At 32.6% G+C, this 67,552-nt stretch overlaps 2 protein-coding genes across 3 annotated transcripts; both read left to right on the top strand.

Annotated features, from left to right (window-relative positions):
- Positions 1 to 16,099: 16,099 nt before the first annotated feature.
- On the top strand, positions 16,100 to 17,132 carry LOC141535373 (uncharacterized). 2 transcript variants are annotated; one of them, XM_074255268.1, is made up of 3 exons: positions 16,100 to 16,355; positions 16,454 to 16,653; positions 16,920 to 17,132. In XM_074255268.1, the coding sequence occupies exons 1-3, from the start codon at positions 16,173 to 16,175 to the stop codon at positions 16,990 to 16,992; spliced, it is 456 nt and encodes a 151-aa protein (XP_074111369.1). In that variant the 5' UTR covers positions 16,100 to 16,172; the 3' UTR covers positions 16,993 to 17,132. The 2 variants fall into 2 exon arrangements, with proteins under 2 accessions (XP_074111369.1, XP_074111370.1); XM_074255269.1 differs by having other exon boundaries at positions 16,326 to 16,355; positions 16,572 to 16,653.
- A 13,199-nt stretch (positions 17,133 to 30,331) lies between these two features.
- LOC141534676 (uncharacterized) lies at positions 30,332 to 63,648 on the top strand. Its single transcript, XM_074254186.1, has 5 exons — positions 30,332 to 30,798; positions 47,215 to 47,277; positions 47,385 to 47,502; positions 47,581 to 47,758; positions 62,526 to 63,648. Exons 1-5 carry the CDS (start codon positions 30,741 to 30,743, stop codon positions 63,156 to 63,158), a joined length of 1,050 nt encoding a protein of 349 aa, XP_074110287.1. The 5' UTR covers positions 30,332 to 30,740; the 3' UTR covers positions 63,159 to 63,648.
- The last annotated feature ends 3,904 nt before the right edge of the window (positions 63,649 to 67,552 follow it).

The following is a 67,552-nucleotide window of genomic DNA, read 5'->3' as shown; positions in this document are numbered from 1 at the left end:
TTTTTAATATCCGAGCTTTAGCTCCGGCAAACCTTGAATTTGAAAATACTTTTGATCTACCCACCTCCTCCTACACATCTACCTCATAATTCTTACGCATTTAACATGTCGCGATATCAATTGTTGCCCAGAAATTATCCTTGAGGCAATAATTTTTCTATTGACTCAAGAAAATTTATTTGTTTAAAATGGTGTTCTCGGTTAAAAATATTTTAATAATTTCAAGGTTACATATTTTTCAGCGTATTAATAACAAAATAAATTCACATATGATGTTAAATTCAGCTAGAAATAGCTTTTCTCGAATTCTGACTTCAAAAGGGATTACGCGTATAAATACAATTCTGTAAACGCCCAGCAAAGCGGGCGGGTAACAGCTAGTATATACATATATATATATATATATATATATATATATATATATATATATATATATATATACAGGGTGATTCAGAATTAGTGTCCTCATAAGTCTCATAAGTGAGATACTTGTGGAATTTCAGAAATGAAAACTTAATTTTTGGAGTGAATAGCAATTTTCAACCGAGATGCAGCTCCAACTTTTTTTGAGCTAAAGATATAGTGAAATGATTTTAATACTTTTTTGTAGAGAATAATTTTTCCTATAATTCCTACCTATTCAATTAATAAAAGTGAGATACTTGTGGAATTTCATAAATGAAAACATAATTTTTGGAGTGAACCCTTGTGGAAATAATTCTCTGAAAAAACTCTTGACAAGTCTTTATAACTCTGAATAAGACTTTTCGAAATTCTTCACATCCCTAACTAAGTGAAGGAAAGACTTAATAAGTCTTCAAAACTCTGCAATACTCTTCAAAAGTCAAATTTTCCCTGCAATTTCGGAATTTCTCAAAGAGTTATTAAGACTTGATAAGACTTGTTCAGTTTTACAGGAAAAGAAGAAAATATTTCTTTTCAAAAAAATTACTTATCAGAATTAAATAAAACTATAAAAAAGAATTAATGCATGTTTTAAAAAAATTTTTTTTAAATAATATTTTCATCACGAAAATACTTTGATGGGCATCGAATCACTCATAGTTGAGCAAGTCAAAACATCAACAGCAAATGAAGTGCACTTGCTGTTGGAAACAGATATTACTCAAAGAGTAAATCCAATCGGTATTTAATTTGGACTATCAAATATTAAAGTCAACTTTCTAGGTAGGAAAGAATTTTCTAACCACATGCCACCTATTAGAAACTAAGAACACTCAAAGATTCTAACTGTAAATTCGTAAACTAAAATATGTTAGGTATCAATTAATTCCAGCAGATAGCGTGTGGATAGAAAATTCTTTCCTACCTAGAAAGTTGACTTTAATATTTGATAGTCCAAATTAAATACCGATTGGATTTACTCTTTGAGTAGTATCTGTTTCAACATCAAGTGCACTTCATTTGCTGTTGATGTTTTGACTTGCTCAACTATGAGTGATTCGATGCCCATCAAAGTATTTTCGTGATGAAAATATTATTTAAAAAAATTTTTTTAAAACATGCATTAATTCTTTTTATAGTTTTATTTAATTCTGATAAGTAATTTTTTTGAAAAGTAATATTTTCTTCTTTTCCTGTAAAACTGAACAAGTCTTATCAAGTCTTAATAACTCTTTGAGAAATTCCGAAATTGCAGGGAAAATTTGACTTTTGAAGAGTATTGCAGAGTTTTGAAGACTTATTAAGTCTTTTCTTTACTTAATTAGGGATGTGAAGACTTTCGAAAAGTCTTATTCAGAGTTATAAAGACTTTTCAAGAGTTTTTTCAGAGAATTATTTCCACAAGGGAATAGCAATTTTCAACCGTGATGCAGCTCCAACTTTTTTTGGGCTAAAGATACAGTGAAATGATTTTAATACTTTTTTGTAGAGAATAATTTTTCCTATAATTCGTACCTATTCATTTAATAAAAGTGAGATACTTGTGGAACTTCAGAAATGGAAACTTAATTTTTGGAGTGAATAGCAATTTTCAACCGAGACGCAGCTCCAACTTTTTTTTGGGCTAATGATACGGTAAAATGATGTTATCACTTTTTTGTAGAGAATAATTTTTCCCATAAATCCGACCGATTTACTAGATGAAATTAAGATACTTGTTGAACGTCAGAACACTTAGTAAGATTTTCTACATAACACTCCGTAGGACAATCATCAAGACAACTTGCATGACAATAGGCAGGAGAACCAGCAATACTAATTTTAAGACCATAATTGTATTACTCGAGTAAGCCCGAGGAAATGCGCGAAATAATTTTATTTTCTCTAATAAAAATATTAAAGTTTTTATTTATTCGAAACAAAAGAAATAACATCTTATATTATTTTTGAAATAAATAAGTCAATAATATCATTCGTTATGAAGTTCGCTTGGTAAATTTTATTGTACTTTTTTCTTTCTTTAAATCTGTAACGAGCTCTCTGATTGGTCTATTTCAATCCTCAATAACTCCCAAAATATTGAGAATTTCGAAAAATTTTATTCTTGCAATTGTGCTTAAAATCGCCTCTTCTATCCAAGTTTTCTTGGTCGGACACTAATTTTGAATTACCCTGTATATATATATATATATATATATATATATATATATATATATATATATATATATATATATATATATATATATATATATATATATATATATATATTTTTTCAGTTTATTATATTGTAGATATACATGTAAAAAGCAATAAGTATAAGTGTATTTCGAGATAAGTTTAGTTGTATGTTTAGTGTAAGCGTCAAGCGAAGTACGAATTGTAATAGTATGAGTATATATGTGTGACGTATGGAGGGGGAGACGTGAGGTCGGAGGTTTCGAGCCGACATTTTTGTAACTCACTTCTCCTTGAGAGCCCAGAACTGTATAATCTACCCTCTGTAATTCAAATCATAATCTTATATTTAAATGTTTAGTCAATAAATGAAATAAGCACATTTTAGACGATTTAATAACCAAATAACAAGTCGTTCGGTATAATTAATTTAAATTCAAATTTCCTCTTCCCGCACTGGAACCGAGTATTTTAATACTCCCGGGCGAAAAAACGACGGTAGGTAACGCTCGAGTCAATAAAACAATTCGCAACTAGATGGAGGCATAACACAGCTCATATTTTCCATAATACTTTAAGACTGTTTACATCAAACGACAGCATATTATAAGGAGTAATTAAAAAAATTTTTTAAGTTTTAAAATTTTGATTCTAATTCCATATAGAACTAATTATATTTGTAATTAATTAATTAATTAATTAATTAATTAATTTTAAATAATTAAATTGAAAGGTATAACACCAAATTAATAATGAATTTTTTTTCATTTTAAGATATTTTAATTATTTTAATATAAAAACTAATCACTCAAAATTTATAAAATTTTATTTTTCAAATATACCATAGCTACTATTAACATTTTTATTTTTTTAATTAGTTCATAAAATAACTAATAATAAAATATTATTTTTTTAATTTCATCCAAAAGCACTTTGACCGATGACAGAAATGTAGATTTAACAAGTTGAGTCCGGCAGGCTGGAGATCGAGTTAGCTGATGAAGAAGACGAAGAGGAAGCTTCCGATTCCCCAGAGAATATTGATGAAGAATGGAAGAAGCTATTGTTTTTTTTATTGACATGACCGTGCTCGAAGAATTTGGATCTGTCATGCGGGCTGAAAAATGCGTGCCTCAGGGAGAATTTCACATTCTTTGAGCTACTATTTTCAAAATAAGGAAACTAGAAAATAGAATACTAGAAAATCGAACTTGCTTTCACCAACATATTTATTATCGACATTTGAATTTATCTATATTTTTACAAATTGCACTGTAAATGAAAGTGTTTTGAAAGTGACTACAAATGGGCATTTAACATAGGAAATTAAAACACGTGGAAGTGTTTTAAAAGTGACTACAATGCTTCTAGATAGAAACAAAACACTTGGATTTACAGTGTGTATTTCTTAATTATGGACATTTTTAAAATATAAGGTCATCTTGAAGTTAAGCTCATCGGAACTGTTCATTTGAGTACACACACGATTTTTTTCATATATTTTATATATATATGATATTTCTCATATTTGTGAAATTTATAAAATATATTTAAAGTTTGTGTGTGTATTGAAACGAAAGGTTTCGATAAGTGTAACTCTATGATGAGCTTTTATCGTTAAAAATATCATCAATGCACAAAATACAACTTCATTACTTAATTATTGATATTTATTAAGATATAAGATCATTTTGATGTTTCGCTCATCGAGACCTATCATTTTAATATCCACACGAATTTTTTGAAATATTTTATAAACATTTTTCATATTTGTGAAATATATAAAATACATAAAAAATTTCTGTGGGTATCCAAATGAAAGCTGAATAAAAATTTTTTCGCAGATGCATTGGAAATTTTACTCCATGGGGATCCTGGGTTAATGGGATTATACGTACCCTATCGAAAATCTTGGCTATCGGAATTTAGGCTAACGGTTTCTATTTCATCGGGATTCTTGGTTATCGGAATTATATCCAATCGAAAATCTTGGCTATCGGAATCTTGGTAATCGGAATCTGGGTTATAGGAATTCAAGTCATCGGAACCTATGTTATCGGTTGTTTAAGTCATCACTTTCATGGCTATAGAGTTCTACCCATTTTTTTTTTTTTAATTTTTTTCTATTTGAATTATTAGTTCTTGATTGTTCGAACATTTAAATTGTTTGTTCGTCTTTTATTTATTTATAATTAATTAAACAAATTTCGATCCTTAAGTTGGCCCCCCTTACCTTATATTTCTACTTTTATTATCGAAATTAATATTTTCTTATTAATTATCATCTGTTCGACCCTTATTGACGTTTGTTCGATTATAAATTTGCAATAATTATTGATTATTTTATATTGTTAATTAGAAATTCGTAATCCTCTTGAGGCTGTGGTGCGCATGCGGGCACGTTGTAATATATATCACCGTCATAATAATATCTACGTGTGTCCATATTGTGTACGTAAAAAAATACTCTTTTTTAGACATCAATAAACAATTACCGATTTAAAAGATTAATCTTTTTCTATAATGGAAGTATTTTAATTAAATTAGTTATTCTATTTTGTCCTCATTGTAAAATATAAACAACATTTTCTGTGTGATTTTAACACTATTCCAATTCCATAACACATTTTGCTAATCTGTTCGTATGATTTTGGAATCAGAATTCAATGAACTGACATTGACAATATTTTCTATTTTTACAATTTACAAATTTCTACTGTAGAAATAAAAAAATACTGATTTTTAAAAGTTGAAGTGTTAGGTCATATAACAAATCCAAAATCATCAAAAGTTGAATAAGTTTAATATTATCTAATTTAGTGATATATTTTGTAATTTAATATTAATGTATAAGATTATTAACCATTTGAATAAATTTAATATTTTTAATTTTGTCATTATAGCATCATAGGTATGGATCTGATTCGTGAGTTACTACCCAACATCAGTATCAGAACAACTCAAATAATGAATCGAAGGAGCCAAGTGAAACATTTATAACAAAAACAAAAACAAGGTTCTAAAAAATTTTAAATGAAAAAGTATAACCTCAACAATATCGTCATACATAAAACTAACAGTTAATTAAGAAAGTTTAATTTTTATCATTATTATTTCAGTTAAATAATTTATAATATTCAATTTGGGTAAAATTCAAAATGGCTTGTTGGAATGTTGCTTTACAGTCTTGGTTCGACACTGAACAAAATAACAACAATCATTTTAACTTTAACATCATACCTGTTAATTATTGGGCAACAAGTTCTCCATTCAGTCAACGGAAATCTACGACACAAATTCCTGAAAAATTTTGCTTCAACTACAGAGAATATTGTGCCCCACAGATACAAGATAAAGAGGAGCAGAATTACAGTGTACTATTCAATGACTATGTCATTTCAAAAGAATTATTAGATACTATGTTAGAAGAAAGTTATGGCAGTTCATGGCAGATAAATCGTTAGTCATCGATCCTCGATAAGCAAAATGGTGTTTACTTTTGATCGCGTGACGGTCGTCAACTATCATAAATGGTGACTTTTTCAAAACTTTCCAGTGTCCAATGGCTAGCCTAAATGTATTTGTCAAAACCTAAGAGGAGCAGATCACCAAGTCAGCATTTCAACAAAATCAAGATCAACTAGATGCAGCTACTTACTATTTAACAATGAGAAAAGAACGACCGCGATGAATGCATACATATTTTATTTTTAACGATTTCACGGATAATCATTGACGGTACGCATACGTATTTTTGGTAAACAGACGTTGATATTGTTAAAATATGTTTTACCAAGTTTAACGAGATACAGTTGACAATGATTTTATCAAGACTTCACGAAGATGATATAGTTGCTTCAAACTTTAAACAGCTGCTGTTCAAAGGGATTTTATGTTGTGAAGATAATAAAACAATTACTGATCAAACTCGTATGCATTCAGATCCATTTTTAAGAAGCGTTGAAGAAACATTGAAGACAGTAGCCATTGGCATACGAAGGCCGTGAACTGAGTCTTTTGTACAATCTTACCTGACCCCGAGCACACAATTTGTTGATTCATACTTGGATGGTGAGCATGGGTATTCCAAAGGTTAAAAATTCAGTAAACTTTTGCGATGAGTGAGCCCTACGATGGATTAGGGCTACTCAGCCATAAACTGTTTTGAGCCAACTATTAAAGAAGGTAGGGAACTTGAATTCAAGTGAAATGATGACAAGCCTTGTCGAAGATGCCAAGTCCATGTACGAGCATTCGAAAGAAGTAATAGTAAGTAAGTTCAAAAGAAATAATTATTATTTTATTTATTTGCTTTATTAATTGTAATGAATTTCTATATTAAATTCAAAACTTGATGCTGCTATAAGGAAACGAAAGAAACAATGACAATGGAAATAGGACTAGAGCCAGTGAAAAAAAAAATCTGAAGAGGAGATTCATATATATTGTTCAATATGATAAATTAATGCAATTTTTTATTAATTTTACGATAAATGTCGTCAAAATGGGCAAAAGGTTAGTATTTTTTCAATAATATTTTTTTCTTTTTAAAAATTTATTTTAGATGTGCGATTTTAGATGTTGATGCAAGCAAAAATTATCGTGGATTTTTTTATATCTATTAAATGTCAAATTAATCTATTCTTGAGTACATATGTTCCTTAGATTATTGGCATTATGATTCATCATTGTTTATGTTTTGTTTACATAACTAGACGCGGTACGTCATTATATTCGAAAACCCTGCTATAACCTTAAACGACCAATAACAAACCGAATAAAAAGTTTACCGAAATTAAGAACTAACTTTTTAGAGAAGGATAGAGATGAATTCCTCTGATAACAATAAAATTAAATTGATGTTTATTATGAATTTATCATAACATACGTCGATATAGTAGTAATTGATTCTCTCATGAAAAATTTTACCAATTCTTAATTTTGCAATTAAAAAAAAATAAATTTTACCAAAATTGTTATAAATAGCATATTTACGACGGAAGTTTTTCATTCTAAAACTAACTACTAATTATTAATAATATTTTATTAATTATTATTAATAATAGTTTATGGATATATTTAGTATACGTGTAGTTTTTACGCTTAAACAAATGACTAACGCGACCGTTATATTATTATATCTACGTATTGTTTTACACTCATGTAGTGTAAGTACTAACAAACGAAACTTAATGTGAAAGGTTAATTATTATTACATTTAATTTTTTTATCTTGTAATTTTACTTATTACTCATTCTGTTTCTTTTTTACAGAAATAATTCGAAAAATATGCCACCAACATCAGTTGTATCAGTTGAGTTAGCTGTTAACGTAATAAAAATACATTTCTCACTTTGTAAATGGACTACCACCGTGGAATTCTGATATCTGGAAGCTAATTCAGAAAGATTCTGAACTCAAAGGAAAATGGACTCTTGGAAGTGTTAGAACTAATATCCGAGAAGATAGAAGGAATATTTTGACTGAAGCTAGAAGACAATGTGGTATTTTAGACCCTAACTCTACTAAAAATCAAATAAATTGGATCAAAATGGTAAAATCTCCAACATTTCATATAATACTAGTGAGGATGAAGATAGTGCTGATGATGCTGTTAGTGATATGTCAGGTTTAGATTCTGAAGAGGATGATGTTGATGAGCAAGAACTTTTTACTGTCGAACTTTCTAGAGAGCTTTGGAATGAAATTAAAAATCAGGAACCTTTGGTTTATAAAGGTCGCAAGTATATTGGATTTAAACCAAGAGTGTGGACAAACAAAATATCATTCGCTTTTTTTAAGCAGTGTCATCTAAAATGTGCTTTTGTCTTTAAACGAGGTCGAATAACTGAGAATGGTAGAAATTATGCGACAATGAATGGACATTGTAAGGCTAAAAATTGTAAGAATCGAGTAAGAGGAGTTATTAAAGATTGTCTTGGCGACGTTGGACCTGTATACATCAAAATGTTCTGTCGTGACACCAGATTTGTTAAACATGATGACATTAAAAGGCCGCTAAATGGAACAGAACGTTCACAGGTGCAAGAAGAATTGACGAAAATTGGTGCTTCTGCTTGGAGAAAAAGAAAGCCCAAGAAACTTTGGATCCAGGTGATACTGGTTCACCATTCGTTTATAATGGAAATACACTGCATCAAGCTAAAAAAGAAGTCTGTGATAAAGAGCTTAATATAAATCCACAAGACAAAAGAGATATGATTTCAGCCATTCGCAAAATGAATGTTGATCCAACTTACGTTCACTCAATTTTAGCGATTGGTGACTCGCCTTTTTATGTATTTTACGCTACACCAACACAGTTCCAAGCATATGATGAATATCAGCGTACACACTGGAAATATTCATCTATATGCGTTGATGCAACTGATGGTGTTGTAAAAGGTTAGTTGATTCTAGTGGTGAGAAAACTGGTTATATTTTTTTGTACGAAATTGTCATTAATTTTGATGGTACTTCAGTAGCTATACATCAAATGTTGTCTGAGACGCATGACGTGAATTTTATCACTTTTTGGCTCCGACGATGGCTTCAAAAATGCAAAGCACCTAGTCAAGCCGTTTCAGACGGATCAAAAGCTCTATTAAACGCCATGTCATTAGCTTTTAACTACAAACCGTTGAAAGAATATATTAATTATTGTTTTGAAATTATCACCACTGACTCTGACAAACGGCCAAATACATTTATAAGGCTAGACACTGCGCATTTACTTCATTCTGTATCCAAGTGGAAGTGTTTTCAATCGGCATTAAATAAAATCGTGAAAACTTTCTTTATTCATTGTATGGCTTTGTTAATTGAATGTAAAACTTTAAAAAGGCTGCAAGAAATTTTTATGTTAATGTTGATAGTTGCGGATACTGAATTTGAAGATTCGGTGATTGCGGTTGACAATAAATGTCTAACTCCTAAAGAAGCCAGACAATTTTTGGAAAATTTGATTATAGATCGAAAATCCAACTCTGAGATTTTAGTACCTGACATTGATGAAGATGAGTTGAAAAAAAAAGAAAAAGGTAGAAATTTCTTGGATCAATTTTCAAAGCTTGATGTTAATAATCTTGGTTGGTCTGTAGAACTTATAAAATGGGTAGATACTCTTGATGAAAAAGCAAACACTATTATCTCAACTGGCTCTGAGCTAAATAGTTTTCGAGTAGAAGGCTCACGTGAACAGTTTCTTACAAAAATCAAAGAATTTTCAATTTTCACGAATATCTGCACGCCTGATACGATGTCTAGAGCAACATCCTGTTATGTTGAAGGTGACTTTAAAGATTTAAAAATGAATTTGAAGAAACGCGTCAGCTTGCCTACCATACTCCTAAAGTTTTTAAAATTGCACATCCAATAATTGTTGGGTGGTGTCTGCATTTTTAGATCTAAAGTTAATAAATTCATAGTTGATATATGTATATATAAAGGGTGTGGACGGGTAGAACTCTATAGCCATGAAAGTGATGACTTAAACAACCGATAACATAGGTTCCGATGACTTGAATTTCTATAGCCCAGATTCCGATAGCCAAGATTTTCGATTGGATATAATTCCGATAACCAAGAATCCCGATGAAATAGAAACCGTTAGCCTATTTTCCGATTACCAAGATTTTCGATAGGGTATAATCCCATTAACCCAGGATCCCGATGGAGTAAAATTCCCAATGCATCTACGAAAAAACTTTTTATTCAGCTTTCATTTGGATACCCACAGAAATTTTTTATGTATTTTATATATTTCACAAATATGGAAAATGTTTATAAAATATCTGAAAAAATTCGTGTGGGTATTAAAATGATAGGTCTCGATGAGCGAAACATCAAAATGATCTTATATCTTAATAAATATCAATAATTAAGTAATGAAGTTGTGTTTTGTGCATTAATGATATTTTCAACGATAAAAGCTCATCATAGAGTTACACTTATCTAAATCTTTCGTTTAAATACACACACGAACTTTAAATGTATTTTATAAATTTCACAAATATGAGAAATATCATATATATATAAAATATATGAAAAAAATCGTGTGTGTACTCAAATGAACAGTTCCGATGAGCTTAACTTCAAGATGACCTTATATTTTTAAAAATGTCAATAATTAAGAAATACACATGTAAATCCAAGTGTTTTGTTTCTATCTAGAAGCATTGTAGTCACTTTTAAAACACTTGGATTTACAGTGCAATTTGTAAAAATATAGATAAATTCAAATGTCGATAATAAATATTTTGGTGAAAGCAAGCTCGATTTTCTAGTATTCTATTTTCTAGTTTCCTTATTTTGAAAATAGTAGCTCAAAGAATGTTAAATTCTCCCTGAGGCACGCATTTTTCAGCCCGCATGACAGATCCAAATTCTTCGAGCACGGTCATGTCAATAAAAAAACAATAGCTTCTTCCATTCTTCATCAATATTCTCTGGGAATCAGGAGCTTCCTCTTCGTCTTCTTCATCAGCTAACTCGATCTCCAGCCTGCCGGACTCAACTTGTTAAATCTACATTTCTGTCATCGGTCAAAGTGCTTTTGGATGAAATTAAAAAAATAATATTTTATTATTAGTTATTTTATGAACTAATTTAACAAATTAAAATGTTAATAGTAGCTATGGTATATTTGAAAAATAAAATTTTATAAATTTTGAGTAATTAGTTTTTATATTAAAATAATTAAAAAATCATAAAATGAAAAAAAATTCATTATTAATTTGGTGTTATACCTTTCAATTTAATTATTTAAAATTAATTAATTAATTAATTAATTACAAATATAATCAGTTCTATACGGAATTAGAATCAAAATTTTAAAACTTTAAAAATTTTTTTAATTACTCCTTATAATATGCTGTCGTTTGATGTAAACAGTCTTAAAGTATTATGGAAAATATGAGCTGCAATCAAATAGCGCCTCCTATCTGAATAAAAATTTTTTCGCAGATGCACTGGGAATTTTACTCCATTGGGATCCTGGGTTAATGGGATTATACCCTATCAAAAATCTTGGCTATCGAAATCTTGGTAATCGGAATTTAGGCTAACGGTTTCTATTTCATCGGGATTCTTGGTTATCGGAATTATAACCAATCGAAAATCTTGGCTATCGGAATCTGGGCTATAGGAATTCAAGTCATCGGAACCTATGTTATCGGTTGTTTAAGTCATCACTTTCATGGCTATAGAGTTTTACCCAAAAAAATTCAAGTGGGGCCATTATACAGTGAGCCAAGAGTTGAATGTGTGCGTATGTTTGTACGTGTGTGTTGCGCGCCTGCGTATTATGAAGTTCTGCTACAACTTGTATACTGCTACCGAGTACAGGGTATGCATGCTGTATAATAAATGCAGATAGTAGCATTTATTGTATACATCTATATACAACGTACATAAACAGCAACTTAACCATCAAGTTTTAATGTTTTGATTTTAAAGTTTTCTTGTACTTTCATGCATTGATACATGTATTTTTATGTACTATTAAACAAATCATCAAGTGATTAAAGTTGAAAAAATATTTGAAAATATGCAAGAAATTGATTGACAAACCTATAATTACAGTATTTAAGAATGCCCTTGTGCAAATAATTCTCTGAAAAAACTCTTGAAAAGTCTTTATAACTCTGAATAAAACTTTTCAAAAGTCTTCACATCCCTAACTAAGTAAAGGAAAGACTTAATAAGTCTTCAAAACTCTGCAAAACTCTTAAAAAGTTAAATTTTCCCTGCAATTTCGGACTTTCTCAAAGAGTTATTAAGACTTGATAAGACTTACCACCCGCCACCTATTAGAATCTAAGAACACTCAAAGGTTCTAACTGTAAATTCGTTAACTAAAATATGTTTAGTATCAATTAATTCCAGCAGACAGCGTGTGGATAGAAAATTCTTTCCTACCTAGAAAATTGACTTAAATATTTGATAATCCAAATTAAATACCGATTGAAGATTTACTCATTTAGTAGTATCTGTTTCCAACATCGAGTGCACTTCATTTGCTGTTGATGTTTTAACTTGCTCAACTGTGACTGATTCGATGCCTATCAAAGTATTTTCGTGATGAAAATATTATTTAAAAAAATTTTTTTAAACATGCATTATTTCTTTTTTTATAGTTTATTTTCAATTTTCTCTAATTCTGATAAGTAATTTTTTTGAAAAGAAATATTCTCTTCTTTTCCTGTAAAACTGAATAAGTCTTATCAAGTCTTAATAACTCTCTGAGAAAGTCCGAAATTGCAGGAAAAATTTAACTTTTTAGGAGTTTTGCAGAGTTTTGAAGACTTATTAAGTCTTTCCTTTACTTAGTTAGGGATGTGAAGACTTTTTAAAAGTCTTATTCAGAATTATAAAGACTTTTCAAGAGTTTTTCAGAGATTTATTTCCACAAGGGTGATATTATAATTCAAAGTGAAAGAAATCAATCATCCTAAAATTGGATTTGTATAAATTGAACACAATTATTATTATTATTATTATGATTATTTATTTTGTTTTGTAACATACTTTATGTAATACGCTTTATTGAAGTAATATAAATAATCCGAATAATTACAGATATATGTTTGTTTCTCTTATCATTTTAGCAGATGAGTTCATTTACCCTTTTTTTCTATTCGATATATATCATAATTATCGTTCGTAAGGGGTAAACTCCAATCGTGCGTCGTAGCTGACACACACACACTTTTTTTTTTTTGATACAAACAGTGTTATAATTAAAACATTTTTAATGACATAATATAAAATGAATATGAATACGAACACATAAATAAAATTTCTTACATTTTTTAATGTTTGAAAAGATAACTATAAATCTTAATTTTACGAACGCAAAATAATTTTTCTTACATTTCTTAATGTTTGAGAAAATAACTATAAAATCTTAATCATATCGCGTTACAGATGCCATAAAAATTATACACCCTCATGGCACCTGGGAACCAGAAGGGTGTATGTTATGTCGCAATAACTATAATGCTTTGGGTTGCATCTGGCAGGTGACACTACCTGTCAGATGAACCAGAATTTGAATAGGTTAATTAGTTGCATTTATATTTTAAATAGATTTAGAATTTCTAGTGGATTTAATATTTGATTAAATTGTCGAGTTTGGTCGTTGAGTGCACACGTGTCTTCGAAAGAGAAACTTTAATGCTAAGAAAATAATACAAAGGAATATTGTATTAGGTTCTGAAAAACCATAAAATCTTTGAGTAAACACAGAGCATGTCCTTGCCACATGACAACTTCAAGTCCTTAAAAGAAAAGCCATAAAAAACACGTGTGGAAACTCAACGGTCTCTTGTTCTCTAAAAAACAAGGCATTACAACCGAATTTAACAACAAATAATAATTTATTTATTCACTTTATTTTAAGTAACTAAATAACATAGATAAATGAGTATTTAGATGCTACAACATGTGTATATATGTACATATGTATGGATTTAATGTCACAATGGTTTTAGACAAATTTAATTACATATTAGAATAATTGAATAGTAAATGGTATTAAATTGAATTTAGAAATGATTAGCAAATATTTAAGTAAAATCCGCATCTGATATAATTTATTGAGCAGATAATACTTTAAAAGCCTTTTAAAATTATAACACGTTAATTAATTCTAATGAATATATGTTAATTAAATTATAAATAATAGATAAGGATAATCATTGTTAACAACGATCTGATATTATGTTATCATTACTGTCTGTACCTCGACCCAGTTTTCTGCGGTTTCCCTAGGTTGCTGTGCTGAATTTAAAGCCAGGTAAATACAGGTACATGAATATATAAGCCGGCCGCAGCCGCAAATAATAAGTGTTATATAAAAGTAAGTTTATATAAGTACATGTAAGATAGTATATTACGCACTATGTATAAGGGTAGTTCTAGCAATAGTATAAGTGTATACGTGTAACCATAGTGGGGGAAAGTGAAGCTGAGGAGTCAGAGTTGAGACTTTGTGACTTCACTTCTCTCCGAGAGCTGTAACTATTCACTCCATCTCTCCAATTTCTAAATAAACATCAACATAAAGTACAATTGAACTCTTATCATTTAAAAATCATACCTTGCCACACAATCTCAATCAGTAATTCTTTAGTATATTTCAAATTAAATTATAAAATAAAATCTCGCGTGACAATAAACAACCCACTTGTCCACGAGGTGTCATCATCAGCGAATCTAGTAACCTCGCAGGACATAACATCAATGAAAATAATGTAAAATAAAAAGTTAAGTTGGCAACATGTAAATAAAATTAATTCGAAGTAACATTCTTACCATCCGTCGAAAAAATGAAACCCTGTAACCTCACAATCTCATAACTTTCAAATGCATTAGTAGTTAGATGTTTGAATCGTTAAAATCATTAGAATTATTGCAAAGACCTCCTTGAAACTAAAATTCAAAATTCTGGGCAATATGAATGCTTCAAATTATCCAATGTATTAATTTTATGAAGCTTTTTCAATTCTGGGCAATATGAATGCTCCAAATTACCCAACTTATTAATTTTTTTAAAGTTTTTGAATTCTGGGCAATATGAATGCTCCAAATTACGCGATTTAGCGTCAGTATCACCATGGCTTTCCAACGGAAAATACGAGCTGCGAATACAAAAAATTTTAATGGACACACTTATAACATTCATTCTTTAACATCTCAATATTGCTGGTATGTATTACGCTTTTTTTTCTTTTCATTTTATTTAAATTTTGCTTGCTACTTATTGTTGAATATGCTTTTAGGTACATCAAATGCAACCAGCGTTCAAATAAAAAAGTCCTGGTTACGGATGTCGAGGTTCTGCTCGCTTAATCAAGCATCCGGACAATACAGAACCGACCATTCCTTAAAAAAGCATAAAGGTCATGTTCAAAGCAAGAGCATTTGTTGGAAGTTCATGCTCTTAAAGTAGATCTCAAGGTCCATGCTAAAACAATGCCACTAGCTGGTCAACTATCTAATGAATACGACAATTTAATCGAGAAGTAAGTATTTTTACCTTGTTAATTATAATTTTCTTTAAAGTTAATGCACAAAAGTCGGTGTCATTCTTGTAACTTTCTCGTTCGATCTGTGATTGGTTGTTAAAGTATATGGCGGGGAATTAAAAATCATAAAGAGGTGTAAAGGAAACGTCATGTGTTTAGTCTTTTTGTAAAAAATTAATTGACGGAAGTCTACTGAACTTTTTGTTTAATCGGTTAGTGATTGGTTGTCAGAAGTTTTGAAAGAATTACGACGTGCATGATGTAAGTCCTTTTTAAAAAGCTCATTGACAATTTTTGACGTAATTTTTGTAACTTTTTTAATAAATCATATTCGGTCGTTGTAATTTAATTGTAATCATTTCATTTTATAGACATCCTGTGGCAGCTCAAGAAATTCCTTTTAAAACAGTGCGAAGTCAAATGGGTTGTGATTTTAGGGTAAATCAACCACGTAACCCAGTAAGATTTTTAGCTTTTACTGAGTTTGTGACTTCTCCTAGAGGGAGAGAGTATTTAAAATATACTCTCGTAAATGAGCAAGGTGCCAAGGCTTCCTACCAAATAATGACCCTAAATTTTGGAAATGCTTTTAACCAATGCTTAGCTTTTTACAATGTGGAGTTTCTCAATTATTTTGATGGCTCTCAGATAAATATCGACGGGACATTTCGGTTTACGCCGAAGTTCAAGCGTCAACACCTCCAGCCGTATCAACATCTCATTATTTCAAGCGATATTGATGGGAAGGTAAGTACACTTTTTTATTTTATCTAGATAAGCGAAAAAAAATGAGACAATAGTTAAAAATATTTTACATTGATCAGTTCGATTTTTTAAATAACTAGATTTTTCCTGCCATTTACGTACTGATGCCTAACAAAAAAGAAACCACGTATAAAAGTGTACTTACAGAGGTTAAAAATTTTATTATACCGGATTGGAGACCAAAATTTGTAATTTCAGATTGGGAAACTGGATTACGGAATGCGGCCCAGGAAGTATATCCCAATACTTCATTGGTTGGATGCTTTTTCACTACACACAAGTTAGTTATTATGTTATATTAATTAATCATTTATTTACTAATTTTTCGACCTTTCCTTTGTACTCGCTTGTTAACAAACTTTTTTTGTATTGTGCCCTTGTGGAAATTTTTCGGACTTTTTTCGGAAAAAGACTTCCAAAGACTTCTAAAGACTTTCTCAGAGTTCTTAAGGGTTTTTAGAGAAAAGTCCGAAAAATTTTCACAAGGGTGATGACCCTTTTTTATTATATTCTCTATTATCTATGCATGTATTCTATTATTCTAAGGCAATTGAGAAGAACTGGAAGAAGCATGGCCTTACACCTCTATCCAAATCCTCTTTCAAGACTCTGTGCTTAAAAAAATTGATAATGGCTCTTCCTTTAGCTTCTGCAGACGACATACTCACTTTATTCATAACACCGGCCGACAAAAGAGGACTTTTTGAAAGTTGTTTTGATATGAGTGATAAATATCACTAATTTATAGTGTTATAAACATAAAATTACCTACATAATTACTCTATCACATCAGATTTTTTTACAAACAACAAAAATGGTTTTTTCTTAATTTAAAAAAAATAATCAATTATTATATTATAAATACATATATTTGAAAACTTCTACAGAAAATGTCATATAAAATAGTCGCTATGAATATATTTTGAGTGAGATCTTTTGCGTTTATCTGTAAAATTACGTCTGGGAGTAATTTTTTTATGGGAATCGTCAATAATATCACGTTTTATCGACCAGCAGTAATCAGCCATCATATTCACATTCCATCGCCCTTGGTACCTTGTTTCCATAGTTTTGATGTCTTGGTGAAACCTTTCACCCTGTTCTTCACTATAATCACCAAGATTATCAGGGAAAAAATCCAAATGTGAATCTAAAAAATGGAGTTTTATGCTCATATTACACCCCAATTTTTGATACTTATTTAATAAATTTGCCACAATATTTTTATAGTCAGGATGCTTGTGATTTCCTAGAAAATTATTGACAACATCTTTGAACGCCAGCCAAGCTTCTGATTCAGTTGTATTTAATGTCTTGTCAAATTTTTCATCGGTCATTAAAGATCATATTTGTGGCCCATCGAATACTCCTTCTTTTATTTTTGCATCTGATAACCTTGAAAATTTTTTACTTAAGTATTTAAAACTATCATTTTCTTTATCCAATGCCTTAACGAATTGTTTCATCATACCGAGTTTAATATGAAGCGGAGGTAATAAAATTTTCTTAGGATCAATTAAATTTTCTCGTATCACATTTTTGGTTCCCGGTTTCAGATTTGTACGAGGATTCCATTGTTTTTGAACGTAATGCTTTGCTCGTGCCCTACTGTCCCACTCGCATAAAAAACAAGGATATTTCGTGTATCCTGACTGCTGACCTAACAGCATAGTTATAATTTTTAGATCTCCACAAAGCTGCCAACCATGTTCTTCATATTTAATTATATCAAGTACTGTTTCTAAGTTTTCATAAGTTTCTTTTAAATGAACAGAATGAGCGACTGGAACAGAAGCATACTGATTCGTGTTGTGTAATAGAACACCTTTTAAACTCCTTTTCGAGGAATCTATAAAAAGTCTCCATTCTCTAGGAACATATTCGGCTCCTAACTTCCTAATGAGATCAGGAATATTATGACAATAAACTAATGATTCTTCTTGATTGAAAAACGGAAGAAATTCCTCTTCACGTTTCCTGTATCAAGCAAAATGTGTATTAGGAGCTAACAAATTTTTGCATTAAGTCTAGATCCCAGAAGTTGAGCAGATTCTTTAGTAAGATTTAAATCTCTAACTAAATCATTTAATTCACCCTGTGTGAATTTCTGAGGCTGATTTAAAATTGGTTCAAAAACTTCATTAGATTCTTGACGCTGCATATTTTGTTCTGATGATGTTGAGCTAAGATCAGATATTGAACTTGAAAGAGGCACTGGAATATCTGGGCCGTGCGGAGAGGACGTGTTACTGAGGTTACATTTGCGTAGACTATTTTGTTTTTATTTTTAGCATTGAAACCTTTTACATCCCTTGTGGAAATAATTCTCTGAAAAAACTCTTGAAAAGTCTTTATAACTCTGAATAAGACTTTTCGAAAGTCTTCACATCCCTAACTAAGTAAAGGAAAGACTTAATAAGTCTTCAAAACTCTGCGATACTCTTCAAAAATCAAATTTTCCCTGCAATTTCGGAATTTCTCAAAGAGTTATTAAGACTTGATAAGACTTGTTCAGTTTTACAGGAAAAGAAGAAAATATTACTTTTCAAAAAATTACTTATCAGAATTAAATAAAACTATAAAAAGAATTAATGCATGTTTTAAAAAAATTTTTTTAAATAATATTTTCATCACGAAAATACTTTGATGGGCATCGAATCACTCATAGTTGAGCAAGTCAAAACATCAACAGCAAATGAAGTGCACTTGCTGTTGGAAACAGATATTACTCAAAGAGTAAATCCAATCGGTATTTAATTTGGACTATCAAATATTAAAGTCAACTTTCTAGATAGGAGAGAATTTTCTAACCACATGCCACCTATTAGAAACTAAGAACACTCAAAGATTCTAACTGTAAATTCGTAAACTAAAATATGTTAGGTATCAATTAATTCCAGCAGATAGCGTGTGGATAGAAAATTCTCTCCTATCTAGAAAGTTGACTTTAATATTTGATAGTCCAAATTAAATACCGATTGGATTTACTCTTTGAGTAATATCTGTTTCCAACAGCAAGTGCACTTCATTTGCTGTTGATGTTTTGACTTGCTCAACTATGAGTGATTCGATGCCCATCAAAGTATTTTCGTGATGAAAATATTATTTAAAAAAATTTTTTTAAAACATGCATTAATTCTTTTTATAGTTTTATTTAATTCTGATAAGTAATTTTTTTGAAAAGAAATATTTTCTTCTTTTCCTGTAAAACTGAACAAGTCTTATCAAGTCTTAATAACTCTTTGAGAAATTCCGAAATTGCAGGGAAAATTTGATTTTTGAAGAGTATCGCAGAGTTTTGAAGACTTATTAAGTCTTTCCTTTACTTAGTTAGGGATGTGAAGACTTTCGAAAAGTCTTATTCAGAGTTATAAAGACTTTTCAAGAGTTTTTCAGAGAATTATTTCCACAAGGGTTAACTCCATGCGTTGCAAATTTCAGGTCATTGGACCTGATGTCCCATTAAAAGAAGACAGTATATTAGGCTTAGATTTCCTTCAGCCACATAAAGCCAGCATTTGCTTTGAAAATAATACCTTAAAATTAATTAATAATAGTAGTATATCATTAAACAAACATAGTATTAAACTTCCTGGTAGAAGTAGAGTACAAGTTGCTGTTAGAGTCACAAATACCGAAATACAAGAAGGAATAATTAATAAACTTGATTAAGGTCATAAAATTTATGCAGGTAATGTTTTAGTAAAAAATAGAAATGGAATTGCTTGGCTTTATGTAGTCAATACTAACGAGGAGGAGAAAGAGATTGATTTACCGTCGGTACAATTAGAGGAAATAGGGTCAATGGGGATAGATGATGTTAACAAAATAGAAAAATCAGAAGAAGATAGACATGAAAGGATAAATAAATTAATAGAATCACTTCATCTTGAGGGCTTAAACACTGAAGAAAGGAATAGTATAGTACGAATAATATCAAAATACCCCTATCAATTTTACCTACCGGGTGATAAATTAATAGGAACTAATGTAATTAAACATAAAACCATAACGACTGATGAGGTACCTATCAATACAAGGCAATACAGGTACCCTCAGGTACATAAAGAAGAAATTCAGAGACAAATAAAGGAAATGCTAGAGGGTGGCATAATAGAATCGAGTAATTCTCCGTATAATTCTCCCGTCTGGATCGTAAGTAAAAAACCCAGTTCAACTGGAGAAAAAAGGTAGCGGGTTGTCATTGATTTTCGTAATTTGAATGAAAAAACTGTTGGTGATGCTTATCCTCTTCCTAATATCGTAGAAATTTTGGATCAACTGGGAGGGGCTAAGTATTTCTCGGTATTTGATTTAGCGTCAGGTTTTCATCAGATTTTTATGGACGAACTAGATAAAATTAAAACTGCTTTCTCTACTCCCAATGGTCATTATCAATTCAGACGGATGCCATTTGGTTTAAAGAACTCTCCTAGCACGTTCCAAAGACTCATGGACAATATATTGTCAGGGTTACAAGGAATAGAATTATTCGTATATCTCGACGATATTGTCATTTATGCTGTCTCCCTAAAAGATCATGAAAGAAAGTTAATGAAGTTGTTAGGTAGACTTCAAACAGCCCGACTATTACTACAACCTGACAAATGTCGTTTCCTCCAGACGAGCGTTAACTATTTAGGAAATATAATTAATCAGGATGGGTTGTGCCCTAGGGTGATTAAAAAAAAAAGAATATTTTTTTTTTTCGTTTGGTACTCTGAAAAATAGGTTCCTAGACACCTCTAAGAAAGCCTCTCCAAGCATGAGTTCTTAATTGTAACGGGAAGGTCCTCCTTCTTACAGTTTTCTATTTTTTCTTATTATCAGATAGAAAAATTTATATCTCGCTTCCAACTACTTGAAAAAATATCTTGTTCCTTAGATTTTGTAGGAAATTGAATGCTCTACAAAAAAGGTCTCTTACGATTTTTTTCGTAAACCCAACCGTTTAAAAGATATTAACGGTTAAAGTTTGATTATTTTTGGGAAAATTTTTTATTTCTTATGAATTTTATAACTCAATGAAAAAAATCATTATGAATGATGAAATTCATAGTTTTGTAGGAAATTTACTGCTCTATAAAAATGGTCTCTTATGATTTTTCGATCAAGTTGAGCGTTTACGAGATATTCATCGTCAAACATCAATGCATATCAATTTTTCTAGTTTTTGATCAATAATTCGAAAAATTTCAATTTATTCTGTGAGTTTCAAGGAAATTTAGACAAATTTGAGTTTCTATGAATAGAAATATGTTATGAACTATTTTTTTAATTAGTTTTTTTAGTCTTGGACGTGTTTGATTACATTAAAACAAAAAATTAGTGCATTTTTTAAATATATAATTCAATTTAGTGTGTTTCACATGTGTTTCACTTTTTATCGAAGAATTTATTTATTTAATTATCAACTGCCATATAATTTTCAATATTTTCAACATAACGGTACACTTTTACTGTAAATAATTTCCTCTATTGCAGTTTGGGTAGTTTTTTCGATGTTCTTTGATAATTTGCAATAAGTATTGGAATTGCTCTTCATTTTTTGTCAAGCATTGATTATACTCACTAACTAATGCAACAGCTCGTTCTGCTGAATCATTAACAACTTTCAATTGGTTAAAGTATTCTTTATTTTCAATGTAACTGTCATTAGTAGGCCACGATTCAATATCTTTATCAAGGAAGTCATATGGTAAATCAAAGATTTTAAAGAGATTTAAAGACTTTTTAGAAACAAAGTCACTCAGACTTTTTTGCGTTAATGAATTCAAATCGTTTTTATCAATTATAAATTTTTTAGCTTTAGAATCTGTACCGTTACGAGTATTAACAGCTCCAACAATATTTTTTTTTACTTCCAATGAAACGGTATCGTCAAATAATGATAAAATGGCAAGTTCATCACTTAAATACCATAAATGCAAAATCATTTTTTCACAAGTTGCTGAAGAAATCAATGAATTGATATTTTTGTACTCGAATAAATTTTTCAAAAACTGCAAGTCATGATTAGCAGCAGTTGTTGCAGAAGTTGATGAAAACCAAGCTTTTAAATACAGTGTAACTATAAATATACAAATTTGCCGAAGACCGTCCAATTCTTTATTAGAAAGTTTAAATTCATTTCTGAATAGAAACATTTTTAAACTGTAAATTGCCTTCGCCATCCACCTAGCATGATGAATTGCACCAGGACGTTTGAAAAAAATTTCTTCTTGAGGCATTTCTCCAAGGAAAATCAACGACAATTCCAACAATTCTTTATAGTCATCTCGGGGTTGTAGTAACTATCAAAAACAATTAAAAATTTGTCAGAAACAAGAAAATTTTTTTTTCTTAAAATCGCAGTTAAATCATACCTGTAAGGATTGTGCAATTAAACTAGATATTTCATTTTTTTATCCAAAATGATATCAGCAACAACAGTATCTTCAATTCCAGATTTATAATTAGTTTTATTTATTTCATCCCATGATTTTTAAATCTTCCGAACATTGGTACGTTTGGCCCAGATGACACAGGCCAATATACTTCAAATGCACTTCTCAATATGATCTCAAAAATGTGGTGACGACATGGTAACCAGATTAACTCTCTTCCCAAAGTCTTTTCAATTGCCTTACATGTACCGTTATGAATTCCTGTATAAAGAAAATAGATAACTATCGTTAAATTTAATATTTTCAACAAATTGTAGATTATATTTAAAATCCAAATGAGTAAATAATTCTCAATAATTTCAAAAGTGAAATTCAGTAAGCAATAAAAATTAAACTAGAACGTTAATAATTAAATATTTTTTAGATTAAATTATCATTGATAAGTTATCTGTATTAACTGCCGTCGTGTCAAAACACATCGCCTTAACATAATTAGTAATACCCCATTCACTCAATGTCGATAAAATGGCTGATGTTTGATTGTCTGCCGTCCCAGAATTCATTTTTGGAACCCCAAGTAATTGTTCGGTACCAAATGCAGTTAAAATAACTGGTAGCCGTTCCACAGATTTTGATCCAACAAGGTCATTCAGCATTTTTCCGTCCCAATGCACAACGTATTTATCGTGTGTCTTAAAGTTGTCATTAAGTCCTTTAGCAATGTCTTCTCTTTGAAGCATACGAGCTCGTTGAATTGAACTATAACTGAGCGTTGTATCTTCAATTTTAATACCTACTGCTAGTAAAACCGGAGCAATAATAAACATCGCATTTCTACTGCTGACATTAGCTCGGTCGAGTCCAAAAATGACTTCAGGAGTTAAGACATCAAGTTTTGCTCGTTTTGTCGGAATTGGAGGTTCATACTCTGAATCACATCCAAAATTTGTAACTCCACTTAATGTATACGTAGAGAACGACTCTGATTTTTCACTTGGAACAATCGCATGACTGGTAGACGGTTGATCTAAGTCTGGAATAAGATCTGTTTTATAAATTAAACGAAGAAAATGTATAGAATTTATTCATTTTGATGACAAATAATTAAGAAAGGACTCCAAAAATTGTCTAGTCAAATGTCATCTAGTCATCTATGAAAAGTTACACTACTACCTGACTTTATAATAATTAAATATCTCAGATACTTACTACTCTCATCTATTCCCATCATAGTTGTGGTTAAGTTTGATACAGGTACATTATTAGAAAGAATCTCTTTATGGGTACCGAATTTTTGATCCAAATACAACTTTCTAATATTATCATCAAGCACTTTTAAGGATTTTTCGCTCACAATGTCGAATAATTGTTCAAGATCAGTCTGAAATTTCATTTCCTTTTGGTTTTGCGCTGAATTCTTTTTATCGAAATTTTTTTGTAATTTTAACCATTGACTGTGATAGCGAAGAAATTTTTGACTGCATTAGGAGCTCCACTAGTTGGAATCTGATTTTTTCTCCACAGTTCAATAACTTGGTCAACTGAATTTTTAGCACTTTGTTTGATTGAATACTTTAAAATTTTAAGTTGGTAGAAAAACACACGCATAACCTCTTTCACTTTTGGTAACTTACGTTCCGAAATTCTTTGTAGAGGTATTCCGATAAAACGTATTTCTTTATTCATTGTAGGTAAATTGATGATAAATAAATTTATGTGATGATTATAAGACTTATTTAAAATGAATTATTTTATTACGTATTCAAGATGATCAGTTTTAGGAACACTGAAAATACGGTATTAAATGGGTAGATACTGAAGATAGTTGAGAGTAAAAACATAGATGGCGTTAGTTTCAGAAGACAAACAGAAGAAGAAATGGAATTCAAAACAAAAATCCCCTCGAACGAAAATTTTATGTATATTTTGTGAAAAACAATTTAAAAATACGCACTGAACAAATTTCATAATAATAAATGACAACGCGATTAAGATTTTAAATTATTAAAGATAAAATTAAAAAAATATTATTAGAATAAAAACTTTCAAATGAATTTTTGAACAGAAAACATCTATAGGAGTTGCTTTTATAATAAAAACTCAAATTTGTCTAAATTTCCTTGAAACTCACAGAATAAATTGAAATTTTTCGAATTATTGATCAAAAACTAGAAAAATTGATATGCATTGATGTTTGACGATGAATATCTCGTAAACGTTCAACTTGATCGAAAAATCATAAGAGACCATTTTTATAGAGCAGTAAATTTCCTACAAAACTATGAGTTTCATCATTCATAATGATTTTTTTCATTGAGTTATAAAATTCATAAGAAATAAAAAATTTTCCCAAAAATAATCAAACTTTAACCGTTAATATCTTTTAAACGGTTGGGTTTACGAAAAAATCGTAAGAGACCTTTTTTGTAGAGCATTCAATTTCCTACAAAATCTAAGGAACAAGATATTTTTTCAAGTAGTTGGAAGCGAGATATAAATTTTTCTATCTGATAATAAGAAAAAATAGAAAACTGTAAGAAGGAGGACCTTCCCGTTACAATTAAGAACTCATGCTTGGAGAGGCTTTCTTAGAGGTGTCTAGGAACCTATTTTTCAGAGTACCAAACGAAAAAAAAAATATTCTTTTTTTTTGAATCACCCTATTGTGCCCAGATCCTGGCAAAATAAATGCGGTCAAAAACTTTCCTGTACCGACTAATGCTAGGAAGATAAAAGAGTTTTTAGGTTTAATAGGATATTATCGACGATTTATACCTAATTTTGCATCAATGTCTCGTCCTTTAACTCAGCTTTTGAAAAAGGGACAGCTGTTTTGCTGGTCCGATGAAAGACAAAGAGCATTTGAAAATTTAAGAGACATGTTGTGTCGAGAACCCATTTTACAGTTCCCTGATTTTACAAAACCATTTATTGTGACTACTGATGCTTCTTTTTATGCTCTTGGTGCAGTTCTCAGTCAAGGAGAAATAGGGAAGGATCTACCCATTGCTTATGCATCAAAATTGCTAAAAGGAGCAGAATTAAATTACTCTGTTATTGAAAAAGAATTATTCGCTATTGTTTTCGCGGTAAAACATTATCGACCTTATCTATTTGGTAGAAAGTTCTATTTAGTTACTATCACAGACCGTTGGTGTGGGCTCATAGAATTAAGGACCCTACCTCCCGACTTCTACACTGGCTATTAAAACTACGAGATTATCAGTATGATGTAATTTATAAACCGGGACGATTAAATTCAAATGCGGATGCTCTTTCCAGAAATCCTGTTGACATTAAATTAATTAATAACGTTACTCTGACTCAAAGTTTAAAATTTAACGCATCACTTCTTAAAGATGAGGTTAATAAAATAGAATTGAATGAAAAGTTTAATGATAAAGACAGAGTTTTACCCGTAAAAGAGAATGATGCATCAATGTTGAAACAAAGCGGAATTCTGAAGGAGAGTGATGCTTTTCCATCAATTTATCGACCTGTTGTCATTGACGAAAACAGACCTCCAACAGAGGCAGTACTCTTGGCCCAGGGAGATGAGTGGATGAATATAAAAGGAGCATACCCTACAGAATAGCCGGATAAAGTATTAGATTGGGTAGATAAAGTACCCGCAATTGTTTTGCCAAGCTCAAAGTGGGCATGGAGTAGTGAGCGCTCCATGCAAAAGATGCCAGAGAGGACGTCCTCGCCCCCAGATATGTCTGATGTTATAAAGATATTGAATGTGCATGCTAAAGTACTAACATATGACTCATCTAAAAGAAGTGAAATAGAGAATGATTTAACTAAAAATACATTATTAACCAGTGTAAACGGTTGTGAGCGTCGGTCCTCTTTGTATCTAACTGAGAGTGATTCAGAAAACGATTCCTTTAACAACAATGATTCTTTTCGTGAACCTATTTCTGATGATGATCTTTACTCCTCTGAGGATGAAATTAATCAAACTCCTGAAGCTGTGGGTCAGCTAGCAAAATGTTTTAAGAAGTCAACTTTGCCTGATGTATTTTCCGAAACTAAAGATGGTGTATTTATGAAAAAAGACAACATTGCTCATTTTTGGTCTGCAGATTTTAAGTCGAAAAGCCCTGTAACCGAGGAACTTATAAATAAAAATTATATAAATATTGAAGAATTTCCTAAACAGTTAGAAGTAGGTGAAGTAATAATTTCTGAAAAGAATAGTTTTCATATTTTTACAGTAATAATTAAATTTAAGTCAGAAAATAAAACACAGTTAAATGATGTTCTTACGGGTATTACTAACTTAAAAGAAACTATGGATTATTTTAATGTAAAGACTGTTAGAATAGCAAGAACAGGGGATGGTCTCGATAAATTACCATGGGGAAATATAAAATCACACCTAACAAAAACTTCCGGAAGGTTATTACGTAACGCTTTGTTTAAATGAAATTGAAATTCCTCCGGTTGAGCGTAGACTAGAAATCATTCGGGAAACACACGAGTCCGCAGTAGGGGGTCATAGAGGTATTGTGAAAACATATGGCCGCATAAGACAACAATATTACTGGGAAAATATGAAAGTGGAAGTACAGAATTTTATTAAACATTGTATTTTGTGCCAGAGAAACAAATTAGTACGAGTTAAAACTAGACAGCCCATGGTAATAACTGATACACCCCAAGTCGCTTTTGAAAAAATTGCTCTTGATATTGTTGGCCCATTACCCGTAACCACTTCCGGTAATAAATATGTTCTAACCATTAAAGATAGTCTTACAAAATACTCTTTGGCAATTCCTTTAGCTGAAACTACTGCTGGAAATATTGCTAAAGTTTTCGCAGAAAATTTTATTTGTCTTTTTGGTTGTCCTGAATCTATTTTAACCGATCAAGGTAAAAATTTTACAGGTCTAATTATGAAACATTTGGCTAAATTATTTAAAATTAGAAAAATTCAAACTACGGCATTTCATCCCCAAACAAATGGATCTTTAGAAAGAAGTCATTTAGTATTGGTTGAGTATTTAAGAAACTTTATTGATCAAAACCACGATTGGGATACTTGGTTGAAGTATGCAATGTTTTCTTACAATACATCCATTCATGAAGGCACAGGTTTTACCCCTCATGAACTGATATTTGGAGGAATTGCAAAATTTCCATCTAGTTTTACTCGAGACAGTAATGTTACAACGTATGTTGATTATTTAGGAGATTTAGTATTAAAATTGAGAGAGACTCAGTCAAAAGCAGCTATGAATTTAGATAAAGCTAAATTAAAGTCAAAAGAATATTATGATCGCCGAGTAAATCCTAAGGAATTTTCTGAAGGAGACTGGGTATTTTTAGCGAATGATGCGAAAACAAATAAACTTGATCCTAATTATACTGGTCCGTATAAAATTTTAGAAGTTTTTAATAACGAAAATGTATCAATTCAAATAACTGCTTCTCGTACAAAGGTTGTACATACTAATAAGTTAAAGCTGGCATATCTATAAGAAGGTCACTAAGGTTATAAGTAATAAAAATGAGTAAAGACATAGAACTATAATCAAATTTGGTAAATTATATTGTATGTATGTATTTAAGTATAAGTATGCTAGTAGGATATGATTATCTAGATTTATGTACTCAAGGTTGTAAATATTATATCTAATGATGAATGGAGATATAATTTCTTTTTTAGACGACTTTCGATCGTCATTTTAGTACAAAATAATATAAATTTAACATAATTTTATTATTTAAACATCGAGTATTCATCGAGTTAAGTTGCTATTTAAATTATCTCTACAGCTATGAATGTTAACAACACAGTCGGTAAATTCGACATAGTATATGTCAAATTTCAAATAAGGGGAAAGGTGTTATGTCGCAATAACTATAATGCTTTGGGTTGCATCTGGCAGGTGACACTACTTGTCAGATAAAACAGAATTTGAATATGTTAATTAGTTACATTTATAATTTAAATTTATATTTATATTTTATATAGATTTAGAATTTCTATTTGATTTAATTGCTGAGTTTGGTCGTTGAGTGCACACGTGTCTTCGAAAGAGAAACTTTAATCTCAAGAAAATGATACAAAGGAATATAGTATTAGGTTCTGAAAAACCATAAAATCTTCGAGTAAACACAGAACATGTCCTTGCCACATTGACAATTTCAAGTCCTTAAAAGAAAAGCCATAAAAGACACGTGTGGAAAGTCAACGGTCTCTTGTTCTCTAAAAACAAGGCACTTCAACTGAATTTAACAACAAATAAATAAATAATAACTTATTTATCCACTTAATTTTAAGTAACTAAATAACATAAATAATGAGTATTTAGACGCTACAACATATGTATATATGTATGGATTTAATGTCACAATAGTTTTAGACAAATTTAATTACATATTAGAATAATTGAATAGTAAATGGTATTAAATTGAATTTAGAAATGATTAGCAAATATTTAAGTAGAATCCGCATCTGATATAATTTATTGAGCAGATAATACTTTAAAAGCCTTTTAAAATTATAACACGTTAATTGATTCTAATGAATATATGTTAATTAAATTATAAATAATAGATAAGGATGATCATTGTTAACAACGATCTGATATTATGTTATCATTACTGTCTGTACCTCGACCAGGTTTTCTGCGGTTTTCCTAGGTCGCTGTGCTGAATTTAAAGCCAGGTAAATACAGGTATATGATTATGTAAGCCGGCCGCAGCCGCAAATAATAAGTGTTATATAAAAGTAAGTTTCTATAAGTACATGTAAGATAGTATATTACGCACTATGTATAAGGGTAGTTCTAGCAATAGTATAAGTGTATACGTGTAACCATAGCGGGGAAAAGTGAAGCTGAGGAGTCAGAGTTGAGACTTTGTGACTTCACTTCTCCACGAGAACTGTAACTATTCTCACCATCTCTCCGATTTCTAAATAAACATCAACATAAAGTTCAATTGAACTCTTATCATTTAAAAATCATACCTTACCACACAATCTCAATCAGTAATTCTTTAGTATATTTCAAATTAAATTATAAAATAAAATCCTGCGTGACAATAAACAACCCACTTGTCCACGAGGTGTCATCATCAGCGAATCTAGTAACCTCGCAGAACATAACAATACGACCATCCAGCGCATGCGCGCTTATAATTTAAAATATGGATTATTTATGAAAAAAAAAAAGTAAATAAAAATACAAATACGATCGAACAAATAATTTAATTAATCGAACAAATAATAAAATAAAAAAAGCTATCGATTAAAAAAAAAAAAAACTTAGGTTTGGTTAATGTTGTGCTAACTTAGAAAAGTAAATTTATTTAATTTTTTATAAATAAACAACAGTTGAACAAAGAAGAACAAATGACAACCAAACGATTTGTTTATAAAAAAACACTAAAAACAATTTTTCATTCGCCAGATTTAGGAGGTTGGATAATATATATATATATATATATATATATATATATATATATATATATATATATATATATATATATATATATATATATATATATATATATATTTTTAATTTAAATAATTTTTGCAAAAATTATTACGTTGAAGTCGAATGAATAAATTTTAGTAGTTCTATTTTATGTTTTCCAACTCTTATTTCATTTCTTTCAATTTAATAACAACCGTTATTTTATGAGTAATATATTGATGATAGTGTAGATGAAATTCTACATTAGAATAAATGTAGATTAGTTGAAAATTTGAAGTTGAAGTGCACGATTACATTTTCTGTTTATACTTATAGGTGATAAACTCGTGAATAAATCCATTTATTTTCGGTGTCAACTTAACAATCTTGCTAATTAATTAAAACAAGTTCTATAAAATATTTATCAAATAAAATACTGATCTGAGTGTTGCTCATTTGGAGTAGTATGTTATACTTATACTCATGAGTTAAAATATTATTCATAGTGGCAGGATATTCATTTGTGTCATTCCAAATAAGCAGTGATTATGGCCCGACCAATACTTAATTCCGATTCTTTACCCAAGGCTGGTCGAGTGAATGAAGGTAAGAGAATAAACGTGTAATTTAGTTCATTTTTGTTTGAATGTAGTATTTGACTTTTGGCTCAACGAATTAAAAAAATGAAAAATTTTTCAAAATAAGATTTTATTGAGATCTCGATATTAAATAGTCTTGAAAAACTATTATGTCTACACGAAAGAAAAGTATTAAGGAAAATTGAAATTGTCACGTCGTAATCCAGGACCAGACTTTCAATATGATCACATTGATAACTATACGTTTTAAAATTTTCGATGTTACAACGTCATAATGCTTCTAAAAGTGATAAATATTCAAATTTTTACGATGTCACGTCATAAATTTTTAGATGTTATACTATCTAAGTGACCATAATGGAAGTCTGGCCCGTGGATTACAACATTACAATTTTTTCCCGTGTGTATTTTTATAATGTTTTTAATCAGTGTGTACATTGTATATGTTATATGTGCATTCCCGGGAAAAAATGATCAGACCTGATCAGGCATGAAAAATGACCATGCCTGGTCATGCATGAATCGACCTGATCAGACATGGTCAGGTCTGAAAGCCCATTGTTACTTTCAATTAATTATTTTGCTTTTATGGATATAGTACTTGATAGAGTCATGCGCAATTCTCTATAATGAATTATAATAAAAAAAAAAATGATTACATATAATAATTATACGGCTGTAACACCAGCAGTCACCCATCCAACTACTAATCACGCTCAATGCTGCTTAACTTTGGTGATATCCATGTGCCTTTAAGTTTCTGCCTGCTGTGTTGCTATCTTCCCTGGTAAAAATTTTTCGGTCTTTTCTCTCAAAAACTCTGAAAAAGTCTTAAGAAGTCTTTCAGAACTTAAGATAAGTCTTTCTTAGAGTTTTTCAGAGAAAAGTCCGAAAAATTTTTACAAGGGTTATGTGACAACAATTCTATGAAGTACATAACGTATCATATAAGTTTATCATAAATATAAGATGAAAATTGATTTTATAATATATTTTGATAGTTCTAATTTATTTTTTTAACCGAATCTCATTATAACATCACATTTATTTAACTAATAAAATAAGTAATGATTTTAATATTGGGCAGGAGCAGAGCAGACCAAGTCATTCCATAGGAAATGTAACAAATTTTCTATTCTAAAATTATTTAAACGTAATGATAAAAATAATTTTGCACATTTTGTCATGACCAAAAAAGTTTTTTTCGTCAAAGAAAAAATTTTCATCACATTTCTGACTATGCAGAGGCTATTATAGGCCTGATTAGACATGGACAGGCCTGATCACATCTGAGTGTATTTAACGCTTCAAAGATTAAAGACATGAACATGCCTGGTCAGACCTGAGGTATTTGACGCTTCAGGCATGAACAGGCATGGGCAGGCATGGACAGGTCTGATCAGGCCTGGTCAGGCTTGAGCGAATTTAATACTTCAGACATGAACAGACATGGACAGGCATGTACAGGTCTGATCAGAAATGGATAGGCCTGGTCAGGCCTGAGGGTATTTAACACTTCAGACATGAACACACATGGACAGGTCTAATCAGACATGGTCAGGCCTGCTCAGGTCTGAGTATATTTAGCACTTCAGACATGAACAGGCATGAACAGACCTGATCAAGTATAATTTTAGGCCAGATCATACATGAACAGGCATGGTCAGGTCTGATCATTTTTTCCCGGGTTTTATCTTCCGTCATTCATTTTTAACTTCTCGCTAAGAAAATTGAGAATTTTCGAAAATTGGGACGTTATTGGTTATACCCCGTTTTTCGAGAATCGAGTTTTCATCAGATCTCGACGTTTTGAAAGGGAAAGGGAAAGAGGCTCAAAAGTTGTATTTTCGTGTAAAAAAACACCATTTGAAATTTGAGCTCTTATTATTAATATTAAGATAGTCTTCATCGCATATCTTTAATTTTAGTACACGGAAAGAAAAATTTCTTGACGGAAGAACAAAATTCTTGACTCAAGAAAATTTTCAGGTACCTGAAGGAAGACCGAAGTTGTGTTGGCCGAAGTAAAAATTTTTCTTGAAATTCTATTCTTGGTGGGAGTAATTTTTTTTTTAATTCAAATTATCATAAATACTTGAGACAATAAATTTTTGTATCTGATCAAGATTTTTATCTACTTTAGGGAAGCAGCACCACCTACTTCAGCTGAGAAAAAAATTTTCTCACCTTGAGAAAATTTTTCTATTGAATATTTGATACTCATTTTATACTATTTTAGCATGAAATTTTACATATTGAATGCAAAATAATTATTCAAAATTATTTGATCTTCCAATTTGACATGTTAGTCAATAAAAATATCAATGAAAATTTATTATCGAGATATTTAATTTGTTGGTGCGAGAGAGAAGTAAATTTTCTCAAGGCAAGAAAATTTACTTCTATTGAGAACGAAATTTTTTGAAGCAAGAGGCTAAATTTTCTTACAACAAGAACATTTTCTTGACTTAAATCAACCTTTTTTTTTTGTGTAAGAATAATATGTGAATAATTATTTCTGCTTCTTCTAATTTTTATACTATTCAAGCGACAAATCGACTAATGAATCGCTACTCTAGTCGGTGTGGAGAATTTTTTTTCGTTTAATCCAATAAACATGACGCTTTCAAAGAATTGTTGCGGTATTAATTAAATAATTATGAAAACGGTTGACGCTGAAGGCCATCCCTTCAACTTCCCGCTACTTTCGTAATTAAGCGCTCGAAATTGCACTTAATATGTTTTTGAGCTCTCTGGAAGGAGAGAGACAGAGAGATTGATTGATTGATTAATAATTTATTAATGCCAAGGCACAGGCCAAATGGCAATATTAAATACAAAAATATTACATAAGATATTGCAATATAAGTAACAGTAAGTACAAAACTTAGTCTACTGAAAAATTTGAGATATAAAATAATATAAATGATTCAACCAATAACTCTGTTACAATAGCTTCAGATAACCTTTTAACTACAAAGTTCTTCAAAGTCTTTCATAGTCTTTAATAAATCTTTTAGTTTAGTTAATTAGTTTAGTTTTTTATTTAGTTATCTAAAGTTAATAAATGATCAAAAACTCTGTTCTTAAACACTTCTAAGCTACTTGAATTTACTATCTCATCAGGTAGTTCTTCCCACAGTCTTATCACAGTGACTAGAAAAAATTTCTCAAAATATGTAGTGGCATAGAGAGAGAGATTGATTGATTGATTGATTTCGTTTTATTATGCCAAGGCAGATGCCAGATGGCAAAATTTCAAGTACAATAGTAAAATATACATTTTTACATAATCAAAGAGTTATTAGAGCAAGTACATAATGTAACAATTTCATACTTATTTTATAAATTTAATCTAATTCATAATTTCAAACTAATTTTAAACTAATTCTCAACTAAAAATTCAACTCATAAAAATTTTAATATTCAAGAAGATAATTTACCACACTTCACAATATAATAGTCTATTTAATTATTAAATAAAGACAGCCACCAAAAGTGTAATTGCACTATATTAATTGTCTAAGTTCAGTAAATAGTCAAAAACTTTGTTTTTGAATACTTCATTGCTACTCGAATTTATAATTTCATCAGGCAATTCTTCCCACAGACGAATCGCAGAGACTAGAAAGGAATGCTCCATATAGGTGGTAGCAAAATGAGGTAGCTTGAAGGTAGAATGTTTTTTGGCTGCAAGCCTATTAGAGCGTCTAACATCAGTGTCTTCTGTGAATTGATCTCGTAAATACTTGGGTTTTTCAACTTGGAGTAACTTGTAGAAATAACAGCTCATGTAGTATATTCGGCGATACTTCACAGACAACCATCCCAATTCGCGTCTGAAAGGTGAAATGTGCTCATCTTTTTTGAGATTAAAAATAAATCTGATAGAGCAGTTGATTGCACGTTGTAGTTTTAAATTGTTATCAGAAGTTGAGTCGACCAATACAACGGAACAATAGTCAACGAGTGGTAGAATGGTTGCCGATACTAGTAATTTCCTTATAGGAGTTGAAAAGATATTTTTCCTAACTTTGAGGCAATGCAGAGCCGAGTTCATTTTACTAACTATTTGAGTGACGTGGTAGTTCCATGACAAATTTCTGCTTAGCTGAATGCCTAAGCACTTGGTACAATTAACGTAGGGTATTATGACACCATTTATTACTATTGGTGGTAGATCCAAGTCCTCAAGCTTTTTCAACTTACTATTTGAACCCAAGATCATAGCCTTTGTTTTAGCTAGGTTGATTTCCAATCCATGGTCTCTTGCCCAATCAGCGACTGATTGTGCATCCAAGTTGACCCTCCAGATAGCATCATGTAGCTGATAGAAAAAGAAGTGAGAGTATATATATTTGTCATCAGCAAACCATCCATGTTTGCAATATACCAGTCGCTGAGCCACAGAATTCATGACTATTAGAAATAGGATTGGACCCAGAACAGATCCCTGCGGAACACCAGATGACGTTTTGAGTAGTTGAATTGGAGTCCCAAGATCGTTTAATATTGACTGAGATCGATCCGACAAGTAAGAGAAGAACCAATTTATTGTTTCCATAGAGCAACCAAGCTCAAATAGCGCAATCAGTATACTTTTGGAATCTACATAGTCAAAAGCTTTGCTCAAGTCGAACAATACTAATACAGTAAGTTTGCTGTTGTCCATTGCTTGTCGAATATCATCAGTGAGTTTCAATAACGCTGTTTGCGGGCTGTGGTGTTTTCTAAATCCAGACTGAAAAGGATCCAAAAGTTCATTATCTTCCAGATATGATGTCACCTGATTTGCAATAATTCTTTCGAAGGCTTTAGCCAAGTGCGACAAATTTGCAACCGGTCGAGTGTCTGATGGAGATCTAGGTGGTGTGATCTTGTTTAAGGGTATTATGTAGACGATCTTCCAAATATCAGGAAAAATACCGGTGTCAAGAGATCTGTTAAATAAAGCTGTGAGAAAGACTGAGATTTGCGGAAGATGATCTCTCAACCATCTCAGATCAAGACCATCAGGGCTCTTCCCTTTTGATTTAGATAGAGTGAGATGCAATGCTTTGGTAACATCAACTATATCAATCTTTGTCCAATGAAATGAGCAATCAACCTTCTTTGTATGGTCGATAGGTAAATTATCTATGAAATTTACATCACTCGGTTGATGTTTCCCAACTATGTTTGCATAATACTCATTTAATTCACAAGCATCGAAGAAATTAAGCGGTGACGAGGGATTAGATTTGATTAAACCAAGGTGCTTGAGTTTACTCCAGACAGTTGAACCATACGGCAGATTGGAAAGAGCAGTTTTGAGGTATTCTTCACGAGCATGATTCAACTGGATTTTTAATTCCTTTCTTTTTAATCTGAAGAGAGCAATCAAGTTTGGATCCTTACATCTTTTTGCTTTCTTGTAGATTTCATCACGTTCTTTACACTTAGCCTTCAGCTCTCTAGTAAACCAAGGATTACTACGACGAGAGACCTTACTTGTAAGTAAGGGTGCATGCAAATCTAAAGATGACAGAATTTCAGTTTTAAAAATAGACAGTAAAATATTTGGATCAGAATTTTCAAGCACAGAATTTTCAACTTTTAAAGAATTCATTCGCGAAGTCGATAGGGCTTGATAATCGCATGATCTTAGGTTTCTGTAAGTTATAATCTTTGGTGCAGGCTTTGGGTTATTCAGATCATACTGACAGAACAAGTAATCATGACCATCAATATATGGAGAATCAGATTTCACATAGGAGACTAGTTTAGAAGCACTATCCAGCAAAATTACATCTAGCCAGGAATCACAATTATTTTTATGGAATGTAGCTCCATAGGGTACACAATACAACGATGCCTCAGTTATAAAGTCTCTCAGATGATTTGCAGTGTAAGTATATTCTAACAAGTTACAATTTAAATCTCCAGCTATAATGATATTGTTGAAATTCGGTGCTAATTTATAAAAGATATCAAAAAACTCAGTAAGAAAGAGTCCTTTCGGTCTGCGATATATACATGACAATAATAGTAGTGATCCAGTGATTAAGGTAATATTAACTATCAAGAATTCTGGTTGGTTTAGGTAATCTGATGTTGAGATATATAATACTTTGACCTTGAGTGATTTGTGTACTAGACAAGCAACTCCTCCTCCTTTTATATAACAATCAGTATCTGGGTGTTTTAATACTCGGTCTCGGCGTATAACAGTATAATCATCTAATGAACAAATACTATTATCCAGTGAAGGTTTTAACCAGGTTTCAACAAGGATTATGATGTCTGGTTGTTTTGACTTACGAGATCCAATAATTGAGCAGTGTGACCCACAATACTGTTTATATTTAGGCTAAGTATATTGAGAGGTAGAGAACTTCCCTGTAATGAGCTGTTTTTATGAATTGAATTTGAGATTTGTCAATCGATTTTAAGAAGATCAGAATCAGAAAATATTGCAAGTTTTTCAGAATTTTCATCTTTTTTGACAAAAATTTGCCCGTTTCTAGCCCATGCAAACTTGAACCTTTTATTTTTAGCTTTCTCTTTAGCTCGCTATAAAAGTCGATAAGTTTCTGGCGGCAAAAATTCATTGACGTAAATAACACCACTGGAAGTTTCCTCAACAGAATTTGGAAAAGCAGCTCTTGCAAATAAATTGCCCATCTTACGTTTTTTTTAGAGAGAGAGAGAGAGAGAGAGAGAGAGAGAGAGATTGATTGATTGATTGATTGATAGTTTATTAATGCCAAGGCACAAGCCAAATGGCAATTTTAAATACAATATGAATTACAAATACAATAATAATAGAAAAATTATATAAGTACATAAACTATAATAAAGATCTAATATAAAAATTTATATTTATTTTATCTGATTCAACTAACATACTCAATAAATTATTCAATTAATAACAGCTGATAAAAGAACAAAGTTGGAGAATTTAACACTTAGAATCTAACAGTAATTATCAGAGAACTTATCACTTTACAATAACAAAATTAATAATCCAAATTCAACAAATGGTCAAAAATTTTATTTTTGAACACTTCAAGACTAGATCTCTTTACAATCTCTTCAGGCAGTTCTTCCCACAATCGTATTACACTCACTTGGAATGAAGATATATTTTTAGTTGAGCTATTAGTTGAATCAGTTGACTGTTAATCTAGTTTAGTGAGATCAGAAACACATTTAATTTTAATTATTTCAGAGGCATTTTCTCTTTTAGCAAAAATTTGTCCACTTGTCACCCAGACATACTTGATCTTTTTTAACTTAGCCTTTTCTTTAGTTTCTAAAAGTAATTTATGTGTCGCTGGTAATAAAAATTCATTGACGTATATAGCAACTGTGGAATTTTGATCAACATAGTCCGGAAACACAATTTTAGCCAAAAGATTTTTTGACTTGCGTTTCGAACTTATAATGAAATCACGTACTCGAGAAGACTTCAAATCAATAATGTAGGAATGATAGGTAGTCTTATGTTGTTTAGATCTATCTTTATTTACAAATTTACGAACACTCAAAACATCGCTGACCAAATGTGGTAACTCTAGAGCATTTAAAACAGCGGACGGAATTTCAGAAGGTGATAGTTTATCAGCCACTAAATCAGGAATACCTGAGATTACCAACTCAGTAGTACTTCCTAATAGAGATGAAGTAGATGAAGCTACACTGTTTTCAAGAGTAACTAGTTTGCTCAGATCAGCTAGTTTATTATGCATTATATTCATGTTAGTTTTACTGTCTTCTTTTAATTTTTTGATGTCTAAGTTTAATTTCGAAATTGAATCAGCATTTATTTTAACATTTTCCTTAACTTCCGAAAGGTCAGACACAGTAGCAGCTTGCGAATCTTTGAGGTCAGCGATTTGCGTACTAAGTTCCTCAAGTTTCTTATTTACCAACATGTTGGATGATAAAAACTGTTCCATCATAGCTGTCATCTTATCGTCAAGCGACTTTTCAGACCAATTTGAAGGTAGCTGGGCCATTGTTGGAGGTGTGATAGATGAATGAAACACTGAGTCTGGACCAATCAATATCGGTGTATTTGGTGTGACAGGTGATTTCAATGAGGTTGATACACGAGCTGTTGATAAAAGAACAAGTGAGGTAGATCCGCGAGCTTTAAATGTATGATCAAGAGGAGAAGAGCTGGCAGATTTGAAACTGGAAACTGAAGAGGTATTAGAGCTAGTAGATTTTATCGAGGCAAGTCTTGTTTTTGTTTCTAAATTTCCCAGGAGATAGTTAAATTGTTTTCTGCAACAATCAGTCAGCGGCCTGTTTTTTGCATAATCTCGTGCACAACCAGGATGAAAATGCTGTTGACAAGTGTTACAAATAACAGATGATTTAACAGGTCTCTTGCATTTAATACATGTGTCAGAGAGAGAGAGAGAGAGAGAGAGAGATTGATTGATTAATGATTTATTCATGCCAAGGCACAGGCCAGATGGCAATATTAAATACAAAATATTTACATAAAATATAAAATATAGTAAAGTATGTATATGTAAGTACAAAAACTTAATCTAATCTAATTAGAAATATATCAAAATAAAAATAATATAATAGATAAAAATAAAAATAATGTAATAGATTCAACAATAATTTTATATTAAAGCTTTAACTACTCAATTTTTAAAGTCTTATTAAAGTTTTTGATTGCCAGTTTTTGACTTCTAACTTAATTATCTAAATTTCGCAAATAATCAAACAATTTATTTTTAAACACTTCACTACTACTCGAGTTTACAATATCTTCAGATAGATCTTCCCATTAGCGGATAAGGGTTACCACTAACTAAAGTTAAAAACTGAGTTAAGTGACCAATAACACTATTTATGTTTAAACTGAGTATATTTAATGGTGGAGCTAAGTTATTAGGAGAATTATTTGTTGAATTATCTAAGCGTTAATCAAGTTTCATAAGATCAGATTCACAATTTATAACTAGTCTTTCAGAGTTCTCATCTTTCTTTGCAAAGATTTGCCCATTTCTCGCCCAAACAAACTTGTATTTAGCAGTTTTAGCCCTCTCCTTATTGAGTAAAAGTCTCCGTTTTGAGTAAAAGTCGATGGGTTTCTGGCAGAAAAAATTCATTAACATAAATAGATCCCTTGAATGCATCATCGACTTGCGTAGGAAAAACCTTCTTTACCGGAAGATTGCCAGACTGACGCTTCTTATTGACAACAAAGTTACGAGCTTGGATCGACATCATTGAAATTATAAAAGAGTGAGAGGCAGGCCTAGTTTGATCTCGCACTTGCTTGTTTTTATTCTCAAATTTACGAGCATTTAAGATGCAGCCAGTTAGATTTGGCAAACTCAAATTCGTTAGGACGGCTGTACAGATATCATCTGGTGTTTGGTTATTCGCTACCGAATCGGGAATACCCGATATGACTAATTCGGCAGAGCTCTCTGGTACCTGAGAGGAAGAAGATGCAACAGGAGTTGAATTTCCAAGGAGTAACAATTTCTCAGTTACCGCAGCCATTTCATTTTTTGTTTGATCTCTAAGATTTTCAAGATCTGAACTGAGCTTGATGATTGATGCAGCGTTTGCCTTAATATTGGCAGTTAGCCTTTCCTGATTCGCAGCAATAGAGTCTTGGGACTGTTGAACTTCTAGTAACTTAGCATCTAGCTTTTCAAATCTTGCATTCGTTGAGACTTCCAGACTACAGAATCTCTCCATCATTGCTGTTAATTTTTGATCGAGAGACTTATCTGCCCAACCTACTGGTAACTGCGCCATTTTTGGAGATACAACAGGTGATACGAATGCTGAGTCAGAAGTAGGTGATAGTGGTGAGATTGGTGTCGTTGGAGACTTTAGAGATGAGACCGATAATCGACCTGCAGACACACGCTCAGATGTAGAAGATCTCGCGGATTTGAAACTTGAAACTGAAGAGGTGTTGGAGCTGGTAGATTTTAGTGAAGCAAGTCTCGTTTTTGCATCTAAATTTCCCAGGAGATAGTTGAATTGTTTTCTGCAACAATCAGTGAGCGGCCTGTTTTTTACAAAATCACGTGCACAACCAGGATGAAAATGTTGTTGACAAGTGTTACAAATAACAGATGATTTGACAGGTCTCTTGCATCTAACACATGTGTCAGACACTAATGGCATAACCAGAAGATTTGAAATAAAATTTCTATAAGGTGATCAGACAATTTAGTGCGAGGTTTCAAATTACCAATCAGAACCAAGATAAATAACCAGTTATTTTAGTGTCACTTAAACCTTCTCGATATACATAAGGTAAAGTAAAAGGTAAATGTCCAAGTAAATAACCAGTGATAAGTATTGTCACTTAAACTATCTTGTGGTACACACTGTAGATCTTATAAGTTGTTGAGTAGTAGCGATTTGATGCCCAGAAACAAGTTGATAACAATTTACCGACGGAGTAGATATCAAATTGATGATATCTTTCAAATCTGGTAAACTTCAAGTGTAAGTTCACATCAACTGACGCTAATTTGGCTAACAGCCCACTGCACACAATAACCACTGTCGACTTAACCTCTTCAATGATGAGAAATAAATATTTAATTATTTTGCAATCCACAACGAACAAATAAGTAAAATTTATATGTTAATCTGCAGATTGCAATTTGTTGCTTGCAATATTTCTGAAACCAAAAATGCCCGGGGGCAATTTTAAGCAGAAAAATGTTCTAAAGATAGAGTGAAAAATTCAGCGTGTTTATGTACTTACAAGAGAGAGAGATTTGATTTGATTTGATTGATAGTTTATTAATGCCAAGGCACAAGCCAAATGGCAATTTTAAATACAATATGAATTACAAATACAATAATAATAGAAAAATTATATAAGTACATAAACTATAATAAAGATCTAATATAAAAATTTATATTTATTTTATCTGATTCAACTAACATACTCAATAAATTATTCAATTAATAACAGCTGATAAAAGAACAAAGTTGGAGAATTTAACACTTAGAATCTAACAGTAATTATCAGAGAACTTATCACTTTACAATAACAAAATTAATAATCCAAGTTCAACAAATGGTCAAAAATTTTATTTTTGAACACTTCAAGACTAGATGAGTTTACAATCTCTTCAGGCAGTTCTTCCCACAATCGTATTACACTCACTTGGAATGACCGCTCCATGAAGGTCGTAGCAAAATGCGGAAACGTGAAAAGAGAGTGTTTTTTGGCTGCTAACCTATCTGAACGTCTGACTTCGGTCTCCTCAACAAAAGCATCTCGTAGGTACTTGGGTTTACCAACTTGAAGTAGCTTAAAGAAGTAACAACTCATGAAGTACATTTTACGATATTTCACAGTAAGCCATCCCAATTCTCGTTGATAAGGTGTTATATGCTCATCTTTTCTAAGATTGAAAATGAACCTAATTGAGCAATTTATTGCACGTTGAAGTTTTAAGTCATTTTCAGATGTTGAATCTACTAATACGATGGAACAGTAATCAAGAAGTGGTAAGATGGTGGATGATACTAACAATTTCCTGACGTCAGTTGAGAAAATGTTCTTCCGAACCTTGAGAGAATGCAAGGCTGAATTAACTTTGCTAACCACTAGCTTGACATGATGATTCCAACTTAGGTTCCTGCTGATGTATAATCCCAAGCACTTGGTAGTATCAACATATGGAATTATGACACCATCTATAATAATAGGTGGCAGATCAAGAGCAGATCAGAGAGAGTGGCAGATCAGAGAGAGAGAGAGAGAGAGAGAGAGAGAGAGAGAGAGAGAGAGAGAGAGAGAGGGGGGTAGCCCTTGTAGATTTGGAGATGTCAATTTTGTCCCACCCATGTCGACGACGAAAGGTTTTGGGAACCAGTTTTGTCGAGTTAAGACAACGATCTCGGTTTTCGGCTTGGCGAGTTTCAAGTGATGCTTCTCGATCCAATTTTCGACGGCGTAAATGGTTTCTCGAACAGGTAGTTCTATCTCCTCGGCACTGTCTACTATTATCGTATCCGCGACGTCGTCTGTGAAGCCCGTGAGTTCCACTTGTTTTGGCGACGAGATATCTAGGAGTTCGTCATAAGTCGCGTTCCATAGGTCAGGCTCCATGATTGAACCTTGTGGCACGCCAGATGCAATGTCATATTCTTGTAGGACTTCTGTCGTTTCTGCTGTCAGCGTTTTTTTGTTAAGATAGTCATCGACTATTGCCAAATTTTTCATCTTGACGTCAAATTTGTGCTCCAAGGCATCTACACTAGTCACAAAAATTAAGGGATATAAAAAAAATTCCAAATTTTTTGGTGATTTTCAGCGAGCTGTAACTCCGAGGAAAATGATCGCACAGAAAAAAAAAAAAAGCAAATTATAGCTCCAAGTGTCTAGTTTTTAGATATGACCATGAAAATTTTTGTCATCGTCAGGTCTGGAGAAATCCTAAGAAAACTACTGAAAAAAATTTTTCGAAATTTTTTTCGTCTTAAAAAGGTCTACGGGCTTCAAAAAAATTTTTTCGATTGTTTCGTTTAAAAGCTCTTTTAGTAAATTTAATACCCTTTAATTTGACGTAATCAAAAAGCCTGTACGATAATTTGCCGCGGAGTTATCGTCAATCAAAGCAAAAAGTTTTTTTGACTTTGGAAATCAATAACTCTGGAAATAATGACCGTATAGGAAATCGAAGGAGGGTTTTGAAAACTACACAATATTCTCTATAAGAGAACGTAAACCGCTTTTGAAGAAAAAATTTTTTTGAATTGAAAACTCGGACTGAAAAAAGACAAAAATTCGCATAATTAAGGATAACTTGGTATAACTTTGGATAAAATGGATGAACGAAGGATATCGTTGGTAATTTTTAACTTCAAAGTGTCCCCTAAAATCCCTAAGAAATTCAAAGCGCTGCGATTTTTTGTTCATAGTGCCCAGAAGCTTCAAATTCTGTGTTTTCGCAAAAATCACCATTATGAGCAATTTTGTGATTTTTATTCATTTTTCCATTGAAAAAATTTTTTTCAAAATTCTTTATTTTTTCGATCAAAGAGATTGATTTTTCAAGAAATTTGAAAAAAAAAAAAAAATTTTCAATTTTTTCGAAAATTTTTTTCGACTGTTGTTTTACCGCCGGCATTAGCGTTACCCAAAGCGTACCACGTGGAGGTTGCTCGGTCGGATTTACGCTTCTCACACACACGCGCGTGTGTGTGTGTGTGTGTGTGTCTTTGTCTGCGCGTTTGTCTGTTTGCAGCTGCCGAATGACCTCTGTACGCACGGCAGTAACTGCTCAGTACCGTGTATTGCCACCTCTGTTCCGAATCACAGCTCGTAAACGCTCTTGCATGTTGATGCATCGTCGAATATCACGTTGCGAAATTCCTTGCCAACAACGTAACAACGCTTGAGTCAACTGATGAAGATTGTGCAGTTGCGGATAGTCTCGCCGCAATCGACGCCCAAGCATGTCCCAAACATGCTCAATTGGGTTCAAATCAGGACTCATCGCTGGATGATTAAGCGTTGTTACGTTGTTGGCGCGGAGAAAAGTTCGCGTACGAACTGCAGTGTGAGGACGAGCATTATCCTGCATCAAAATGAACCGTCTTGCCCCCATGCGTGTGCGCATAGGCAGGACGTGTGGCTCCAGAATTTCGTCGACGTACCTATCGGCAGTCAACGTCCCACGAACGATGACCAACGGGGTTCTGGTATTGAAGGACACGCCTGCCCACACCATGACTGATCCACCATTGAAAGCTGTAACTGGTCTCGTAAAACCATCCCGATCTCGTTCTCCACGACGGCGCCAAACGAGAGATCGTCTATCGCTGCCATGAAGACAAAAATCGAGATTCGTCAGTCCATAATACACTGGTCCACTGTCTACGACCCCAATGGTGATGATCATGAGCATAGGCCAATCGGGCTCGGCGATGTCGTGGAGTGAGCATAGGCACGCGATTTGCGCGTCTAGCGCGTAGTCCTTGCTCTCGAAAGCGATTTCGAACCGTCGATGCCGATATGTGTTGTTGGGGAGGACGTTGTCGACGATTGCGAAATTGATGAGCGATCATGTGGGCATGCGCAGTAGGGTTTCGACGAGCTTCTCGAATGATAGCTCGATCATCACGCTCGGTAGTGATTCGTAGTCTACCTTGACCCGGACGACGATCGTAACTTTGAGTCGCGTTAAATCGGGCATAGGCCCGACTGATAACGGACTGGCTCACTCCCATAGAAGCTGCTACTTCCACCTGACTGTAGCCCTCTTGAAGGAGGGTAACAATGCGAGCCACATCTGTGGCAGCTAAATGTCGACGAGGCATATCAAAAGGTGCTTATCAAAGAAAAGCTTACATAAAATTCACGTAAGGAATTTAGGCTAAAAAGAAAACGTAAAATTCAAGTTTTGTGTGAGGAAAAGCCGAACTCCGCGGGGGTATATCAATTTGTTTTTATTGAATTTTTAAAATGAGATTTAAAACTAAGGCAGTTGTAGCGGACAGAAAAAATTGAGTTAATTTTTTTGACAATAGTGAAGCATTCTGAAGACGATAAAAAAAAAAATTAAAAAAAAATTTTTGATAAAAAAATTTCGAAAAAATTTTCGAAAAAAATTGAAAATTTTTTTTTTTTTTTCAAATTTCTTGAAAAATCAATCTCTTTGATCGAAAAATAAAGAATTTTGAAAAAAATTTTTTTCAATGGAAAAATGAATAAAAATCACAAAATTGCTCATAATGGTGATTTTTGCGAAAACACAGAATTTGAAGCTTCTGGGCACTATGAACAAAAAATCGCAGCGCTTTGAATTTCTTAGGGATTTTAGGGGACACTTTGAAGTTAAAAATTACCAACGATATCCTTCGTTCATCCATTTTATCCAAAGTTATACCAAGTTATCCAAATATCCTTAATTATGCGAATTTTTGTCTTTTTTTCAGTCCGAGTTTTCAATTCAAAAAAATTTTTTCTTCAAAAGCGGTTTACGTTCTCTTATAGAGAATATTGTGTAGTTTTCAACACCCTCCTTCGATTTCCTATACGGTCATTATTTCCAGAGTTATTGATTTCCAAAGTCAAAAAAACTTTTTTGCTTTGATTGACGATAACTCCGCGGCAAATTATCGTACAGGCTTTTGATTACGTCAAATTAAAGGGTATTAAATTTACTAAAAGAGCTTTTAAACGAAACAATCGAAAAATTTTTTTGAAGCCCGTAGACCTTTTTAAGACGAAAAAAATTTCGAAAAATTTTTTTCAGTAGTTTTCTTAGGATTTCTCCAGACCTGACGATGACAAAAAATTTTCATGGTCATATCTAAAAACTAGACACTTGGAGCTATAATTTGCTTTTTTTTTTTTTCTGTGCGATCATTTTCCTCGGAGTTACAGCTCGCTGAAAATCACCAAAAAATTTGGAATTTTTTTTATATCCCTTAATTTTTGTGACTAGTGTACAATGTCACCCCAGTTAGGGATGTTGAAGGCATTTTTAATGTCTAGTGTGAGAATGAGACACACCTTGCGGGCTTTGAGGCTACCAGACCATGCTTTTTTCACTGTTTCTACGACTTTCTGGATCTTTTTTATGAAGATCCTAAAAGCATAGAATAGCTAACTCTCTGATCTTGGAAAGCTCAAAATAATACATAAATAGTTTTTTTGAGCCCGAAGAGCTCATATACGTCATAAGTACTATTTTAAGCGCCTAGATATAGAATTAGCAAGAAGTTACAGGGATGGCCTTCAGAGCCAACCGTTTCTCTGATTTTTTACTGTATAATGTCAGTTGACAAAATTTTTAAAATAAATGGAGTAGTCATATCCAAAAAACAATGAATTTTCTAAATACTGTCAGAAATGCTTCTTACCCATGCAGAAAATAATTGGAGCGAAATGTTTTTGAAAATCATTGAGTTTCATAGCAGAAGTTAAAAAATAAACATTTCTTTTGAATGTGATTGTTCAATTTTCATCAGATCGAATTTTTTTCAAAGAATTTTATTTGTGCTCTTTAAATCGCGGTAAATGCTACCAAGCATTCTACGATCGGTTGATTTATTCGAAAGTTATCACAAATCAAATACTATTCAAAAAAACGTTTTTATTCAAGAACGTAGTAATTGCTGAAAATTGGAACACATTGGATTTGAAAGTAATAGGAAGCCGCAGAGACGCTCTGAGGTCGATCATCTCACTAATTTTTTTCGAATAAATCTTGTGTCAGATATCACTTATTAGACTTATTAATAATATTTCCAAATAAAAATCAGAGCAAGAATATTCAGCACTTACAAATTCGGAAACACGAAGTTTTTTAATTACAATCTATTCTGTAAAAGTATAGTTGAATTTTATTTTTATGTGATTTTCTAATTAATTGATTTCTGCTTACTGGTAGAACTCATATTTTTTTCATTTTTTCAGTATGTCGTGAATGGTTGGTGTATGAGGATGGTGCACTAGCTTATCGTCTGCAAGATAAAGAAAGTACGTTTCGTTTAATTTTATGAATTTTTCAAATTTTTGCCTATGAAAGAACGTAATGTTTTCAACTAAATAATGCTACTATAAGATTTAAAAAAATATATTTTCAGTCAAAGAACATTATTCTGGTAATAAAATTCGCAACGCTCAAGTTCGAGAAGATTTACCACGAGCTAAGGTTGAACAGCAACTTGAAGAATTCAAATACCAATCCCGTGTTCAGCAGCAGTAAATATAAACTCAGTTTTTCAAACATTAAGTCGAACAAATGAAAGATATCAATGAAGTAATTTTAAATATTTATAGGGAGGAGAATGATGCTCTTATCGCTCGTCAGGTTGCATTGAAGTTGGAAAAAGAAGAAAAAATTCGAGAACGGAAACTTAAAGAGAGTATGAAGTATCAATTAAAACGTGATCATCAAAAAATACCGATAGAAATTGAACTAGAAATGCAAAGACGTTTGCAAGAGCAAAAAGATGAGGTAATTCTAAGATAAATTAATAAAATATCTCTGATTAAAACTAATTATGTGAAATCAGTGTCATGATATCGTATACATTAGTTATGACTGTCTAAATGAAATGTCTGGTCATGTTTACTTAGTAAATGCGATAATGTTTAACGATGGCTGGTTTTAAAAATCATATCATCCATTAGCCTTAAATAGTAGTATTGAAAATCTTAATAAAAATCATATAGCTTATTTAATAATATCATTGTAAAGAAATTGTTAATTAAAAATGACTTTCAAGTAAGATAGTTCGAAAAATGTTATTGCACGCCTCATAAGCGAAGCCTTGAGGTTGGGCTCTACTCTCGACATTTCAAAAAAAGCAGTTTTCTTAAAAACAGTAAAAAATTTTTCGTCTTTGCACCAAAAAATTTTGTGTTAAAATTTTTTATGTTCAATATTTTACATTTTTTTGTGTTGATTTAATAGAATGAATGTTTAATTTACGTATAAAAGTGTGAAATATTAAACACAATAGATATTTATGTCATAAGGCCGTGAAGTAGCGATTTTCTGACAGTGACGATATTTTGATATGAGCTCATGGTTTGCAGCGGGAAGGTTCAAAATGGGCGTAATTTTAACGTCCGAGTCGTAGCCGAAGACGGAAATTTACGCTCGCTTTCGAACATTCGCGTCACAATCATTCAAGCGAATATCGAAAAAAAGTCGTTGTCAAAATCGCCACTCAACGGCCGAATGACATACAATATTTTTTGTTATTATCGCTCCATAAGTTTAAGGGGTTATACGCAGTTAGATTTTTCAAAAATTAGTTTTTTTTTTCATTTTCGGAATGTACATATATTTGAGTATATTCTCTGAAAATTTGAAGTTAGTCCGATAAATACTTTCGGAGATATACCTGAATTTGTAAGGCCACGTCAGAGCGTTAGAAAATAGGGCCAGTAAGAACTGGATGAGCAGATGCACGCATGAGGCGCGCTACCTGAGACCCTTTATTCTATTGTTTTCTTGTAGAATACGAGTATAATAATTAGGTATACTAAAGATTTGAAGGTCACATGCAGTTATATAATAACCTAAAAGAAGTGTTTCGTCAGTCTAAATTGTTCTGCTAAGTTGTAAAGTCGTGCGTTCAGTTCAAACTTACTTGTAAATTTTGTGTTTTATTGTGAATTTTATTTAAACGTTCAAAAAATGCCTCGTAAATGGTCAAAATCTCGTAGAAGTACCGAAAATGTCCAAATATCTAGAAGAAAGAAGAGAACATAGACTTTTAATCCAAAGACTACTGAAACGGATGAAAGTAGTTTTAGTGCATCTGCTAAAAAATTCAAAATGCAGAAAGAGATTTTAGTTTCACGCCATCCTTCGATTGAATATAGAATTTTAAACTTCATTACAGTATTTGCTGCGAAAACTGAATATGTGCAATGTAAGTCTTGTAAGGGAAACATAAAATTTGAAACTGCTTCTACCCGTGGACTTGGTTTTAAAATCGTTGTACTGTGTGATAAATGTGAGAATCGTATGATAAACTCCAGCCCTTTTCTCAAGCATTCTTACGAAATAAATAGAAGATTTATATTTGTGATGAGAATTCTGGGACTAGGATTAAAAGGCGCAGCTAAATTTTGTGGCTTGATAGATATGCCTGCTTTTTTAACACACAACACTTATGACTTGATTATTGAGAACATTCATTCTTGTGTGAAAGTAGCAGCTGAAAAACTGTTTGAAAAAGCCTGTACCGAGGAAAAAGAAGCGACTGCTGGAAATCAAGGTGACCAAAACGATGGAGAATTAACGGTTTCGGGTGACGGATTCACACAAAATAATAATGAGAGTTACAATCAGCTAATCTAAAAAATAAGTCCGAAAATTGTTCCATGTGGCTCTAAAGTTGTTGGAATAGCGGCTTACATTGCAGCTGCAACAAATAATGAAGATACAACATCATTGTTACACATTATGAGTGCATTAGGGCTTTCATTGTGTGATGATCTCCGACGCGAGAGCGCTAGGGAGCACGCGCGAAGAAAGAATGGCTCGACGACAACACCAGCTGGACTTACTGGAAGTTAAGGATCCTACACAAGGTCCTTCTTATGGCCCTGGAATCGATGATATCATGTAAGTTTAAAAAAAAAAGTGTGTGTGTGTCAGCTACGACGCACAATTGGAGTTTACTCCTTACGAACGATAATTATGAAATATATCGAATAGAAAAAAAGGGTAAATGAACGCATCTGCTAAAATGATAAGAGAAACAAACATATATCTGTAATTATTCGAATTATTTATATTACTTCAATAAAGCGTATTACATAAAGTATGTTACAAAACAATAATAATAATAATAATAATAATAATAATAATAATAATAATAATAATAATAATAATAATAATAATAATAATAATAATAATAATAATAATAATAATAATAATAATAATAATAATAATAATAATAATAATAATAATAATAATAATAATAATAATAATAATAATAATAATAATAATAATAATAATAATAATAATAATAATAATAATAATAATAATAATAATAATAATAATAATAATAATAATAATAATAATAATAATAATAATAATAATAATAATAATAATAATAATAATAATAATAATAATAATAATAATAATAATAATAATAATAATAATAATAATAATAATAATAATAATAATAATAATAATAATATTATAATAATAACATTACCAGGGCTCTGGTGGCTTCCAAAAAGTCACTATAGAAAAGGCTGAAGCGGTTGATCGACAACTCTTTGTTTCGATCCAACCCTTCACGCTTTCTGTCACCTAAGACCGCTGTTCCCGAGAATCATCCATCATCTGAGCGAGTGGAAGCCTTTTGGAGTGAATTGTACGGAGATCAACCAAACGTCAACCCGGATACTCCAGCTCTGCACGACTTCGAGGCATTCTGTCGAGAACACCGACGGCAGGATATCGCCGAAGAGAGCCCTGCAGTCAGTGTGGAAGAGGTTCGTAAAGCCCTGAATGGCAGCAAGAACTGGGCTGCCCCGGGTCCAGATGGCATAAACATCTTCTGGTGGAAGAAATTTTCTTCTACACATGCTCATCTGGCCCGGATTTTTACATCATACATTCAGGGCGACGAACCAATTCCAGACTGGCTGGTAGAAGGGCGAACCGTACTCATCCCTAAAAAGGGTGACTTGTCCGACCCAAAGAACTACAGGCCTATCACTTGCTTGAATGCGGTTTACAAGATTTTTACAAAAATCTTAAATAACCGTATCTTGCAGGAGATAGAGCCTGTGTGGCAACAGATATACGAACAACGTGGCAGTAAACAGGGCGTGTCAGGTTGCAAGATCAACTTGTTGGTAGATAGATGCGTCATTCAAGACGCAATCTACTACCAACGCAACCTGTCTATGGCCTGGATTGACTACCGTAAGGCATTTGACTCAACTTCACATGAGTTGATTCTCTATCTGCTCAAATGCCTCGGAATCAATCGCCAAACAGTGGGATGCATACAACGTACGATGCAGCTCTGGCGAACGCGTTTTCACATAGGAAGTGGAAATGCATTGCACGTAACCGGAACTGTTCAGTACAAGAGAGGCGTCTTTCAGGGAGATTCTCTGAGCCCTCTGTTGTTTTGCATCTCACTGCTGCCAATATCTGTTGCCCTCCGACAAACTCGTGGGTACTCTGCGGGGCTACCGAGTGATCGAGTATACTCGATCACTCACCAACTGTTTATGGATGATCTAAAGATATACAGTGCCAACAAAGATCATCTACAAACGGCCATCAACATCGTAGCAGAGTACACACGAGATGTCGGAATGTCTTTTGGGTTGGACAAGTGTGCGGTCGTACACCTGGCGAAGGGTAAGTGCTCTGATACGGGTGGAGATGTCGAATTAGTGGATGGGAGCGTCTTAAGAGAATTAGACGCCGGAGAGTTGTACAGATATCTAGGGATTGAAGAGCGGCAAATGCATGCCGTCTCTAAAGTCCGAACAACTCTTCGCAGTGAGTATGTTAGGAGACTCCGGAAGATCTGGTCATCAGAACTTTCCGGCAAGAACAAAGTCTCAGCTACTAACATGCTCGCTGTCCCGGTCCTACTTTACTCTTTTGGGATCCTGAAATGGCCTCGAAATGAGTTGAAAGATCTCGACATCAAATCCCGTAAAGTCATCAATATGAATCAGAGCATGCACCCTAACTCATCAGTCGCCAGGATGTACCTCTCCCGGAACATCGGAGGGAGAGGATTGCAGAGCTTGGAGCGGCTTCACGATCGTTTGGTTCTGGGTTTAACATACGAGGTTGCCAATTTCACAGCAGACGAGGACGACTTCCTGATGCAATTTGTTCATAGTCATGAAAATGCGCGGAAGGGGTCGTTCTTGTATAAGGCAGCAATCTACGCGGCAAATACCTTAGGTCTCGGAGAAATAAACGCTCTCATTGAACTCCCGAAAAAGGAGTTCAAGAGCGTCGTCAGGATAGCCGAGGAAAAAAACTCCTCGGTGAACACATGGACAAGTCCATGCACAGCGTGTATTTCAAACACGTCCGTGACCATGGCTTGTCCACCCAGCTGACATTCTCCTTCTTGAAGTCAGCTGGCCTGATGTCCGAGACCGAAGGGTTTATATTTGCCTGCCAAGATGGTGTTATCAACACTCTCGAATACCGTAGCAAGGTGCTCCAGGCGCAGCTTCCGGACACGTCCTGTCGGACGTGTAAACAACATCCGGAGACGCTGATGCACCTCTTGTCGGCATGTCCTGTGCTGGCAAGAGGTGCCTACATACAGCGTCACAATGCTGCCCTGCGAGTACTCTATTATCATCTCAGATATAGCTGCGGTATCGATGAGACACCAGTGTTGCCTTATCTGCCAGGAGATATTCCGCAGGTTGTTGAGAATGACAGTTCCAAAATTTATTGGAACATACCATTCGCAACAACCCGGCGGATTGACCACAACAAACCTGATATTGTGCTCTTTGACAAGGCTACTCGTGACATTTATGTCATTGAGTTTTCGGCCCCAGCCGAATACAATATCTCGGCCAAAGAAGAGCACAAACACCAGATATATCAGGATCTCCTGTTTGAAATTGGCAAACTGTACCCAGGTTACCGTGTCAAGCTCGTCGTTTTGGTTGTCGGCGTCCTTGGAGGGATGAAACAGTCTTTTGTGTCTTCACTTGCGAAGATACCGGCTTGCAGTTCAGCAGCCGTGTCTCTAGCAGTGCGGATGCAAAAGGCTGTCATTTTGGGATCACTGCGTCTACTTAGGCAAATGAATTTGGCCTGCTGCACTCACTAACCGCCTTGTTGTGTGGAGTGGTGCAGCAGTAATGGATGGCGCTCAGGCTGGGCCCTCGGAGAGTCGGACTCCGGGAAAACCCCCTGAGCAATTAATAACAAATAATAATAATAATAATAATAATAATAATAATAATAATAATAATAATAATAATAATAATAATAATAATAATAATAATAATAATAATAATAATAATAATAATAATAATAATAATAATAATAATAATAATAATAATAATAATAATAATAATAATAATAATAATAATAATAATAATAATAATAATAATAATAATAATAATAATAATAATAATAATAATAATAATAATAATAATAATAATAATAATAATAATAATAATAATAATAATAATAATAATAATAATAATAATAATAATAATAATAATAATAATAATAATAATAATAATAATAATAATAATAATAATAATAATAATAATAATAATAATAATAATAATAATAATAATAATAATAATAATAATAATAATAATAATAATAATAATAATAATAATAATAATAATAATAATAATAATAATAATAATAATAATAATAATAATAATAATAATAATAATAATAATAATAATAATAATAATAATAATAATAATAATAATAATAATAATAATAATAATAATAATAATAATAATAATAATAATAATAATAATAATAATAATAATAATAATAATAATAATAATAATAATAATAATAATAATAATAATAATAATAATAATAATAATAATAATAATAATAATAATAATAATAATAATAATAATAATAATAATAATAATAATAATAATAATAATAATAATAATAATAATAATAATAATAATAATAATAATAATAATAATAATAATAATAATAATAATAATAATAATAATAATAATAATAATAATAATAATAATAATAATAATAATAATAATAATAATAATAATAATAATAATAATAATAATAATAATAATAATAATAATAATAATAATAATAATAATAATAATAATAATAATAATAATAATAATAATAATAATAATAATAATAATAATAATAATAATAATAATAATAATAATAATAATAATAATAATAATAATAATAATAATAATAATAATAATAATAATAATAATAATAATAATAATAATAATAATAATAATAATAATAATAATAATAATAATAATAATAATAATAATAATAATAATAATAATAATAATAATAATAATAATAATAATAATAGTCAATGGCTTGGATTGACTATCGCAAGGCATTTGACTCAACTCCACATGAGTTGATTTTATATCTACTCAAATGCCTGGGAGTCAATCCGGAAATAGTGGAATGTATTCGGCGTACAATGCAGCTCTGGCGAACGCGATTTCACATTGGAAGTGGAAACGCATTGCACGTAACCGGAGTTGTAGAGTACAAACGAGGGGTCTTCCAAGGCGATTCCTTGAGCCCTCTGCTGTTTTGCATTTCACTGCTGCCTATATCTGTTGTTCTCCGTAAAACTCATGGGTACTCTGTGGGGCCTCCGGGTGATCGAAACTATCCGATTACCCATCTGCTTTACATGGATGATCTGAAGTTGTATAGCGCTGATAAAGATCATCTACAAGCGGCCCTCAACATCGTAGCAGAGTACACACGAGATGTCGGAATGTCTTTTGGGTTGGACAAGTGTGCGGTCGTACATCTGGCGAGGGGTAAGTGCTCTGATACTGGTGATGATGTCGAATTAGTGGATGGGAGCGTCTTAAGCCAATTAGACGCCGGGGAGTTGTATAGATATCTAGGAATGGAAGAGCACCGCATGCATGCGGTCTCTGAAGTCCGAACAACTCTCCAGAGCGAGTATGTTAGGAGACTCCGGAAAATTTGGTCCTCCGAACTTTCCGGCAAAAACAAAGTCTCAGCTACTAACATGCTCGCTGTCCCAGTCTTAATATACTCTTTCGGTGTCCTGAAATGGACCCGAAAGGATTTACGAGATCTCGACATCAAAACCCGTAAGATCATTAATATGAATCGGAGCATGCACCCCAATTCATCAGTCGCCAGATTATACCTCTCCCGGTCCATCGGTGGGAGAGGTTTGCAGAGTTTGGAGCGGCTTCACGACCGTTTGGTCCTGGGTTTAACTCACGAAGTTGTCAATTTCACTGCAGACGAGGATGACTTTCTTATGCAAATTGTACATAAACATGAAAATGCGCATAAGGGGTCATTCTTGTATAAGGCAGCAATATATGCGGCAAGAACCCTTGGTCTTGGAGAAATAAACGCTCTTATGGAACTCCGAAAGGAGGAATTTAAGAGCGTCATCAGGAACGCCGAGGAAAAACTACTCCTTGGCGAACTGATGGACAAGTCCATGCACAGCGTGTTCTTTAAACACGTGCGTGATCATGGCTTGTCCATCCAGCTGACGTTTTCCTTCTTAAAGTCAGCGGGCCTGATGTCCGAGACTGAAGGGTTCATATTTGCCTGCCAAGATGGTGTCATTAACACTCTTGAGTACCGTAGCAAGGTGCTCCAGGTGCAGCTTCCGGACACGTCCTGTAGGAGGTGTAGACAACATCCGGAGACGCTTATGCACCTTTTGTCGGCATGTCCAGTGCTGGCGAGAGGTGCATATATCCAGCGTCACAATGCTGCCCTGAGAGTACTGTACTACTATCTTCGTCATTGCTACGGTATTGACGTGACACCAGTGCTGCCTTATTTGCCAGGAGATATTCCCCAGGTTGTTGAGAATGACAGTTGCAAAATTTATTGGAACATGCCATTTGCAACAACCCGGCGAATAGATCACAACAAACCTGATATTGTGCTCTTCGACAAGGCCACTCGTGACATTTATGTCATTGAGTTCTCGGCCCCGGCTGAATACAACATCTCAGCCAAAGAAGAGCACAAAAGACAAATATATCAGGATCTCCTGTTTGAAATTGGCAAACTTTACCCAGGTTACCGTGTCAAGCTTGTCGTCCTGATTGTTGGCGTCCTAGGAGGGATGAAACAGTCTTTTGTATCCTCACTTGCCAAAGTTCCAGCTTGCTCATCAAAAGCTGAGTTCTTGGCAGTTAGGATGCAGAAGGCTGTTTTACTTGGTTCTCTCCGTCTCTTAAGGGAAATGACTTTGGCCTGCTGTGATCACTAACCGCCTTGTTGTGCGGAGTGGTCCAGCAGTAACGGATGGAGCTCAGGCTGGGCCCTCGGAGAATCGGACTCCGGGGATAACCCCCCTGAGCATTTAATAACAAAATAATAATAATAATAATAATAATAATAATAATAATAATAATAATAATAATAATAATAATAATAATAATAATAATAATAATAATAATAATAATTGTGTTCAATTTATACAAATCCAATTTTAGGATGATTGATTTCTTTCACTTTGAATTATTATATCATTCTTAAATACTGTATTTATAGGTTTGTCAATCAATTTCTTGCATATTTTCAAATATTTTTTCAACTTTAATCACTCCATGATTTGTTTAATAGTACATAAAAATACACATATCAATGCATGAAAGTACAAGAAAACTTTAAAATCAAAACATTAAAACTTGATGGTTAGGTTGCTGTTTATGTCCGTTGTATATCGATGTATACAATAAATGCTACTATATGCATTTATTATACAGCATGCATACCCTGTACTCGGTAGCAGTATACAAGTTGTGGCAGAACTTCGTAATACGCAGGCGCGCAACACACACGTACAAACATACGCACGCATTCAACTCTCAGACTGGAGGTAGTGAACTATACAGTGAGACTACGAAGTATAGCGCAAAGAGGAGACCCCGAGAATGAGATACGCTGTGTAATGTATTCCATCTCATTCTTTTACACGTTCAATCCTACAGATATATGTTTGTTTCTTTCTACGTAACGCCTCAACTTTTCGTGTTACACTTGATTTTACTCCTCATAAAATTTCCGTACCGGGCCTTATAACTCAAATCGTTTCTTAAGTAGTAAACTCCAAAACAAATTTATCTATGTGTAAACTACTTCTGACACTTTAAACGCGTTTATCTCAAAACTGTCATTTTAGAGTCGGTGAGCAAGATTTCTCAGAGATGGCTCAACTAATCGGGCTGAAATTTTAACACAATCTCTTTAGATACATTCTTCATGTCTTGAACGAAGGAATACGATGTAAAAAATTTTTTACTATTTTTTTTTTTGACAATTTAGAGCGAACATTTTCATCGAAAACGAAAAATTTTTTTCAAATTGCCGCCATTTTGTTACAAATGAAAATTTTGTTTATTCCTTCGTTCAAAGCCTGCATTTATTTATCTATCATTTAAAAGAATTCACCTTTTTTTTTTATTTCAGATAATCCAAACCGACGAAATCGTGCTCACCGCCGAGCGCCTTTTTTTAGAGGTCGTTCGGGACATCATCTGCAGAGGCGGTGCACATCAATATTTTGACACGAGTAATACACAATTATATTCTTCAAAGTGTGCTGTTTCAGAATTACTATCACTTGTACTTAATAAATAAAAGCTGTGTCCACAAAAAATCGTAAAAAAACGTTATTTTTGAGCCTCGCAACTGCGTATAACCCCTTAACTTTTGAAGAATAGGAGGCAAATAATGGAATATTTAAATCTTATGAAATTTCACAACGGCGACAAAACTTAATTTTATATTAATTATCTTTTTTTTAATATTTATTGATTACGTTATTGTTATTTTATTAACATTAGGTCCGCTTCATGATAAACGGCCAGCAGAGAAATACTTAGCGCCACTCAATAGTAACTGTTTAAAACTTACTTACAATCATTGGTCGGTAAACTAGAATGTGACTTTTTTTTTACGATCTCTCTCAATTTCGTCTGGGTGTCTCAAGTTCGTAAAAAAAGGAGGGGTTAAAACTTCACGGCCTAGGCCGTGAAAAAAAGACGGTATGGTAGAGTCTCTAGAAAAGAGTCCCGTTACGGACGCCACCCAGCGCTCAAAACTACGCTACGTATTTTACACTAAGTCTGATGGTAAAAGAAAGGTCAGGTTAGTAGCAGAAGGGTGTTCTCAGAGGCCAGATGACGATTTCACCGAAACATTCTTACCAGTAGTAAGGTCAACGTCAGTGAGGATCATGACAGCGATAGCAGCGGAATACGACTTGAAGATTTATCACATGGACATAGTGACTGCGTATTTGAATGATGAATTTCGAGAAAGTGTATACATGGAAGTGCCCGAGTGGATGCGCGAGAATATAGAAAAGATAATTGTGAGTGAGCCCATTGGTTTAGGCGGGAAGATAGTACGTGATGACAAAATTGTAGAAGCCACGAAGCACTGGAGAGAGGGCTTGAAAACGGGAAGTGACAGTGTTTGTGGTCTGAAAAAATCGTTGTTCCGGTTGAGTCAAGCCCGGGCTGAGTGGTATTGAAAATTAGTAAATAGATTAAATGTATCAGGGTTTAATGCAGTGCCACAAGATAAATTTTTATTTATCAACCGAAAAGGTAACAGTGTAATGTGTATAGCAACATACGTAGATGATATCTCATTAACTAGTGATGACGAGGTCTGAATAGGTAAAATAAAGATACCATTGTCAAGTTCGTTTAAGACCAAAGATCTCGGTTTAGCTAAAAGTTGTATAGGTATCGAATTTGAGTAGGACGAAAAGTCACGTGTATTCTTGCGTTAGAGAGAATGTCCTAGAGCCGTACTCAAACGTTTTGGGATGGATGGGTATAAACCGATAGATACACCCACGGAGACTAAATGTAATTTAGTAAACTCAGAATGTATGAGTGAGTCAGAAATGAATAAATATCCGTACCAGAGTTTAATTGGAGCGTCGTTGTATCTTACGATAACTACTAGACTGAATATAGCATAAGCAGTGAATTTCTTAAGTCAGTTCGATACCAGTTACAATGTAAATCATACACGGAAACTTTAATACACGGAAACTTTTATGAATTTTACAGTTTCAAACAGTAAAAATCGCCATTTTAATATGTATTTTATAATATCACGCCAAGTAATTTTTAACAGTAATAATAGTAAATAACAACCCTGACTATTTAAATTTTATAGTTTTAAATATTATTTTTGGATATAATTTATTAAATTTGCTGTCGGGATTAACAAAAAAATTAACAATAAGAAAAAACTATAAATAAAAAATTTTTTTTTATTCTGTCTTTTTTTTTTGTTTTTTTTTTGTTTCATTAATATTTTTTTTTTTACATTTTTTATTTTCGGAGTTTTTTAGAGGAGCTGGAGGAAGAGATAAGATTTCAATCACCTTCGCATTCATTCATTCTGAAGAAGTTTTACGCTTGCCTTAAAAATAAATTTAGAAAAATATTGCCCTAACCGAGTTTCGAATAGTAACCTTAACGCACGCGAGACTATCACCTAACCGCAACGCTATACGAACATTGGAGGTACATTTTTGTCAGGAGTTTTATTAACCACGTATTTTCGGCTATCTTGGCAGTGTTAGTGTCAGCGCTGTCCAACACGTGTTAAAAAAGTCATGCGCATTGGCAAAAAAGATACAGTCGAGTCGCATTATGAGCCCTCCTTGTGTCTCTCTCTTATTAACGTGAGTCTGGTTAAAAAAACAAAGAAAACAAGCCGGACTCATAACGCGATTCGACTGTAGTACATGCTAATGCTCTGCAAGAGCACTAACTTTACAAATGAGGAGAAGGGGAAGGTCCTACATTCTGGGAGAATTTAACGTTTGAAACAGTAAAATTCTACTTTCAAAATGTATATTTCACCCGTCCAAGCACATCAATAATTGCAGTTTCATCTTCAGCGTTGCGTTTAAAATTTACCATTTTACTTTGTAAATATTGACGTTGCTTATATAGAAATTTATTAACTGTAGTTTATATTTTTTAAATATCATACGATCATTTTTTACATACAAAATTATAAATATCAAAGTCAAAGTTCTTAATTATTATACTTTCACATTTTTAATTTTCACATAGCGAATATTATCGTTTGAAATAGTATTTTTTAGCGTGTAAACAATAAATTGTAGCATTTAAATAATATATATTCCATAGTGACTAGTAAAATCACGATTTTACTGTTTGAAATGGTAATTTTTATCAGTTGATCATTACTTATTACAACTTGACTATTATTTATTACAGTTTACTTTTTTCCGTGTAAAGAAGCCGCAAAATTGGTTTTAAGGTATTTGAAGGGTATACTAGACTATGGGTTAAAATTTGAGCAAACCGGATTAACTTTGTCTGCTGTTATAGATGCTTACTGAGAAGGAAACTCAATGGATCATGAGTCGTATACGGAATATGGATTTATTCTAGCGAGATCTGTAATTAGTTTGACGGCATAAAAACAGAAAACCGTGACGCTCTCAAATACAGAAGCAGAGTATATGGCTGTAGCGGAGGCTACGAAAAATGCATTATATTTGAAAGGCTTGTTTGTTAGTTTAAGTATACAGGAAAACTCAGAGACTGTCACAATACTGAATGATAACCAGAGTGCAATCAGTATGATCAAGAACGATGTATATCACCATTGTAAATAGTGTGTGTGAGAGCGTGAATTAGAATGCACGCACTATGTACCTTGAGAGAGGGTGTTGAGGGGCAAGGCTCATAGTGCTAGTATGTTTCCGAAGGTTCCCGAATATATTAACTTATACTTATGACCATTGTCAATTTAGCTATAGTAGTTAGTTCCTACCAGTGCACCGCCCTAAACGGACGTGTAGCTTGTAAATACATACTTTGTACTATACTTAACTTTATATCACGAATATATTTTTTACTTACTAATAACTCCTAAATCCACTACTCTTTATCATCACAAAATTCTCAATTTTCAAATAAAATAATTATTCTCCACGAGGTCACCTGGACAATTTTCGGGTATGCCCCACGAAAATCATCCAGCACTAACAAAAGATATTTTTAATCATTATTAATTAATTATAAAGAAGAGGTAAAGTAGACTTTATTTCTTGCTTCATTTCTTACAAAAATGAATAATAATTGATACGAAGAGACAAAATTTGAAATAAGGATTTAAAGCTTCAGTCAAACTAATTGTAGGTCTCATAACTGACGTTGAAATTTGCCTAGCTTCAAGTTTGACGAATTTTTCTGTTAATTAAAATTTTTTTAGTAGCATCAATTTTTCATCGAAAATTAATTTCACATATTTTTACAAATTCTAGTGATATTAGCAGCAAAATTTCTCTTTAACTTATCAAGTATTTAGAAAATGCATTCAATTTAATTTATTACATTTCTGCGATTTTACAATGAGAATAATCAATCTATTATGTGATCAACAAAAATAACATGTCTGTCAAATTCTTAGTCCGTTAAGTGAATGACCACACGTAATGTTGAGTTTTTGAAACCTTACATTGACTTTTTCCTGGCTGCCAAAGAGACGATTGTTAGAAGGAAAGTTTTAGTAAATGTTATTGAAGTTTAATAAACATTGCTTAACAAACATTTTTTTCTATTCTACTCACCACTCCGAGACGACCTGTATATGAAAAGAAAATATTTAAATCGGTTGACCCTGAAGCCATCCCGGGAATTTTTCGTTATTGTTTTCTATCAAATTTTAAGTCTGTAGGAACTGTATTTGAAAAAAATGAATTTTTTGACAATCAACAGCCCCGCACTCCTATATTCGGAAGATCCTAATGAGATGATTTATACACCTATATAAATAAAAAATTCCTACTAAACATCGAGTCCATAAAAACCATTATCTCATGTTAACGCCGCTGCAATTTCTTATGGAGATGAAACTTGATAGAATCGATTCTTAGCTGAACTCAGCAGTATTCAAGAAGATTCCTAGCTTCTCAAATTGGGGGTCAGTAGAAATCTGGGTTGATCACCGATATAAATCGAATTTAAATTATTCGATTTGTTTTTTAAAAAGAAAATTTTTAATTTGATTAAAATAATTTTCTGATATAATTATTAGCGTTGAACTCTTAACCCTCAGAGTACACACCTCTGAACAGAACTTTAGAGTACACACGGGATCAAATTGACCTCACCTGATTTTCGAAGAATTCTATCTCAGAACTATGCATTTTATCGGAACAGTTTATGACATTTTCGGTAGATAAAACAATGCTCGTTTGGATACAATAATTACTATTCTGAATTAAATAGTTTTTAAAGTTAAAAAAATTAATCAAAAACGAACTTATTTTGGAGAAATATTTTAGAATAAAAAAAAATTCTGGGGTTAAAATCACCCCCAGTGTACTCCGATGGTTAATTGTAGCTGAAATATTTAAAATATGATGAATATAAATTTGGCTATTTAAGTATACGTCATTGCGGCTAATAATAAGTAAATGCCAAAATTTCATATTTCAATTGAATTTTATTTTTTTTCGCAGGAAATAGCCAAAATGATTCAACTAGAGGAGATGTCGATAAATTTAAACGATCGTTCAATCAGTGATCAATTTTTAAAAGACCAAAAAATTGCAATGGAAGCACAGGACGCGGAGTTCGCACAAATGTTACAGGACAAAGAAAGAATTAAAGCCCGCCGTGCACGTGAACGCGCTAAGCAGAAGAAATTAAACCGTCAACATGGTCGAGAACAAAAATTTCCTACTGATGTGATTGAATCCCAAATTCTAAATAGATCAGATTCAGCCATCAGCAATGACAAGGAATTGATTCAACTTACTCATGACTTCACCGACGAACTTTTTCCACGTTCAAATAGTTCTGAAGTTCGAGTTTCTACTGAATCTAATGAAGATTTTCAAAAGCTTTTAAACGTCGCAATAAAAATTGACCCCACGTATTGTAATGATAATGATAAAAAATGTTTAACTAATTCCGGTAATGATTTAAGTCCTCCTCGCGTTTATTCACATTCTACTCGGGAGCCTGAATGCGGCAGTGTACCATGTTATATGCCAATACAAGGTCAACGACGTTCTCAAATGCCATCTTCACCTATATCTCATGAAGAAAAAAATAAGCGTAAAGTGAAAGATGGTTGTAAAAACCAATGAAATATAGTACAGCACACCAAAGCATTAAAAAATAGATATTTATGTCATAAGGCCGTGAAGTGGCGGTTTGTTGACAGGGACGATATTTCGATATGAGCTTAAGGTTTATAGCGGGAAGGCTCGAAACGGGCCTAATTTTAACGTCTGAGGCGTAGCTGAACTCGTTTTCGAACATTCGCGTCACAAATATTAAAGCGAATATCGAAAAAAAGTCGTTGTCAAAATCGCCACTAAACGTCCGAATGACATACAATATTTTTTGTTATTATCGATCCATAAGTTCAACTTTTGAGCGATAGGAGGCAAACAATGATAAATTTAAATTTTATGAAGTTTCACAAGGACAAAAAAAACTTCATTTCATATTAATTATCTTATTACACTAGTCACAAAAATTAAGGGATATAAAAAAAATTCCAAATTTTTTGGTGATTTTCAGCGAGCTGTAACTCCGAGGAAAATGATCGCACAGAAAAAAAAAAAAAGCAAATTATAGCTCCAAGTGTCTAGTTTTTAGATATGACCATGAAAATTTTTGTCATCGTCAGGTCTGGAGAAATCCTAAGAAAACTACTGAAAAAAAATTTTTCGAAATTTTTTTCGTCTTAAAAAGGTCTACGGGCTTCAAAAAAATTTTTCGATTGTTTCGTTTAAAAGCTCTTTTAGTAAATTTAATACCCTTTAATTTGACGTAATCAAAAAGCCTGTACGATAATTTGCCGCGGAGTTATCGTCAATCAAAGCAAAAAGTTTTTTTGACTTTGGAAATCAATAACTCTGGAAATAATGACCGTATAGGAAATCGAAGGAGGGTTTTGAAAACTACACAATATTCTCTATACGAGAACGTAAACCGCTTTTAAAGAAAAAATTTTTTTGAATTGAAAACTCGGACTGAAAAAAGACAAAAATTCGCATAATTAAGGATATTTGGATAACTTGGTATAACTTTGGATAAAATGGATGAACGAAGGATATCGTTGGTAATTTTTAACTTCAAAGTGTCCCCTAAAATCCCTAAGAAATTCAAAGCGCTGCGATTTTTTGTTCATAGTGCCCAGAAGCTTCAAATTCTGTGTTTTCGCAAAAATCACCATTATGAGCAATTTTGTGATTTTTATTCATTTTTCCATTGAAAAAAATTTTTTTTTTCAAAATTCTTTATTTTTTCGATCAAAGAGATTGATTTTTCAAGAAATTTGAAAAAAAAAAAAAAAAAAAATTTTCAATTTTTTTCGAAAATTTTTTTCGACTGTTGTTTTACCGCCGGCATTAGCGTTACCCAAAGCGTACCACGTGGAGGTTGCTCGGTTGGATTTACGCTTCTCACACACGTGTGTGTGTGTGTATGTGTGTGTGTGTGTGTGTGTGTGTGTGTGTGTGTGTGTGTGTGTCTTTTTCGCGTGTTTGTCTGTTTGCAGCTGCCGAATGACCTCTGTACGCACGGCAGTAACTGCTCAGTACCGTGTATTGCCACCTCTGTTCCGAATCACAGCCCGTAAACGCTCTCGCATGTTGATGCATCGTCGAATATCACGTTGCGAAATTCCTTGCCAACAACGTAACAACGCTTGAGTCAACTGATGAAGATTGTGCAGTTGCGGATAGTCTCGCCGCAATCGACGCCCAAGCATGTCCCAAACATGCTCAATTGGGTTCAAATCAGGACTCATCGCTGGATGATTAAGCGTTGTTACGTTGTTGGCGCGGAGAAAAGTTCGCGTACGAACTGCAGTGTGAGGACGAGCATTATCCTGCATCAAAATGAACCGTCTTGCCCCCATGCGTGTGCGCATAGGCAGGACGTGTGGCTCCAGAATTTCGTCGACGTACCTATCGGCAGTCAACGTCCCACGAACGATGACCAACGGGGTTCTGGTATTGAAGGACACGCCTGCCCACACCATGACTGATCCACCATTGAAAGCTGTAACTGGTCTCGTAAAACCATCCCGATCTCGTTCTCCACGACGGCGCCAAACGAGAGATCGTCTATCGCTGCCATGAAGACAAAATCGAGATTCGTCAGTCCATAATACACTGGTCCACTGTCTACGACCCCAATGGTGATGATCATGAGCATAGGCCAATCGAGCTCGGCGATGTCGTGGAGTGAGCATAGGCACGCGATTTGCGCGTCTAGCGCGTAGTCCTTGCTCTCGAAAGCGATTTCGAACCGTCGATGCCGATATGTGTTGTTGGGGAGGACATTGTCGACGATTGCGAAATTGATGAGCGATCGTGTGGGCATGCGCAGTAGGGTTTCGACGAGCTTCTCGAATGATAGCTCGATCATCACGCTCGGTAGTGATTCGTAGTCTACCTTGACCCGGACGACGATCGTAACTTTGAGTCGCGTTAAATCGGGCATAGGCCCGACTGATAACGGACTGGCTCACTCCCATAGAAGCTGCTACTTCCACCTGACTGTAGCCCTCTTGAAGGAGGGTAACAATGCGAGCCACATCTGTGGCAGCTAAATGTCGACGAGGCATATCAAAAGGTGCTTATCAAAGAAAAGCTTACATAAAATTCACGTAAGGAATTAAGGCTAAAAAAGAAACGTAAAATTCAAGTTTTGTGTGAGGAAAAGCCGAACTCCGCGGGGGTATATCAATTTGTTTTTATTGAATTTTTAAAATGATATTTAAAACTAAGGCAATTGTAGCGGACAGAAAAAATTGAGATAATTTTTTTGACAATAGTGAAGCATTCTGAAGACGATAAAAAAAAAAATTAAAAAAAAATTTTTGATAAAAAAATTTCGAAAAAAATTTTCGAAAAAATTGAAAATTTTTTTTTTTTTTTCAAATTTCTTGAAAAATCAATCTCTTTGATCGAAAAATAAAGAATTTTGAAAAAAATTTTTTCAATGGAAAAATGAATAAAAATCACAAAATTGCTCATAATGGTGATTTTTGCGAAAACACAGAATTTGAAGCTTCTGGGCACTATGAACAAAAAATCGCAGCGCTTTGAATTTCTTAGGGATTTTAGGGGACACTTTGAAGTTAAAAATTACCAACGATATCCTTCGTTCATCCATTTTATCCAAAGTTATACCAAGTTATCCAAATATCCTTAATTATGCGAATTTTTGTCTTTTTTCAGTCCGAGTTTTCAATTCAAAAAAATTTTTTCTTCACAAGCGGTTTACGTTCTCTTATAGAGAATATTGTGTAGTTTTCAAAACCCTCCTTCGATTTCCTATACGGTCATTATTTCCAGAGTTATTGATTTCCAAAGTCAAAAAAACTTTTTGCTTTGATTGACGATAACTCCGCGGCAAATTATCGTACAGGCTTTTTGATTACGTCAAATTAAAGGGTATTAAATTTACTAAAAGAGCTTTTAAACGAAACAATCGAAAAATTTTTTTGAAGCCCGTAGACCTTTTTTAAGACGAAAAAAAATTTCGAAAAATTTTTTTCAGTCGTTTTCTTAGGATTTCTCCAGACCTGACGATGACAAAAAATTTTCATGGTCATATCTAAAAACTAGACACTTGGAGCTATAATTTGCTTTTTTTTTTTTTTCTGTGCGATCATTTTCCTCGGAGTTACAGCTCGCTGAAAATCACCAAAAAATTTGGAATTTTTTTTATATCCCTTAATTTTTGTGACTAGTGTATTAATATTTATATATGCCGTGGTTGTTATTTTATTAACATTAAGTCCGTTTTATAATAAAGTGCCAGCAGAGACAACTAGCGCCACTCAATAGTAACTGTTTAAAATTTACTCAAAATCGTTGATCGGTACACTAGAATGTGACTTTTTTTTTTTAAATCTCTCTCAATTTCATCTGAGTGTACTCGAAAGTTCGTAAAAAAAAGGGGGGGGGGGTAAAACTTTACGGCCGTGGAAAAAAAGACAGTATGGTAGAGTCTCTGGAAAAAAGTCCCTTTGCGGACGCCACCCAGCGCTCAAAAGTTGAATTTTTAGAGCGAGTATAACAAAAAAAAATTTTTTTTACTCGAGTATAAACAAATTAAAGGGTGTGATCTTAAGTTGAAAATTCTGAAATGCCAAACTATCTACTTTAAATAGTTTTTTTTTTAAATTTACTTTGACAAGAACTTGCCGTTATGGTTCAATTTGAGAATTTTAGCTTGAGCTGATTCAATTTCATAGATGACTTTGAAAAAAATCACTAGAAGTTTAAAAAGAATATCAAGAACTGCTTTTTAAAGATTAATTTACCTTACTGTTTTAATTTATACTCTTAAGGTTTAAACCACTAAGTTTTAAATATGTCAACGATTCAAATTTTTAAAAAGTTAAGATAAAAAATTCTTTGACGGCATTTAACTACAAAGAATTGATATCAATACGAAATTCTTTGTGTTATTTGACGACTATATAAACAATATAGAATTTATAAAAAAATTCGTT

The sequence above is a fragment of the Cotesia typhae genome, unplaced genomic scaffold (genome assembly GCF_013202065.1).
Source record: "Cotesia typhae breed Kobodo isofemale line unplaced genomic scaffold, CoteBio_Ctyphae scaffold_13, whole genome shotgun sequence".
NCBI classification, from domain to species: Eukaryota; Metazoa; Arthropoda; class Insecta; order Hymenoptera; family Braconidae; genus Cotesia; species Cotesia typhae.
The sequence above is the reverse complement of the archived record's forward strand: the minus strand, read 5'-3'. Positions and strand labels throughout refer to the sequence as shown.

Bases quoted from the DNA above. Each gene is read 5' to 3' on its own strand.
- LOC141534676 (XM_074254186.1), top strand. From the start codon at position 30,741: ATGGCCCGACCAATACTTAATTCCGATTCTTTACCCAAGGCTGGTCGA. The intron at 30,799-47,214 runs GTAAGAGAATAA...TCATTTTTTCAG, and splicing joins GGCTGGTCGAGTGAATGAAG to TATGTCGTGAATGGTTGGTG. The intron at 47,503-47,580 runs GTAAATATAAAC...AAATATTTATAG, and splicing joins CAATCCCGTGTTCAGCAGCA to GGAGGAGAATGATGCTCTTA.
- LOC141535373 (XM_074255268.1), top strand. From the start codon at position 16,173: ATGACCCTAAATTTTGGAAATGCTTTTAACCAATGCTTAGCTTTTTAC. The intron at 16,356-16,453 runs GTAAGTACACTT...TTAAATAACTAG, and splicing joins CAAGCGATATTGATGGGAAG to ATTTTTCCTGCCATTTACGT. The intron at 16,654-16,919 runs GTTAGTTATTAT...TATTATTCTAAG, and splicing joins TGCTTTTTCACTACACACAA to GCAATTGAGAAGAACTGGAA.